Raw genomic sequence first — 72,089 nt, 5'->3', positions numbered from 1 at the left:
TTACCCCTACCATTTTTCGTTCCATAGCCCTCTGGGTTGTCCTCAACTTAGGTAGAACTCTCTTGGTTAGCCTCCATATTTCAGCCCCATAGGTGAGTACAGGTAAGATGCAACTGTTGTACTATTTCCTCTTGAGCGATACCGGTAAGCTGCTAGTCCTAATCTGCGAGTGCTTGCCAAATGCACTCCATTCCAATGTTATTCCTCTTGTTATTTCCTTTTCATGGTCCGGATCTGCGGTTACTACCTGTCCTAAGTAGACATATTCGCCTACTACTTCCAGTACTTCGCTACCTAATGTAAACTGCTGTTCCTTCCCGAGGCTGTTGAACATTACCTTAGTCTTCTGTATATTGATTTTAAACCCTACCTTTCTACTTTTCCTGTCTAGGTCATCAATCATTATTTGCAGTTCATCCCCCGAGTTGCTTAGCAAGGCAATGTCATCAGCAAATCGCAGATTACTGAGGTATTCTCTATCTTTCCTTATCCCTAACTGCTCCCATTCCAAGTCTCTGAATACTTCCTCTAAGCAAGCTGTGAATAGTACTGGGGAGATTGCCTAACATCTTTCTTTATGAGAATTTTGTTACTTTCTTTACTATGGTTTCTGTGCAGTCACTATATATATCTTCCAGCACTTTCACGTACGGCTCGTCTACCCACTGATTTCGCAATGCCTGCATCACCGCCGATGTTTCAACTGAGTCAAATGCTTTTTCATAATCAATGAATGCTATGTATAAGGGCTGGTTATATTCCGAGCATTTTTCTATCACCTGATTGATGGTATAGATATGATCGATATAGAGTACCGTTTCCGAAAACCAGCTGCTTGATCCTTTGCTTGATTGCAGCCTAAGGTTGTCCTGATTCTATTTGGCGATTACCTTAGTAAATACCCTATACGTAACAGACAGTAGGCTGATTGTTCTGTATTTTTTAAGGTCCTTAGAGTCCCCTTTCTTATGAATGAGGATAATGTTTGCATTCTTCCATGGTTTCGGTACCGTCGATGGCACCAGGCACTGCGTATACAGGGTGGCCAGTTTTTCTAGCACGATATCCCCCCCGTCCTTTAGCAAATCTGTAGTTATCTGATCCTCTCCAGCCGATTTCCCCCTTTTCATAGTTTCTAATGCTTTCTTGACCTCGTGTTCGTCACTGGTGGAACGTCTGACTTTTTTGCCTTGCCGCTAATTTCGTTACGGTCCTGACTACTTTGGCTACTGTAGAGATCTGTATAGAACTCCTCGGCTACTTTGACTATCGTGTCCATGTTCGTGATGACGTTGCCCGCCTTCTCCCTTATAGCATATATCTGGTTTTTGCCTATGCCCAATTTCTGCTTTACTGCTTTAAGGCTTCCCCCGTTCTTTACAGCATGCTCAATTTTCTCCATGTTATACTTTCTTATATCGGCCACCTCGCGCTTATTGATTAGCTTTTATATCTCGGCCAATTCGATCTGGTCTGTTGGATTGGAAGCTTTCATACTCTGGCGTTTCTTAATCAAATCTTTCGTCTCCTTAGACAGCTTACCGGTATCCTGTCTATTGGAGTATTCTACCGCACACTCAGTAATGATATCTCTGAAATTATCGTTCATTGCTTGTAGGGTAATGTCGCCATCCTCGGTTAGAGCTGCATATCTATTCTGTAGCGAGATCCTGAACTGTTCTGCCCTCCCCCTCATCGCTAATTCGTCGATGGGTTTATTTCTTACTAATCTGTAGCGTTCCTTCTTCAGATTTAGGCTAATTCGGGACCTCACCATCCTGTGGTCACTGCATCGCACTTTCCCGATTACCTCTACATCTTGCATAATGGCGGGGGTTGAACACATTATGAAGTCGATTTCATTTTTAGTCTCTCCGTTAGGACTTTTCCATGTCCATTTCCGGTTCTTCTGTTTGCTGAAGAAGGTATTCATGATTCGTAAGTTATTGCGCTCTGCAAACTCAACTAGTAACTCCCCCCTGCTATTCCTAGAACCAATGCCATAGTCACCTACTGCCTTGTCTCCTGCCTGTTTTTTTCCCTACCTTGGCATTGAAGTCGCCCGTTAGTCTGCGTCTTTACTTTTCGCATTGCCGATTCTACATCTTCGTAGAAGCTTTCATCTGCCTGGGCATCGTAACTACATGTAGGTGTATAGGCCTTTACAACCTTCAGTTTATACCGCTTATTAAGCCTAATTACGATGACTGCCACCCCTCATTAACACTATAGAATTCATCTATATTACCCGCTATATACTTATTGACAAGGAAACCTACTTCAGCCTCGATAACACAGTACATGCCCATCCTTCAGTACAGTATATGCATGCCTCATTCGGCCTCCTAACCTCACTTTTGTCGGATACTTGAGACGCCGTTTGGAATGCCGTCCAACCAGAGCTCGGATTTTACTGATGCCGTACCTTGATTTGCCGTAGGCCCTCTCTTTCTCTTTCTTTCTCCCTCTCTCTCATGTTGCGTTGTGCGTGCCATGGTTGCCAGTAAAGCAGCAATGACGTCACGTGAATAAGTTCTATACTGCGCCTTCCTTCACCCAACACCGAACTTAAGCGGCGTCCGTGTGCTGTGCGATGTCAGCGCACGTTAAAGATGCAGGCGTCCGCTCGGCGCCTTTCAGTTGGAGCTTCCTCGTACGCCTACAGAAGCAGACACAGACAGTAGGCATCAACGGCGTTTCAAATTCGTTCACAGGAAAGAAAACGCGTAGCGTCTTTCACAATTTTTCGCGGACATCTCAACCGAGCCGCAAGGAAAAGGAGGAAGGGAAAACTTTGCTATGGCTCAACTTGGTTAAGCCTGGGGAATTGCGAAAGCAATTGGTCCTGCTTATTGCTTATACATATACCAACCAGTTCAGCTAAACATTCAAGCTACGCCTAGTTGAGCCAAGCGTAGCCAGGCGGTTCTTCTGTTTCTTCAGCACGGCGCCACTGCTTGGCTGCAGCAGGTCGTTCCAGCCGATCGCCTTATACGCATCATCCGACATACCGTAAGGCTGTGCCCCGACTACTGCGTTGTTGTTGTTGTGGCTGTAGGAAGAAGGAAAAGAAAATGCCGAGCCACAGCCCCATTTATCCTCCTAAGGTGACGTCACAAACAGCGAGCGCCCTCTCTCGGATGCGACACAGCGCCGTGTATGGACTCGCCGCCACCATCCGATGGCGCGAGCTGGGGCCCCGTCTCTCGGTCTGGCGTGACGTCACCGCTGCGGCTCCTGTAAGGACTCACCGCCACCATCTAATGGCGCGAACTGGGGCCCCGTCTCTCGGTCTGGTGTGACGTCACACGGTCACGTGAAAGGTCATGTGTGGAGGCACCACGACACGCCAAAGGCTCGAAGTGCTAGCAGTATTGCTTTCGCAATAAAAAAAAAAGAGAGATAGGCACTGTATGGAACGTCTGACTCTCGAAAACACGCAGCCGACCCGTTCACCTCCTCTCTCATGGAGTGTTTCTCCTTTACTTGGGGTCAGTAACGATGAAAACCCTTCAAAAGCAATGGAAACTTGTCAATCTCGCTCAAAAAATGCGCTTAATAAAAGCCCTAGAACATGGTGCGAGAACAAAATTGCTAGTCACCACATTTTTACTTACATTATTCGTGATGCGACTGTACTTGACACTCGTTTATAGAGTGATTTATATTCTATAGTTCCTTTAAACGTGATAATATGTTCCTACTCTTTCTATTGTTACTGAAAAATAAGCATTAATACCTTCTACCTAAGCTACACCTGGTACACGCTTCAAAGGTTGATAGCAAGGCCTAAACGAAATCATAACAAGACGCTATGGCATTACATATTTTCACGTCATACAGATAGATATTGAGCGCGATTAAAAACCTGGAAGCGTACGATATGTAGGGGACGTAACAGAGCATACCGGTGGCAGGATTCAGCTTGACGGTTGAGGACAATTTCTACACTTCCCTGTGCGAAGGGAATGCAGCCTTTTCTGAGGAAGTGCACATGGTAGCTATTTGGTTGTTCTGGATATATTCAATGCCTTCCATGTGGCCAATATAGTGCTTTTTTACCCCGTCCAACAAATACGGAAAAGTTTCCGCAAAACGCAGAAAAACGTTGCAGGCCATATATATAAATTTGTTGAATGCAAAGTACGTGCACTAAAGCATTGTCTTCGAGGCTCGCTTTCTATTCGCTGCTAAGATTTCAAAATCAGGTTTCATGCAAAGATTGAACCTAAGCGGCAGGACACTAAAATTTTAAGACTGCTTAGAGCAATACGATGTTTGTAATCATGCCTATGTTGCACGTCTTCCGCCATTTTTTTTTCGTGCAGATGTTCAACCTATAGTGATAAATGTTCTTCGTTTTTTGTCTGCGGATATGGGCACTGTGATGGCTCCATTCTACAGAGGTGTCCGCAGTACATTTCATCCTCGCAGTCGCCGTTTAAATAGCTAGACGACGATTGTTGTAACGCTATTTTTTAGATCATCTCTCAGCTTCAACGAAGGCGGTCGCCGAGGAAATTTTATCCAGTAGATCTAGTAAGGTTTTCCCTTTATAAGTTTGTTTATAATCAAAACGGCTAGTGTAACCCGAAACGAGTTGGCTATAATGAATAACTGGCATTGATTACGAGAACACACACGACAGCTATAGAAAACGTTCGAGTCTAATTCTTAGTAATGCAGTCGCTAAAGTCAGGCATCTGCACTCAACCTGGCTGTATGTGGTAGTATGATGGCCGCTGCGGAGTCGAGAGTCTTCCGGTTTACATGTTCATCGTCTGCAAAGAAAGATGTAGCTTGGCTAACTAGTCATATGATTGCGTTCCAGAGATTCTTGGACGCATAATTATTCCCTTCTGTGCATCGAGAACCATCATGAGACAGCACTGAAAGTGTAGGAGAGTACGATAAAAGGCGAGACGTGCTACAACGTAAACCTAAGAGAAACATTATTGACATCCCAAAGGTGCGAGAGCGCAAAAACAGCGTCGCTAAATTCCCTGATTTTCCCTGAAATTCCCTGACGCAGTGTTCGTGCCGTAGAGCAGCAGAACAAGAATGTGGTGAAGAATGCCATGGGCCATTTCGTGTTCATGGCGGTGGAGGAGAGCGAACTCGCAAGCCGCTGCTGCTGCGGGAACAACCGGTCCTTCGAGATGGCGCTACTCGACTACCGCAGCGTCGAAGTGATGCGGCTGTTCCGGCCCCTTCGTTGAGACTGCTGCCTCTGCTTGTGCTGTCTGCAGGCACGATCGACTTTTAATTAGAGCGCGAGCATGCTTGGTAACGGATTCACCGAAGACACCCGAGAGAGTGTCATGGCGTAGTCTTGAAACGTAAAGAGAAAACGCAAGGTTCAGCAGACCACATCGCACAGTGAAGATTTTCAGCACGATGTTGTTTTACTTCCTCTTCAGGTTCACGCCACTTGGCTTGGTATATTTCAGTCTCCAACATTTTCACGAAGAAACAGGCTAGCTGTCTTTTTCAAAACGGACTGAAAGACACGGAACGACAGAAAACAGCGCAAGCTGCACTAGGACCTAAAGAGAGACGACCGAGACAGCGCTGTGTCTTGCCTTGCCTTTCTACGCACAGGGCCGTTCGCTTCTACCTGAAACAAGATCGCTGTCTTCAAAACGCCATTGTGTGCGACCTGGCGGCGCAGTGAATGCTTTGAAGGTAGTGATCGTGTTTAAGCTATAGAAGTGGACGACCCTGTACTTGTGCACCAAGCGCCGTTTTCAGTCTTGATGAGCCAACAAGCTTGAGACGTGTTATTGGAGTTTATATGGCTAAACCATGGAACACATAAATCGCTGCTGACGTTGCACACATATTTGATGTAAGGAAACACAAATAACATTAAGATAGATGTCAAGAAATTGTCGGCCATTCAGTGACCGACCTGTCACCCGCCAACTACCACCTGCGAGAAAAACGCTCTTGAAGAGGACCGCGGTATATGCTGCCCAAGTTACCAGAAGCAACATGTATATAAAGCTCGTTTTAACTAAGCCGTTGAAACTTGCCCACGTGGCCTTGAAGTAGCGTGTCCAATTGGGGATCCAAGGTTGGACTCTGATCTCGCCCTTGTGAAACCTGAGTTGGCTGCGCCTGCCGGTTCGGTTATGATATGTGGTCTCATGACGCAGGGGATGGGGTATAGTTAGGCCTCTTTAAATGCCGACTTCGCCCTAAGCATTTTTCATACCAGAGTGTTAGGATTACCTTCGAAAGCAAGAACTGTCCTTGCACGCAGGAGATGGAGGTCCACGCTCCGCCGGGTACCATCATCGGCTAGATACGGCAGGAGTTATCCATCATCTTCCCGTACTTTTCGGTGCTAGACAGCAGCAAGAATGTGGTGCTCCAAATTCAGGGCCCACTGATCACGTCGCCCTGACTATGCAACGACGTGGTCTTCCACAACTTCACTGGGCGCACCAAAGTGGGCTTCATATCGAAGAACTGGACCGGCGTGCTCCGCGAGGCGTTCACGGACATAGATAACTTCATGGTGACCTTCCTCATCGACATGGACGTGAAGATCAAGGCCGTGCTGCTCAGCGCATTGTTCCTTATAGTGAGTGTCTCTCGTGCCCTTTCTCCTTTCTCTTCGCTATTAATTTCACGCCGGTCGAGAAAGCAGCCACAAATACTTCTCCTGGGTAAAACAACGGTTATTTTGTGCTCTCTGATTTCATGCAAGGTCTGTTAGAATAAAGTGAGGGTAATCGTGAGCTTGAGCGGGGGCAAATGACGTGCGCTTAGGGAGGAGGCGCCCCAAATAATGGTGGAAAGATGAAAGGCCAGAGAAACTCAAAGTGAATCTATGTGATTCTCAACGAAAGACACATTTTACACGAAATGACTCAGATGTAAATCCATAGACTTATCTCTATCGATAATAAAATGGCTTGACTTCCATTTTTTTTTTGCTCTTTTCTGTGGGCAACTTGATGAAAATGTAGTGTTTATGAAAAGTCCGCAGTTCAAAGCATATGCTTCTAAAGCGCATGGTGTTTCTTGTGATGCATCCGCAGAATTGCAGGAAAGCAAATACATTTTTGTCCCGCTTCCTTTAATGATTAAGGCTTCAAGGAGTGCTGGATTAGCCCAACTACTCGCATTAAAACAGAGCCCCTGACGTCAAAACTTCTGACAAAGATTGTACTTGTCTTCTCCATGGGGTACTCGGATGTCTTGCCTGCAAAGAGGACGATTGAAGTTGGCTGGTATTTTCCTAGTGAAAGAGATAAAAGGGAACGTTGCCTCTTTGTGTGTCTGGAAGTGACCTGGCTTCTCTTTCTTCAGAGACGTGATGAAGACGAGTCTTATCGAAACTATAGCTGGCTCACGAAGCAGTCACCCTATAGGCAACCTCCAGTTCTTTTACGGGCAATAACGAGGGCGCGGAGCCTTTTCTATGTATCACTGTGTGTCATTCTGAGTTAAAGATGGCTCTTCGCGTTCATTTTCTTTGCGGTCCATTCATTCCATTGTGACTTTGCGGAGGCCGGCAGCGGGCCCAACCCGCCAGACCTTCCCGGCAATATATTAAACTAACTCTTCGACCGTCGGTGACGTCATTACGTCTTTTCGAGGTCTGACTGAATAAAATGCTTGGCAACATGTCTGAGCCGGGAGGCTACAGGCGAAGCCGTTTAGTCCGTCATCTTCAGAAGTGCGCATTTGCTATTGATGTTAGCTTCGTTTGTTTAGTTTAAGGGAGGAAACCGAGGTTAGCAGGAACTAATATAAAGAATGTGAAGTTTAGTAACTGCGGGGACGAACGCCATCGTGGTCTAGTTAGCCTTTCATGGCTATATCTGTTCATGAAAGCCGCTCGTGTTTGGTAGTCACGTCACTCAGGTGTAACCTTATCAGCCTCTGACCAACAATCATCGTAAAAGCTTCACTACGAGGGTCGGAGGCGAGCTTCGCGCATGCCGTATATGCCGCGACCGAGTGACGTCACAACCAAGGCCAGCTGCGCAGCTCCTTCGTCAAACTTTGCTGGCGTTGCCTAGCAACGTTTAATAGGTGTGCGACTCATCAGGGAATTGAACCTCCATTGGATGGAAAGGCTGGAGGAACGTTCTGCTCACGTGGCGTGGCTTCGCGGTTACGGCAAGCAGCGGTGTCACGATGACCGGACGATTCAGGCGACGCAGCGTTCTCATCTGCAGAAACTCTGGGCCGCGCGCGTGCGCGATCACCCACCGAAAGACAAAAGGAAATTGCGGGATGCACGCTCGTCTCAGAACCGCGGCGGCGTCGCTGCGGGAGACTGAGGGAAGTAGGGGGTGGCCGGTGTGCCCTCCTCTCACCATTCTCCCTAACAGCGCGAGCGTAACATCGGGTGATAACAGCGTGCTGCCGTTACAATGGGACTGGGGATTCACGTGTATCCTCACAGACTATACACTCGCCTGGCCGGAGCCATGCATGCGACGTAGTTAGATCGCCAAACTCACCCCAGTGCACTCAGGTGGGCGTCTCAATGAAGTTTACAGTGTGACACAGCACGAATGACATCAATTACTAATATCGCTCGTTCAAAGGGACACTTAATTTTTAATTTTGTGATAACGCAAATAATATTGCATCGTGTGGTGAAAATATATTTGAAAATGTTTTGCGGCGCCAAAATGGTAGCAAATTTCGGTGCAGGCGCTGACGCAGAGATGCCGCAGCCCCAAAGAAACGGATCCGCACGGCGGTGGACTAGTCAGCAGGAAATGCACTACTGAGCGAGAACGGCTTTAAAATCTGTTAGAGAGAAGAGTGCTAAACCACCAGCACAGAACGAGAGACCGCACAAGCTATTGGCTGAGGATAATACAAACACCTGTTGAAAGCTCTTGTATTTCGGTACTAAATTCGCCCACACCGATACCGCTGGCTCTGCCCCTGCTGTGCCGCTTGTCCCGCTTGTTTCCATATATCATGGAGCTATGCAAACAAGCTTGCAGTCTTGCAGTGATGAGACATATACGATTTGTGGGAGGCGGCCCTGATAAGTGAAAAGTCTAGCACAAAGTATAAGCGAGTCCGGCTAGTACGATAGACTTCTGCCATCATGCCACCCTGACCTGCTCGACAATCCTCACACTCTACTTCAATTTAGAAATAAAAGTTGTATCATCATCATCATCATCATCATCATCATCACCACCACCACCACCACCACCACCACCACCACCACCACCACCACCACCATCATCATCATCATTAGCATCGTCGTCGCCCAACTCCGACCCTCCAAAAATACGCTACACGTTGATTGCCAGCAGCTTTGATTTCCTTGCGTCATCAACGCCGTTCCAAAATAATCGAACTGGTAATTTCTCAAGTTACATTGCTGCCATTCATCTATTGATCTGATCTGATCTGACCTATTGACCAATGATGTAGTTCGTTTAGGACCCCGCCGGGGTGGCACAGTGGTTACGGCGCTCGACTACTGTTCCCAAGGACGCGGGATTGAATCCCGGCCTCGGCGGCCACTTTTCGATGGCGGCGAAAAGCAAGGCGCCCGTGTGCTGTACGATGTCACTGCACGTTAAAGAACCCCAGGTGGTCGAAATTTCTGGAGTCCTCGACTACGGCGTCTCTCATAGCCTGAGTCGCTTTGGGACGTTAAAATCCACAAACCAAACCAAAGCGTAGTTCGTTTAGAGTGTCAAAAAAGATATGTTTAATTCTGCACCCCATCTCCGAACATTGAGGATCCCGAGGAACAAATCCCACCAGCATTCATTCATTCTCACTCGTAGTTTCTCTCGGTCTGTGTGCCTCTGCATGCCGCTTCAATGGAAATAAAAGCAACTTTGTGAACCTATATTCAATTTCAGCAGAGAATATTATTTGTAGCTACGGCTTACATATAAGATTGTTGCGCTTAATTCACCCTTAAATGCAGGCTTCTACTGCGTGCTTTCTTTCACTCATGATGCTTTTGTGATAATAGTGAAGCGTTCAAAAAAGTCTCGTTACGTGAGGATGCTCTCAGCAGCGTTGATACCATTTTTTTTTTTACCATTTTATTCGTCCTCTCGAACTGACAAAAACAGAACAAAAAAGAAATAGAGGGAGCCCGGACCAGCAAAAGCTTTGCCAGGCTTAAAACCAATTAAAAATAGATAAAAGGGAGCAGAAGCTCGAGATAAAAAAAAATTAAAAGCGAAAGAAGGTATAAAAAAAAAAAAACGAGGTCCATGTCGCAAGGTGGTCCACGCTGGCTTAAGAAGAATAAAAATAAAAACCAGAAGGTAGCATCCAGACCTGCAAATGAAACAAAAGCAGGAACCAGAACCAGAAAAGAAGGGCACAGCAGCAAAACAACAGTCATACAAAATGACACATAACGTACGGAGAGAGAGGCAGACGTACAAAAACCCGAAACATAAGAAAAAAGGGAGACTGAGAATAGTAGACGGGACAGTCCCCAACAATGAAATGAAAATCGGGTGAATAGAGAATTGCAGTCTCCTACAGCATTGTATTCGTGGGTCTACAAATTCCCAAAGAGAGAAAAAATACTAAATTAAAGAGCAGAAGAATCAAATAAAAAAAAAAAACTGAGAATGTGCCGACACCATAGACAAGAGGGAGGGGATGAGAAAGAATTGCAAAACGTAGACAAAACATGAAGAGAAAAAAGCTATTAAATCTAGTCTGATGCGAAAAGACGTCCGTCACTAAACCAGATTATAATAACCGCAAAGGCGATCTGTCAAACAAGAAGCAACCGGAAGATGTCTCGTCTTTAATGCAACAACATCATAGTTATACATAGTAGCGCATTGTAATTCTTCTCTAGCGTGAGGATGATAGTAGTGATGATGATGGCTAGTCAGCGGCGCATTTCGGGCGGGCGTGTATTCAGCATTGGACAGGATTGAATTGGACTCGACTGGACTGGTTTGGAATGGACAGGTTTGGATTGAATTGGACAGAATTGGTTGGATTGTATTTCACTGGAATGAACTGTACTTTATTGTACTAGATTTGATTAGACTGGATTGGTTTGGATTGGATTAAATTAGACCGGATTGGATTACAATACACTAGATTGGATGGAATAAGATTGGATTGGAGAGGAAGGAAATAACAAGAAGAATAAGATTGGGATGGAGCGCATTTGGCAAGCACTCGCAGATTATGACTAGCAGCTTGCCGGTATCGCTAAAGAGGAAAGTATATAACAGTTGCATCTTACCTGTGCTCACCAATGGCACTGAAACGTGGAGGCTAACCAAGTGAGTTCTACTTAAGGTGAGGACAACCCAGAGGGCTATGGAAAGAAAAATGGTAGGGATAACATTAAGAGATAGGAAGCGTGCAGAGTGGGTCAGAGAAATAACTCAAGTTACCGACATTCTAGTGGAAATTAAAAAGAAGAAATGGACATGGGCAGGACATGTAGTGCGAAGAGAGGATAACCGATGGTCGCTTAGGGTAACAAACTGGATTCCAAGGGAAGGAAAGCGTAGCAGGGGGCGGCAGAAAGTTAGGTGGGCGGATGAGATTAAGAAGTTCGCAGGGGTCAAGTGGATGCAGCTAGCACAGAACGGGGTTAAGTGGAGAAATATGGGAGAGGCCTTCGCCCTGCAGTGGGTATAGTCAGGCTGCTGCTGCTGCTGCTGCTGCTGCTGATGATGATGATGGAGAGGAATAGGCAGCCCAGAGCCAGGTACACATGTTTTCGCTACGTATATCCTGGTCTAGCTGAGCTAAGCCACGACCAATTTTTTAGCTTGGCAAGCAGGCAGGCACGTGAATGTTTAGAAGAGAACGAGAGAAGAGAAAGCAGGTTGCACGCTAGTTTGCTAATCTACACTGTGTCGCAGACATCGAAACCGCTGTTCGCGTCGCTGTTTCCTTCTAATTTATGTGGTTGTCCCCTAAGCGAAGAGGCAAACGACGGCTGCCGTTGCCACGCCGGTTTGTTACGTCGCTATTTTGGAGCCCACGGAGCTCACTCTTCGTACTAAGCCGCACGAACATCCCTGCGTGGCCTAGGAGTAGGTGCATGACTCGGAATTCAAAGGTATCCGTAGATTTTATTCCCGTTTCAAATATGGTGCCCCAGTTGGTAGCTCCTGCAAATTGTGCCATGACATGCGGCTTCGTGACTTCACACAAAACCACCGACCAATCAGAGGCTGGCCATGTCTCCTGCCAACTACCTCCTGCCATATACATGCTTGTGAGGAGGATCTGAATGCATGCGGCATAAGTAGGCAGGAATGAAAGATTCTCGCTCACTCTAAGCAAGTCATACGCGGACATGTGTGCATGTCCTAGGAGTAGCGTCTCCGACTCGATGTCCAAGGCTATCGGTGCGCACGATTCCCCTGTCAGATAAGTGCTGCACAATTTGGCAGCTCACTGTATTGCATGGTGTAGAGTGTGTATGCAACCATTACGCGTCAACTCCTCCGCTTGTGACCCTGGGATGCGGCGCTTTGTGCTCCGCGATGGTAGGTTATAAACCAGAACAGACTTATTCTGACTGGTGCTGACTTCAAGCTGGTTGGGCTCAAACGCCTTTCATCATGGAGCTTAATGATGTCCCCAATACTGAGAGACAAGCCAAGCCGAGTGAGGAAGACGTGCTTCGCATACGCTCAGCTAAAAAGCTGTTTTCCAGCGTTCATCTGCGCCTACGCGCCGAAAACCACCACAAAGATCCTGGTCATCACTCTGTGCAAGAGTTGAGTTTGGCCATTCGGTGGATTATTTCCTCTTTTATCGGAATTTCACCGTCAAAATGGAAGAGCTAGCTAGGCCTAACTCTCAGACCTAGCGTCGCATACTCTACCCCACGTCGACGGACGCCGGCCCCTGTGGCGGCCCTCAGACTACCACTATGAAAAGCGTTGTGGACGGAGATGATATTGACCCCACAGAATTCAAGAACGGTGAGTGGGAGACCGTTCTCAGCATGCACGACCGCATGAGGAAGAAAGACGCGAAACCCGCGTCGAGCTCCGTGAACGCCGGCGAGCACGGCGCCGGCGAGGAGAAATCTGCCATTCAGAAAAGCAGGCAAGATCCCAACATCCGCAAGAGGGCACCAATGCCGAAGCTCCCGGAGAGCGACTATAAAATAACCTTCAGGCCAAGAGGCTGGGTTTAAATGACTATGTGCCACGTCGCCTATTGCAGGCCATGTGCGCGTCTGCAAACCTACCCTATAAGCCCTGGCCGAAGATTTTTCAAGGATCAACTCCGGGAACACGTACACGATCAGCACGCCCAATCGGCAACGAGCGAGCACTTATGTGAACATCAAATCCATAGTTATAGACCAGAAGACCCTCGACATGGCGCCCTACATCGCGGCACCCGACGGCGCTATTAAGGGCGTCGTATACGACGCCTACGACATCGGAACTCCGTAGGAAGTCCGCCAAGGCTTCATCAAGCGGAACCCGAACATCGCCGTACTCAACGCAAGGAGAATCAGCAAGTCAAGATCTATCCCGATCACCTCTGGAGAGGAAAGGCTCCCAAGACAAGTTTTCTACTGGGGATCAGTGCTCACCGTCTACCTGTACCGAGAGCGGGTAGAGACATGTTACAACTGTAGGAAGACGGGGCACAGGACGGACGTGTGCTACAAGCCACGGCTAGAGCGTTGCCGCAGATGCGGCGAAAACCACCCGGAGTCAACGGATGGACAACTACCGACGTGTAAGCCCGAATGCATAGTATATGCGGGGGGATGCACAACACCGGCAGTAGGAATTGCAAGTATAGGCTGCTCAAGACACGGCCCCACAAACCCAAGAGCGACCTAGGGCAACATGACTCTGCACACCAGCCACGATCGCGGGTCAACGATAACCACAAAGGCTACCGGGGGAGAAGTAGGTCGAACTCCTTTCCACCACTGCTGGGGACAGGAGACGGAGTCGTCGGCTCAGGTCCTGACTAAGTCAAAGGAAGGAGTCCAAGCAAGAATGGAGACACAAGCAAAAAGTTGAGCTGGCCAGTTAAGACCTCCCCTTGGGAAACGGCTCGAGAGAAGGAACTGGTAGAACAACTCCCTAATAGGGACAGAGAGCTTGAAACCATAAAGAAGGAATTAGCAGAAATGAGGAAACTTATTATTGATAACACGAAAATGCAGAGGGTGCTCGACAAGTCGCCTATTCAAAAATCACAAAGCACTAGTCTCCATGTAATACTAACGAAATGGTACATAGCGAAAAATCAATGGAGACTGACACCCGAGTTCCCGCGAAAAGACCTCTACCCAGAGAGGAAAACACAGAAGACAGCAAGCCCAAAAAGGTGGCAGAAAATTCGAATGAGGAAGCATCGACCCCGACTTACAGCAAGCTTAGGTTGGGCATGAATGTACTCATGAAGCGGGCAGGAGCTCAAGATACCAGAATAGATGCAGTTTCGGCTAGAGTTGACAAACTAACCGAGCAGGTAGATAATCTTACGGCGGAATTCGCCATGGTCAGAGAACAAACAATGACTTGCTTCCAGCAAATTATGGAACGACTAACGACCATAGAAGCAAGGCTTCCCCCGGTTGCCGGCAACGCCCTCCCTCAGCTGCCACCGCAGCAACAGTCCTAGGACATCATGGCCCCTCACCATCAAATTAAAATCTGGCAGTGGAACTGCAGAGGTTTCAACTCTAAGAGAGGGAACCTGCAGGCACACATTCAAAAAATTCTAAACACACCCGATGTAATCACGCTACAAGAGGCGAGCGGCACAGTAAAAGTAACCGGCTACGCCGCGTATACCCCGCTAGAATTACAAAGGGGCCATAAACCTAGGTCGTTCACGACTACGTTAGTGCAGAGAAATTTGACAGCAATACGACATGAACTCGAAAACATGAGTAAAGTCTATGTAATGATTGAACTAATCCCAAACACAAAGGGAGACAACAGTCTCTTTATTCTGAATATATACAACTCGCCCGAAACCCGAGGGGCAGGGCTGGCAGATTTTTTGCGGAAATCAATAAGACTAGCTGACAGGAAAGGGCTAATAATCACTGGGGACTTCAATGCCCCGCATCCGGCTTGGGGATATAGGATGAGCTTCCCCAAAGGAAACAAACTATGGATGGAAATTCAACACTTAAGACTAACAATACTACTAAACAACCCACAAGACCCCACAAGGATAGGCAACAGCACCAGTGTAGACACGTCCCCAGACTTGACGCTGGGCAGAGACCTTGAGGGCGAGAAGTGGTCAAACACAGGACACACCTTAGGTAGTGATCACTATATTATAGAGATTGAAATACATACCAGACCGCTGAAGGGGATGCTGCACAAAAAGAAGCTGACAGATTGGGATACTCTTAGAAAAGTCAGGGACAGAACCGCTCCGAGGGAGATCGTGAATCTAAATCAATGGGTTGAACGACTTAAAAGTGATGTAAACACACACACTAAAGAGATCCCAACCGCCGGAAATGATATTACAGATTCGAGGTTGGCCCACATGTGGGAAGCCCACGAGAGCCTTCCGAAAAGATGGAAAAAGCAGAGGCGCAATAGAAGGCTAAAGAAGAGAATATCTACACTTGAACGACAGATAGAAGAATACGCGAACGAACTTCAGAGTCAACACTGGGGCAGATTTACGATGAATTGAATGGGAAACTTGGGTGTAAAAACACGTTGCAACTTCTTCGCCACTTGCTAGATCCAGGACAAACTAAGACCGCCGCTCAAGGACAGCTGAAAAGATTGGTTCATAAATACCAGGGCACGGCTGAAGATCTTACAGAGGAATTGAAGAGCAGATACCTTAATACGTGCAAAGGGGGTTCATCTGCTCCATATCGAGGACTAGAGAACACAGAGCTAGATAGAAACATATCAATAGCGGAGGTATGGAGAGCAATGAGTCTGCTCTCACAGACTTTCTTAATGGGGTATGGAAACGAGGTAGAATACCTTCAGAGTGGGAACATGCTAAAGTGGTCTTCATTCCGAAGCCTGAGAAGAAACTTGAAGTAGGCAACCTCAGGCCGATATCGCTAACATCGTGCCTAGGGAAGCTGATGGAGCATGTAATACTAAACCGACTTCAGGAGTATGCAGAGGAAAGGGAGGTATTTTCCGAATCAATGCTAGGTTTCAGGAGCAAGCTGCCCACGCAGGATGTAATGATTCAACTCAAAGCAGACATAATTGACGCGTCCAATAAAGGGGGCACAAAAACTGTTCTTGGCCTTGATCTACAGAAAGCCTTTGATAATGTCAAATACGAAGCCATATTAAATAATCTGGAGGAAATTGTCCCTGGCAAGAGGATTTACGATTACGTTAGGGATTTTCTAACCGGAAGAACAGCAGAAATATGCCTTGGAGACATCAGGTCTGAAACAATTAAGCTAGGAGACAAGGGCACCCCATAGGGCTCAGTTCTTTCCCCATTCTTATTCAACCTAGCGTTAAAGAACCTCCCACCATTACTGAAAACTATAAAAGTGGTAAAACGTAGGCTATATGCTGATGATGTCACGTTATGGACATGCACAGGCAACGATGGGGAAATAGAAGAGAATCTTCAACAGGCAATCGACATTGTTGAAGAATATGCGGAATGGGTAGGGCTGAAATGCTCACCAAGCAAATCGGAACTTCTGGTAATCCGAGGAACAAAAAAAAAAAAACGCAATATCAATGCTGAAGACATTTTGGTGGAATTAAATGGCACACCGATAACCAGAGTGGACAAAATCAGGGTTTTGGGACTAATAATACAAGACAATGGAAAGAACACAGAAATTATAAATCGACTTAAGTCAACAATTAACATGACAACCAGGTTGATAAGGCGAATAGCCAACAAAAGACGCGGGGTCAAAGAGAAAGATTTGTGCCGAATTGTTCAGGCTTTTGTGATAAGCAGATTAGTGTACACCATCCCCTACCTCAAGCTAAGGGTGGCAGAAAAGAACAAAATTGAAACAATCATAAGGCAGGCATATAAAGCAGCACTGGGGCTACCCCACTGCACCCCTACGGAAAGACTTCTTAAACTGGGGGTCTACAATAACACCATGGAACTATGCGAGGCACATATAATAACACAGCTAAAGAGGCTCGCCACCACATCCACGGGATGAAAAATCCTGGGTAAATTAGGACTACAAGATAGAATCCCGGAAAGAAATGCACAAGCAAAACTGCCGATTGAAGTAATGAACGCACTTACTATTAAACCGCTACCAAAACACATGCACCCTGCTTTTCATGAAGGCAGGAGAAAAGCAAGAGCAAAGGCCCTTGAGGCCAAGTTAGAAGGCTCTAAATACACTGTTTTTGTATACGCGGCGGAATACAAAGGAGGCAACTCTCTTGCTATCGTGGGCGTGAATGACTCGGGTAAAACATTAATGGCAGGTTCAATAAAAACAAACTACTCAGGGACAGCGGAGGAGGCGGCTATCGCCATGACGATGGTCAGCACCAAAGCGGTTACCATAATTAGCGACTCCAAATCTGCTATAAACAATTTTGCGAGAGGCATGATCTCCAAAGAGACAGAGCGAATTTTAAGATATAAAGACTGGAACCAAAAAGAGGTGGAATTAATATGGGTGCCGGATAACTCGGGGAACAAAGGAAACGAGTTGGCTCACAGTATAGCTCGAGGTTATGTCAGCCGAGCAGTGAGCCAGGTTGATTCCCCCAATTTCTCGAGAGATGCACTTATCTCATTTCATGACTACACTAACCACTTTAAACTAGAAATACGGATATATCCTCCACCAGACAAGAAACTAGACAAAGGTCAGGAAATAATCTGGCGTCGGCTCCAGACGCGTGCCTTCTTCAGCCCTTCTAAATTAGCGCACATGTACCCAGTACAATACAATCCAAATTGTAAACACTGCGGCGAAATAGCAGGATATGATCACATATTATGGTGCTGCAAAAAAGCGCCGCCACCAGCGGACCTACTACCAGTCCCTTCTTCTGAGCGGCGGGAGGCTAAACTGGCCAGCTCAGACCCGTTAACGCAAGTTCGGGCTACTGAGTGGGCTCAAAAGGTCTCCGAGAGCAACGGTCTTGAGTCCATCTAAGTTTAGCGTCCACAAATCGCTCATTGCTGGCAATAAATGTTTTCCAATCCAATCCAAATCCCCCATGCTAGCTATCTGCCTGTTTCGCGTTAACTTGTATACGACCGCGTGAGTCGTCGCTTCTATTGGCCGCGTCTAATACTACTACTATTATTATTATTATTATTATTATTATTATTATTATTATTATTATTATTATTATTATTATTATTATCATCTCACGAGTCCGGCGTGGAGTAGTGGTTTAGGATCTCGGCTGGGGATCACAGTGATAGCGGTTCGATTCCCTGTGGAGACCACACATTTCTTGCTTTGGGTGGCAGCGCGATGGCCGTTATCTGATCACACGATCTATACAGGCACTAGCCAAGAAAGGCTAGTGCTTCGGCGGAAGGGAGTTCGGCGGCTCCAAGAGCACGGTTATCTGCTTGCCGAATATGTCGAAGAAGACGTCGTTTATGATCACCTGGTTCTCCACTCGCTGCAGGCCAAAGGACGCAGAATAACGAGGCGATCACTTTCTCACTTCAAACGATCTGTATGTGGACATGTGCAGTATAGCCGTGACATCGTGCTCGCTGTTTCTCCCCACCTTGGTTACGCCGTTAATCCACACGATTGGTCGAGTGCCCGCCGGTTCCTGTTCGTAGTACTGGCAGCGTATTCTAAATTCAGTCGACTGTGCCGCCGAATTCGCTGGTGGCCTCCAGTACGTCGCCTGTGGGATGACAGGAAGCTGAAGGTGCAAATAAATGAAGCTGCATTAACAATTACGATAATTGCTTTTGTCAATCAGGTCAAGCCTAAAGCAGGACATATTAAGGTCAAACTATCATTCCTCCGCTCCAGCCACATCTGTGTAACCGCAGATCTCCATCCCCGTGAATTTCCTTACCTTATCCGCGAACATGTCTTTCCGCTATCTCGGACTGTCTTCCTGCAGTTGCATTAATTTCATCTGTTATCGGAATTGCGATACGAGTGATCTGAAAGTCACTACCTGAGAGCTTTTAAATACACTGTAATGCAAAGCCTTTGCCCTCAGCGTAAAAGACGTTACCGAGACACAAGAAATAAATGCGAAAATTTGTCTCAAGCGCTTGTGGAATTTTGAGGAAGCCAGAATGCATTTTCAAGAGGGAGGCAACAGAAGTTATGTTTGGTACAACAGTTTATTAATTTGGGGATACAGAGCGTTTATGTAGGACACGAGAACCCTTTCCATTTAGGAGTTGTGGTAATACATTCAGAAGAACGGAAATTTGAGCTAGTTGGTGCAGTCGCGGCGCTGTTTTTTGATTTGGTAATACATTCAATCGTAGTAGTATATTCGTCGCGCGTATGCACTTTAAAACAAGCTTGGCTACTAATCCCTTAATTTGTTCGTCTATTAACGTGATAGCGTTAAAGACCGTGTGTTTTATGACTTAAGGTTGTGTGACGTCACACAACCCGCTGACCAATCAGCGCACGCCTGTGTCACGTGCCAGCTACCATTGCCAGAGGCACGTTGGTGGTATTTCGCTCCTAGCGCCGACGTCGGCGTTTTTAGTTTTTAGTACTATCGCTTTAAAGAAACTTCAGGTGTCGCAAAAGTGCAAGGGTGTTAAGAGCTGCTTTCCGTTAAAGCCGTGGTAAAAAGCGACGGCATTGGGAAGCCAGAGAAAAGATAAACACGAACGCATGAGAGTTTTGCTGCACTGAGTATCACTGCAATGAGTGAGCGTGTATGTGCTCTTACTGGTTCAATTATCACAAATGAGCAGAGATGCGAGGCAGCAATGAGAATGCCGGTCAAAAAGTCGGTTGATGCATCTGCTTCTGTGACTATTGCAGTTTAGGTTGGGATTCGTGCGTCGCGAGAGAACACGGAAAGCTCACCTTACTTGGCACTAATCCAAGCAAACCTTGATTACTGTAAATATCGGCAATCTCTTCGATCACGTACACAGTATTCATGTACAGGTATGTACTTGGATGTTGCTTAATAAGCGGAAGTTATAATCCATGGCTAACTTGGGGAAACAGGAATATAAAGGAAACCAAGGCTGATTTAAAACAATTAGAGTATAGGGGTAAGCTTTTACCTTTTTCTTCAAATTGGATATTAATAATGTGCCCATCTCTTAAGTGACAGATAACCTATTAGACAGCAGAACAAAAAAGCCACAATCGCATGCTCCAGTGGTAGAGTGTAGAGTGCGATGCTTTACCTACTAACCTATGGCGACTTTTTTATTCATTCCTTTTTTTTTTTTTCACAAATCACTATACAGACTGGTCGAATAAGTGAAGTAAAGCGATTTACGTGCAACCCACCCTTCCGTAAAAGCTTCAAGTTTGTCAGTTTATTTAATACACCAAACACATATGCCTGAGTTTTCAAAACATCTACTCCGTATTTATCGGATAGAATATATCTTAATATATCTGATATGACGATCGCCGTGGTGACAACCGTTCGGTGTTTTCACATGATATGTAAGGCTAATAGCATTAGCATATACCTAACATCATAATCATTATCAGCTAATAAAACACAATTCCATTGTTAGGAGGGGGAGGGGGCAAAGGGAAAATTTAGGCAAAGTCCGTTCCAACACATCTCGAAAGAAAACCTCATCTTCACAACCTATAAACACACGCTCAACAGTTTGCTATTTTCAATATAAAATACAAATGACACATCACCGTACAATGATTTCCTTTTCCGCTGTCAATGTCCTCACGGGCTGTACATTTGCCTCTCACTGTTTGCTTTTTATTGGTGTTTGTAGCAGTGCTACATATAATTATTATTGATTTACAGGAAAGGAAAGGCGCAGTATTTGTCACACTTGCTCCAAGTATGCATTTGGACGGCACACCATCGCTCCTGTCGCTTGGCATTCCTTGGCGCGCTTTCAAGTGTGGGATTGCTGCGAGAGAAGGAAGATGAAAAAGAAAATGCACGGGCCACCTACTGGCTCTGTAGCTGAGCCCCCTCCTCTGCCTCGTGCGGAGAGCATGCAACTTAAAGAATGTTTTCCGAGCAGGTTGTACAAGCTTTCCTTTTAAGCTTACGCAACGAGTATTGTCAAAGCTCTTCTCAAGCTGAATTCAAATCAAATCAAATAAAAATATTTATTCCAGGGAATCTCCTCCGGAGACAGAGACTAAAATATTGCCCGACGAGACCCCTTTCCTCGATTAGTTCGTACAGCATTCCTCGTTTAACAAATGGAATCTGCTTCATACAGAAAATGCGATTTTGATTCGATATACAGCAGAAAGATGTTACAGTGCTGCAGGTAAACAAAAATACGTAGAACACAGTTACGTGGTGTTCGAACCGAAATAATATACCCAGATAAAGTTAGTACACATGTTTAGATGCGTTACAAGTATTTAGAGAACAGTAACGGAGCACTACTAAACGTATAATACGTGAAGCAAAAGATTGTAAAAAAAAAAAGGAACATTTTGCAGCAGACTACATAATATAAGCTGTTTACACAAGAAACGTTTTGCAGATTTTTTTTTTTTTTTTGCGTTTGCGAGTGTCATCTCTCCAGTTTAAAATACCCTCAGTTTGTTCAGACACTAGATAGCTTGATTGGATAACTGTTTCCCGTGATTGATAAACTACGTAGAAAACAATCCTGTAGACATTGCAAGAAAAAGAAACGGTTAACAATTTGACGCAACCAAAAGTGCGACAAAGGCAGGCCAAAACAGCCTACTTGGGGGGAAAGGTTTCGTGTGACTCGCTTTCTCGTAATTTGAAGCTCTCATGCAAGCACAGCGAAGACCGTGTGTAACTTTCGTACATTAAAGCGCAATTCATTTGTGCAAGGGCGTGGTGCGCATGCGCAAACTTCATCTCCTTCTCGCCACAGCTGAGCCACTCGATTGCACCTTCTGCGCGCCGCCGCCCGAACCGCGAGTGACGTCATTCTCGCAATCACGTGACCACCAGCTTCGTTCTGCATGTGCTCCCTCTCCCCCTCACCGCTGGTTTAAACCGGTGCTCTCACCACCATAGGACAGCTGTTTAAAGAGGTTGTATAGGCTACTTAAGTGCGGCCTGCTTCCTCTTAAAAAAAAAAAAAAGAAAAAAAAAAAAACAAGCTAAACCATGAATCGTTAACTAAGTTCGTTTAGAAGGTCCACCTTGGTTGAAGCTCGCCAATTTTTCTTGATCACCGAACAGGTTGAAACCTGCAGCACATAAGCGCCTTCGTTGACTGAGATAAAAGCAAGAACGAATTACATGTGGATGCAAGAGAAAACACTGAGATTACTTGAGACACTCGACGAGCCATCGTAAATAAAATACCAAAAATCCTGGCACTGGTGGAATTCGAATCCACGCCCCCGAAGAGACTGGTGCCTTAGACCAACGCCTTAGACCACTCGGCCACGCTACCTTTCTTTTTTTTCTTTATTGCCTGATTTTTGCAAGACAGCACATACACACACAGGACACAGATATAAGACTGCCAGGGGTTGGCTCTGTCGTTCTAAAATTCCTTTAGATCCATCAAAGGTTCTACCTTTGGCAACCACTTAGGATTATCATCGACAAACTTCACAATCTCGATAAACCAATGGACAGTCTCGCGGAAAAAAATTCGTGCAGGACGCGCATCAGGATCACAGTGATATCCTGCCATGCGTGAACGCCATATACTGTGGAGGCCCATTAGCATGATTGAATTATATGGAACCCCCTCCTCATTTTGCGTGGGTAAGTACCGTATTCCGTAAGGATTAATAGGCAATTCTTTCTTTATGGTTCTTTGAAGTACGTCCCAAAAATAAACCCCTTCCCAACAGCGAAGAAATGCATGATGTATCGTTTCTGGCTGTTTACAAATTAAGCAATGTGCACCCCACGGAAGAAATAAACCTTTTTCTTGCAAAAACACTTTTACCGGCAAAGTTCCAGTGTGCAACTTAAAAAAGAAAGTCTTAGCCGCTGCCGGCACTTTCAATATCTTATCAACTGTGAAAAAGAAGTTATACAAAGATTTGTGCGGCGTTGTTCTTCCGGAGCCTATCTATAGGGCCATATACAGGGGAGGCCCTGGCAGGAATGTACTGAAGACGAAGACGGCCACGCTACCGATGAGAACGTCGCCGGCTGTCGGACTACGGGACTGGCGTGCTGCTTCTGTTGGCCTAAATCCGACTGCTTGTTGTTTAAACTATAGACGTTTATCTGGCAGTGACCTACATTCGCGCCGGTTCATTCGAGAGTTAGCGCCCCTCATAGCGATGCATTCGAAAAGGACCTGTCGATAAAGTACTTTTTTCCGCAACAGAAGCATCATCATTTCTGCCAAAAAAAAAAAAAAAAATGATTCTTTCGATGACTGGAGAGCCGCCCTTCGTGTTTTAGGATAGATCTGCAGTGCCGTGAGGCCTGCGTTTGGACATGCGTATCTCATTGAAGACTGCAGGGATGACCCGCCGACGTTCGCTGCTCTGTTCGAAAGGTCCATCATCGGGAGTCCGCTCATCAGAATTGCATTCATTGATTGGGAACGATAGATAGAGATGCTTATCGAGTTCACTGGCGGGATTTTCATTCTAGCCTTAACAGTTAATCTTTTGTTATAGTTGGGAAGTAGAGAAGTAAATGTTCTGCTCATTATTCTTTTTTTCTTTTCTCCAATGACGACTCCCTCGAGGCCCTAATTTTTTCATCAATATGCACACGAACCTTATTGCCGAACTCCAACCGTAATGGTTGTACCACGTGTCGGATGCGACATCAGTTACCGCTTTGCACTTTCCTCCTCGTTTTGTGGCGCTTCCTGTCCTGTGCTCTGAGGCTGCAGTAAGGTTAATTTTATTAATTCATTTTACCCTAGCTTCGATCTGACGAGGACAATGTCAGAAGTTTCAATGAATAAATGAATAAATAAAGATAACAGGATATCCATCCAACCTTACATGGCTTGCCCCCATGTAAAAACCATGCACCGACCGCGATTCAGTGAGTTGTATTCTTTCTGCCTTGGAGTTTCTTTCCGTTCTGACGATGACCTGTTATGCTTATCTATTATGAGACAAACTTTAGGAAACTTGTATCAACTTTCTGAAATAGCAGCAGCAGGGGAAAAAAAAAATATGCCCTCAGGAAGGACACGTGATTATAGGCATACTTTTTGTTGCAGAGAGGAGTTGGAGCAAAGAATGAAAATATTTCCGAATTGCACAATCTTGCGAGTCAATCGGAGGAAATAAACAATCGGTTTATAGTCAAGTTGCCTGTGCACCTGCATGCCCCCCCCCCCCCCCCCCCCACCCCCCCCCTTTTTTTTTCTTTTTTCTTTTTTTTTGTCACTACAGGACGACCGCCAAGCTTGGCTTTGTAATGCGGCGAAGAGTGATTTCAAATCGAAATACGCGTGGACCGTTTTGAGAGAAGACTTCGCCATTCCTGACGGCAAGCGTCTCTCTTTTTTTTTTCTCGTGTAAATAGTCCGTACCTAGGTGTGTGGCTTGTCAAATAAATCTCCTCACTATAATTTGAAAAACGAAAAGTTCACATCTTTTTGTACAGGTATATCCGCACTTATGTAGCGTTAGTTGTAGATGTGTGACTAGGGCCAGCATAATATTAGAGTTGTTTTCGTTGTTTCCTATTCCTTTGGCACCAGCGCCCGCTGGCCAATCCGAGCGATACTTGTGGTGGGGCTGTCGTTTAGCTTCAAAATTCGTGTGTATAACGTGACTTCATCAGCGAGCCGAAAGAGCTCAGGTGCAAAATTCAAGTTGCATGCCATTGAATGAGCGCTGGAGAATTAGATCCGGACAGGACAGAAACAGCTGGATGGAGAAAAAAAAAAAAAAGAGAAAATAATAGCAGTTCAGCTGGCGCAGACCAGCAAATGAGCCCTGGTCATTGAAGAAAGCAAAGAAAGGCATACGGCGAGCTTGAAATGTCATAACACCTGTGATGAACGGATCGTAAACCTGTTTTTGTAGCGCCAACCCAATGAGCGGGGATTAGGTGTGTCACGCACTTGTGCATGACTGCCATTTTTTCACCGCGAACTAAACTTCAAGGCAGTAAAATACACAGATAAAAAGCTAGTTCAGCAAATGCAAAAGCGCAGTGTTCAGCGCAAATAGATTTGCCTATATACATATCCCTATGTCTACATTGCTAGAATGCTTTGTTCGCAACTATGGCTATGGACAAATCGTTGTAGTGAAAGGTAGCCGATTTTTGTTGATCACATTAGGTGCTCGTATAAAAGGTAATTTAAAATATGTGCAATCAAGTAACAGTTTTTTTTTTTGAAAATACACTTGTTTAGCCATAACCCTAAAACAAATTGAAAAATATCGTTTCATGGCTACGTTGAAGCACATGTGCCTAGTTGACTATTAGGCTATGCATACATAAAAAAGCGCCAGAATCTCTTAACGAACAGTTCTAAATTCGTATAGAATAACTTAATTAGTTTTGGGAGTCGCACGGTCAAACGGGAAAGAAGCCATTGTGCAAGATAATCAACCTTTACTTATAGCGCAGGAAAGGAGTGGCTAATCTGTTCAGGCCCTAGATTTTAATGCGCTTTCTTTCGCTGCTGCTGTTCGGACGCTGTGGCAAGGCTTTGTAGGTTTCCAAATGTCCGGTAAGGCGAGGGAGCACTTCCACAGGCGGCTAAAGTATATACGATCTTATCTCTGCTTCTGGTGACCAACCAGTGATATGATAGGACGTTGGAAGTGTAGGAATGACCGAGAAATATGATGATTAAGACGGAAGATAGTGCTATCTGTTCCGTGTGGGCCAGCGGGAGGAATTGAACGAGAATAGTTAGGCCTAAGAGGTGGCAAAGAAGCGACGGAAGGCAGCCCTGCCTTACACAGAAATTGCCGTCGGAAGATTTTAGTTACAGATGATTTTCGAAACCGACATTGACTGAACAGACTCGTGCAATTGTTACCGCCAACTTAAGGTCGGAATTTTCGCCCAGGTAAAGCCTCGCCTTCAGATTGTAACCGAAGCCTGACAACATTGTGTTCGTGCCATTTGATCGTCCGCCCACCGGCAGCAACAGCGGGTTCTCTCGTCCATGGCGGACGAAAGATCTCAGCTCAGCGTACAATGTCGGCCTGTTTTGGAAGTGTGGTGCCGTAAGCGTGTGTGAAATCGGTGTGCATCTTCGAAGATTCCTCGGAGCTTGTTGCTTCTCGCCCGCCTGCGCAAATGCAGTAAGTGGGATGGCGATCAGCCAGCGTTTCCCTTCATATTCATGAAAGTCCCAACTTTGATGTTTTGTTTGTTGGTCTAGAGTATCGATACACACAATGACTGTCTGTTAAACTTAGAGGCTTTAAAAAATCTCTGAGAAACAGGCGAAAGCAACACGAAATATCGTGTCCAAAGAGGCCGATCTGCAAACTGGAGGCAGTACCGCTGTTTTAGCTGTGGAAGCCACTCTCGAAACTGTGAATGTGTTCTTTAAGCGAAAGTATCACCAGAGACCAGAGCGATTGCTCAGCGTCTGACAGCAGTAAGGTATACAGAAGGCGCTGACGGGAGGTTCGGCACGAGTTCTAATTTCTTCATAGCAATGAAATCGATAGTTTTCATAACTGGTAAACGTAGTCCATTGGAAGATATTCAGCTTTTGAATGGGGACCAGGATGTTCAACTTCGTAGCGTTCGAGTAACTTCTAAATTTCAGAACTGCCACGCATTCATGTTTTCCCCTTTCGCAGGATGTTTTCACTTATAGCCATATGTATTGGTGCTAAGTACAACTTGTGTAGTTGGTGCTAGGTACAAGAAAGGGCTTGCTGTGCGGTGACAAGGGCTTCGGTTGAACATTCAGTAGACGCCCCGCGATCGCTATTTCGTAGTCTGTGGAGCAGAGGGAAATGCAGCAGGAGTATCGAAAAAGATAATCACCACCATCTACGGCCTGCGCTGCTGAAGATACGTGCTAGCCACCAAGTGGAGCCCGTGACGTCAAGTGAAAAGCCCCTTATCGTATCAAGGATACTGATCATGAAACGATTTGGCGTTGAGTGGCTGCGTAAAAAAAAAAGAAAAAAAAAAAGAACAAAACATAAAATGGTCTTTGGAGCACGCCGTCAAGTAACACATCTTTTATTGCAAACAATACCCTCTATAATCTGCCTGCTTTCAAACCTTTAATGCGCCTGCCTAGCTACATAGCGTCACTGCGAAATTATGGTTGAATAAATAAGGCTTTCAACTTTAAATTCCAGCGCGACAAGGACACACCCACTTAGCCTCGTTTTAATGGTGATGGGAAAAATTTCCCGGGCGTATGAATTGCTAAATTTGTTACTAAATTTTGCCAAATTTTGAAAAGCCATTGCTCTTGAGAGAAGCTCGTTCTGTATAAACGTAATACTGCAGCCGACATTTGTCAGATACCTGCATTTTATTCAAAGCCGTCCCTATTCCGTGATTTTAGTCCGCGAAGTTGACGTATGGGTTTCCGGCAATGGCGAAAAGTCGAATGAGCAATGAGGAAATAGTCTTTTGCTGTGACTATGGAAACGCTGAAAGAAAAAGAAAAAAAAAAAAAGACTTGTTATACACCTCAACAGGCGCAGCTAATGATTGGGAAACGCAGATCCTTCGTCATGAATACATGTCGTCCGAACGCTTTGGTAAGCGCCAAATAGCAGTAGCTGGCGTCGATTGAGGACAATAGATTAACATCTAGCTAATGAATGTGGGCGTAGAACATACTTCTGGTCATTGTGATTGGAAATCAAGGTGTTTGACATACAGCCTGGTGCACATGCGATTAATTAGGAAGGGGAGCCGACGATACTCAACATCAACTACAGGGCTTCCTTTTCCCGGGCAGAAGATCTGCAGCTCACCTCTACTTCTGCGAGAGCTGTCGTTGTGCGTAAACAAATTTGTGAAAATGACATTGCGTAGGCTATAAAAAAACCGCAGCTTGCGTGTTATTGTTGGCCAAACAGAAAAAAGGTTATTCCTTGTACACAGCTACGCAAATTTGACACCAGCGCATTCGTGACATAATTTTGTACTTATAGAGAACAAAAAAAAAAAAAAAAAAAAGAAAGGCCAAGTAATGCGAGCAGCAGGTACTGTATATACGGAATGGATAGGTCATCCATGGAAGCCAAGGCAAAAAGGCACAAAATTGAACGAGTTCTTATGGACCCATGTTGTTTCGGGACCGCAAAAACTAGGATTGTAGCGTTTTAGACTACAGGGTTGTAATCATGAACTGGACTGCGCATATCATGTGCTTTTGTGCCTTTGTTTTTTCTTTTTTTTTTCTCAATGTATTGCGTATTTCAATAATGTTGGTTAGCTGATATTCAGCACCTGTTCTGTCGTTTTTCGTCTCTGTCCTCGTACTTTTGGGGCCGAAACAACATGGAGCCAGTGCAGCTGAATGGGCACTACGATATGCGGGAGTGAAGTGAGGATGGCGTGCTGAATTGGCTCTGAGAAGGGGTATACGGCATATAGCGTTTAACGTCGCAATGTTACTCAGGCTATGATGACTGACGCAATTGAAAACTCCGGAAAACTTCGATTACACCGGTTTTTTTTTTTAATGTGCACTGACAACGCACCGCCCTAGGGGGGCTTGAGTTTCGACTCTCCGAAAGCAGTCGACAAGGAAAGGATCGAACTCTGGTCCCTCGGCACAGTATTCGAGCGCCCTAACCACTGATACATCGCGTCGGGGAACGAAGCCACGGACTCGCGAATTATACACAGTATGCAACGACGTCATTGTGATACAGGTACGGCTCAATAGAATTCCTGGACAGTAGAATTAACAGGGAAGAAATGAAGAATCAACACCAAAGAAACGTTAACGATATATGTAGCATGAGGTTCGCGACTTAGCCAGCCTGCAGGCAGGCAACGCACCAGGAAGCGCTTCTTAAGACTTTTCCCGGTGTTCTGAAATTCACGCCATACTGTTCTTAGAAAATAAATAAATGCTTCAGGGAGGCGCAGACTGTTCCTGTCGCCTTTAGAAGTGTCGCACCGGCAATAAAGCTACGACAAAATTCAGCATTTAAAATTACGCAGTCACACTCCTACAGCAGCGCATTGATACAGCATGTGATGACTTGAGTATACCTGTTCAGCTCACGACCTTGGGACTGAATTCCTGGAGAAGCACAACGTGGCAAGTGTCTCAACCTTTGTCTGCCACTTCAGCACAGGTGAGAGCACAACTCACCTGAAAGAACGCACAGAAGTACTAAACTTAGCTCTCTTAAAGGCTTTATTTTTTGTTTTTTGTTTCGTGGGCTATGAGAGTCTGAAATTGAAATAATGCTTCTGTTATTACGTGACCAGGAATACCAAAATAAGAATGCTGAATAATACGGCATGACAACCCATCTTGTTTACTGGCTTACGAGCATGGAGTATGTCTCGTAGAGGATGGTAAAAAAAAAAAAAAAAAATGAGATGCATGGATGTGCACTGTCCCGTAACGTACGTACGCAGGCGTCAAGGGGGTCATTTAGGTACCGCTCTGGAGGATGGAATGGGGGTCAGTGATTTCCACACATTGGATCTCGTTTCCTAAGCTTTTGGTAACATAGTGTAACGGACTTGGTCTAAAGCAGAGCACAGAGAAGGGAAGAAGGAAGAGAGAGAGAGAGAGAGAGATAGAGAGAGAGAGAGAGAAACAACTTTATTTGCTCGAGCTAAATACGACGTCTGCTTAGACGCCGTCGATGGGAGTGGTTCTCTCTTCACGGGACCCATATGCATCCCTGGCCGCCTGGTCCCTGGAGATCAGGACGAGCTGGTCTTCTACGGCGGGGCTGGTTAGCAAGGTCTCCCATCGCTCGGTAAGGGAGGATGAGGGATGGGGTGGTGGGGTAGTGGGGCAGGTAAGAGGTGGGGGGATTTCCTTGATGAAGTTGCATACTCCAATGACATGTTGGAGCGTGCTATCTCAGTCTTGCAGAAATCACATTCCTTCTGGTACCTTTCCGGAAGAAGCGATGGTTTCTGGGGGCTAGCAGGCTTCACCTGTGACTCTCTCCGGTGACTAACGTGGACCGACTCATTGATACCTGACGCTTGTTTTCCTGTTGCCTGACCCACTGCGGCTTGGTCCTCTGCCTGTCTTGGACTCTTCTGATTGTGAACTGGTGAAGCCGTTCCGCGAGTGGGGGATTTTGCCAGGTTTCCCCTTTATGGTTTAGGTCCCATGCCTATCTAGGGCTACGGTCACGACATTTTCTTCGCCGGGCTCAGGTCCTGCAAACTGGTTCGCCAGTTTGCCGGCAGATAACCTACCTCTAAAATGCTTTTCTGCAAATCGTGTCAAACATATCCCTGTAGCACTTATTCCTGTTGGAGATGGATTAATTAAAATAAAATACCCTCGTTTAATCCAAGATCAACTGAAAGCGGCAACCAGTCAATACCTGGAGATTTCTGAAGTGCGAGCGTTTGGTAGAAGAGGTTTATTATGCAAATCTGATGACTTGGACTGCGTTGCTGACTTACTGCATTGCACTACATTTGCCTCATTGCCGGTGAAGGCATTTATTCCAGAACAGCTTGCATGCGTGAAGGGAATAATCCGCGGGGTTGATTCATCCGCTACGCCAGCAGAGATTCTTGAGGACCTTCATGAGGCCGGTGTTGGTATCATGTCAGTGTACCGTTGTAGCAGACAGGCTGGAGGCTCACGCGTACCAACGGAGTCAGTAATTGCCACATTTGCAGGGTCCTCTTTCCTAAGTGAAATTAAAGTTTGGCCAATTATATACCGTGTTGACCCTTTGTATCCTCGGCCATTGCAATGCAAATATTGCTGGCGTTTTGGGCACAGTGCCAAAACGTGCAAGTCGGCAACCCGCTGCCGCGTTTGCAGCGGTGATTATGCTTCAGATCAATGCACATCTGAGTCTGTTAACTGCTGCCTTTGCCAATGCAGTCAGACAGCCGATGATCCTACTTGTCCAAAGAGGGCCGATGAGCAGAGTGTCCTAGACATTATTCAACGCGACAGGTGCTTGCGCGCAGAAGCTTATGCCCTAGTAGCAAAAAAACAGAGTGCATCTCAAATGTCCGCACCTCAACTCCTGATGTTGAAGCAAGCTTAACAAAGTCTGTTGTTGCTGTAGTAGAGAAGGATGTTGCTGGGGTAATTGATCGCTTGATTAATACATTCAGCGATGCTTTGCAGCAAGTAATTTCCGCGCAGGCTGCATCGTCTTCCTTAGATACTCTAACTCCGTCTCTGCTCAATTTCCTATAAAACATTAGGTAACATTCAACCTGCCTCTTCTTCTGCGTCCACGCCTGTGGAAGCAAACGATACAGACTAAATTCCTATTTCTACCGCATGTCAGTCAGATGTTGAGATGACCTGCCCAGGTCAGAAGCGTCGTGCTTCCTCTTCTCCTAATAAATCGGACCATCCGCATGTCAAATCTAAGAAAGGTACTCAAGGATTTGCAAAGAAAACGGATGTGTTGAAAGAGGCTGTTGCTGCCTCATTTTTAAAGCAATAATCATGGTGGGAATCTCTCTACTCCAGTGGAATTGTCGCTGTATCTTATCTTCTTTCGACGACCTGCAGCTCATTATTCTTAAAATTACCCCTGATATTATCTTACTGCAAGAAACTTGGCTCTCTCCTAATCGTCCTTTCACAGTTAAAAATTACCGTGTTTTTAGAGCTGATCGCCCACACCGCAGGGGCGGAGGCTTCTTAACATTGATTTCAACAAATCTAGTTCATCGTGCTAAAATGGTTCATGAATTATTTGGCCCTGATTGTGAGATACTTGCCGTTGAGTTAATTGTCTCGCAGTGTGTTCCGATCATAATTGTAAATATCTACTTTCCAAAAGGTGTCCGTAGGACAGATTGTTTGGAAGCTTTGCTGACAATTAATTCAAATGTAGTTTTGGCTGGGGACTTCAATTCCCATCATGTCATATGGTATTTCAAAAAAGACTATAGTGGGCAGTTACTTTGGTCTTGGTTGTCTAGAAATGATATTCAATGTTATAATAGTCGCGCCTATACTTATATGAGAGCAAATTCTCATTCAGCTATTGATTTAACGTTAGCTACAAATGGTATTGGAGTATCATCGTGGTCTGCAATAGACTTCGGTACGTCAAGTGACCACTGCCCTATCACTTTCAACATTGCATGTAAACCGATTAGGTCAACTGGTACATCGTGTAAATTTGTCAACATTACCCTGTTCAAGAAATGCCTAGAAGAGGCCTTCAGATCATCTGCCCCTTCTAATAAATTGAATCGCGGTCTCGAAGTATTGTCTTCAATTTTAAACGCAACTCGGCGATCAGAGTTTACTGCTGAATCTGCCATTAAAAATAAGACTCTGTCGAGCTGGTGGAATGAAGATTGCGAAAAAGCCTACCGTCAGAGGAAAGCCGCATGGAAGCGCCTAGCCCACAATCTGTGTCCAAACAACTGGATTAATTACAAATTCTTTGCAGCTTCGTTTAAAAGAACAATGTCCAAGGCTAAGGAGGAATATAATGCGAATCTGCACACCTATTTGTCTAACCCAGTCAACCGGAAATGTCTCTATAGATACATGGAACGTACAAAAGTTTTGCCCTCCTTTCATACCACCCAGTCCACTGTTTTGTCTAAAAAAGATAAATTAGATCAATTGGAATCAATTGCCCAAGGCCTTGCGGCGCGCTTTCAAGCTTGCACTACCTTTTCTTCAAACCGATTGCAGTTTGGTATAAACTTCACTGAGGTAACTATATCTGAATTAATGTCTGTAGTTAATTGCCTGCAATCGGCTGCCCCTGGAATTGACAGAATATCTGTTGCCATGCTGAAAATACTATTCAAAGATTTTGGCTCGGACCTATTGCAAATTGTGAATTGGTCTGGAAAAAGCTTGGACTCCACACAAGCTTGGAAAACATCGAAAATTATTTTACTGCTTAAAGACCAGGAGAAAGGGTTTGATCTCGACAACATTCGACCGATTGCTATCACTTCAAATTTAGTTGAGCTTATAGAACGGATAGTCTGCTCTCGTCTCACGGATCATGTTCTATCCTTCCAAGGCTTTAGCGAGGCTCAGATTGGATTCCGACAGAAATGCTCGATTTGGAACGCACACGTAGACTTGGAGAGTCGTATTAGGGTTGCCATGAGACAAAAAGAGGTGTCAGCTCTAGTTACCTTAGATATTGCCAAGGCGTACGACAGCGTAGAATACAGCATTTTGCTTCATAAGCTAGCTGATCTACATCCTTCATTATACATCTTTGCGTGGATTAGGGAATGTTTAAAGGATAGATCATTCTTCTGCATAAAGAATGCATTAAATTCCAACACCTACACCCAGTCAAGAGGTGTGCCCCAGGGAGCAGTCCTGTCACCGTTTTTATTCAATATATTAATGCGTGACATTCCTATTCATCCGGCCGTCAAAGTTAATGTGTATGCAGAAGATATAGCTTTTTTTGCTTCTGCCACAAAATTCCAACCCTATATCAATTGTTGCAAGATTATCTAAATGGCCTGGAGGTCTGGCTGGACAGCCTAAGGCTAAATTTAAGTGTCAACAAATGTGCCGTCCTAGTATTCCCACAGACATCCCCCGTTAACATTTCCTTGTATTATCATTCTATCCTAATCCCGCAGGTTGATTTTATTAAATATTTGGGTGTATTATACGACCCACAGTTAGACTGGAGGCCTCAAATTAGAAGCCTTGTGCTTAAAGTGAAAGTGCCCTTGGCCGTTTGATAAGAATCAGCAATAAGAAATATGGTATGCGTCGGGACACTATGGTCTTGCTTTATAAGACCTACGTACGACCAATACTTGAATTCGGCTCCATTCTCTTTTCTGGGCGCGTACAAGCTTGAGCCCCTGTTTGTTTTAGAACGACGAGCTCTGCGCCTTTGTTTAGGTCTGCCCAAATCAGTGGTCAATGCACTGCTATATTTGGAAGCTCGGATACCTAATCTAAATTCGCGGTTTCAGCTTCTAACTCTGCGAACATATTTAAGGTCTTTGGAGCCAGTCCCTGGAGTGGCTAACCCCATATTTACTTCGATCCCATCATACTTCTTTGATAATATTTGGCCTAGGTATAAGCTCCCTCAGGTTGTGTTTACTAATTCCCTGCTGTCCAAACTTTCAGTATCAGTAACCTCTTTAGTAGAAGTTGACCACCGGCAGCCTGATATTATAATCTCATTTGATGACACCCTCCCAAGCAATGCTAAGCATTTGCCTGCCGATGTATTAAATGCCCTTATAGAGAATTACCTAGACAATTTTCCGAGCCATATTGCCATTTTTACAGATGCGTCTCAGCAGGATAAAAAAGCAGCTATTGGCATATACTCTCAGGCACTTGACTGGAGTTATTCATTTCGGGTCCCAGACTATACGCCAATTTTCGCTGCTCAGTTTCTGGCCATTGAGTTGGCCTTGAATAAAATCCCTAGTAATATTTCTAAGGTTATTTTTCTTTCTTACAGGCTATCCGTGCTGTCATCGCTCGAAAATTCGAAGGACACTCTGTTTTGCCGTTCACTTTATTTTTTTCCTTCCGCCTCACATTTCAGATTTGCGTTTTCAATGGGTCCCAGGCCGCTGTGGCATTACATATAATGAAAGGGCAGATTTTTTTTAGCAAAATCCGCTCTTAGTGGACCTCTTGTTCCATTCATACCTAATACCGTTTACTTAACTTTAGCAGGATATCAAAATTTTCAACGTCTCCATCACCTCAGTAAAGAGCCTCTCCTTTCTACATCAGACTACCAACACCTCAGATGGCCTTGGCGTGGCCGCATATGTGTTTCAAGGATATGTGAGGTGTCTATGACTCTCTTGCGCTGCCGATTACCGAAACTAAATCTTTATTTCTGTCGTTGGGCTATCCGCTACTAACATCTGTGAGTCTTCCAAAGAAATTGAATCTATCGATCATTTTTTTCTCTTCTGCCGGAGGTTCGCATCTCTCCGCAAAATTTACTTAGCAACTCCCCTTTCGAGATTAGGCCTTCCACTAACCATTCCAGTTCTCCTTTCCTTCGGAGCAAGCGTCAAGGGATATGCCTTAAAACCAGTTTACGATTTCATTTATGATTACATAATTTCAACAGGTAGATTCCTATGCTAGGTACGATTTCAACTTTTCTTTTCCTTTTTGTTTTTCCAAATTCTAGTTAAAGATCCGTATTTATCTGAATACTCCAGTTCTTGATCATAATTATTTACAAACTACAATGCACCCTGGCCAATCCCCCGCCGTGGGTATGTGCCATTTTGTCTGAGGTGATCATCATCATCATCATCATCATCATCATCATCATCACCACCACCACCACCACCACCACCACCACCACCACCACCACCACCACCACTACCACCACCACCACCATCGTCATCATCACCGCCACCACCACCATCATCATCACAATCATCATCATCATCACCTGGTCCGGCTGCCACAGCACTGTAAATAAACACCCCCTTTCTTATTTCACCGTAACAATATAATTGATTTCATGACTTTGCTGTCTCACTGTCAGCGCCCAACGATGGCGTCAGGCATACGCTATGAGAGGGAAGGAGAGGATTTCATGTCTTTTGTTCTTCGTGGAACGAATGTGTTTTGACACTAGGTTACTAAGTCTATAGCACTAGAACTCAGCACGTGCGTTAAAGTTCAGCTTGTGATTTGGTTTATCAGGTGTAACGTGTCAAAGCGATTCAAATAATTAAGGATGGCACCGTCGAAGGCTCCGGATAATTTCGATCAGCTATGTTTTTTTTTTTTTTTTTTTTTTAACATTCACTGATATCGCATAGTGCACGTCAACCGGTGTTCCGCCTCCACAGAAACACGGTCGCCGCAGCCGGGTTCACTACCAGGTCCCCTGGCTCTGAAGTCGATTGATTAACCACTGAGCCACCGCCGCGGGGAGTTTGATAAATCTGCCGTACCAGTCTTGCACGACTTAGTGCAGATTACTAGCAGATTTAGTATAAGCTAAGGAATCTATCGTCAGAGAAAGAATGCTAGCGACAACGGACCAGGAAGAGGAGTACACACATGTATGCGCTCATTAACTTTATTTTGTAATACAGCCGATCCGCGCCTTATATACAAAGACCAAAAGTGCGCAGGAGCACGGTTAACAGAGCTCAAGCATCCAAGGAACGGCATCTCATATTGAACACAATTAACCCCGTGACACTGAATGTGTGGGGCGGGGCAAATGCAAAAGAACACAACGAGGCACACATGAAGCCCAGATAAAATGATAATGAAGGAAACCAACAAATGAAATGGCTAAAAGCGAAAATGAATGCATGAGACCAATAACAAAAACAACAAAACAGCGCGGCATAAGCTCAGTCTAAACGCTAAGGCTGTGAATGTCAGCGAAGGTAAAGACGCTAAAATAGGAAAAAGGATGGAAAACATGAATAACAACTAAAAGACGCTAAATGAAAACACTGACATCTAGTCATGCAAAACCGAAAAAGGCAAGGAAAAGGACACTGACAAAAAGGTCATACGCCTAGCAAACTGAAACACAGGACGGGCTAAAGAAACAAACCACAGATGCATGAAACCTTATGGCAATAAACAATGGGGCAAAGACAGAATAGCTCGATTAACAATTACGGCAGGCGAATGCGGAACTAACCAACACAGGCGAAGACTAGCGTTATTTCTCTGACAATGAATAACCAACTTGCCCAGCAACATACCCTGTTTAAGGAATCTACTTTTCTACAACGGTAATGTGGTGGTATTATCGGCATATAATATATATCCAGCAAATGTAAGACATGATGGCAAATCCTTAATGTTAATTAGAAACAGTGACGGTCTAAATATAGAACACTGAGGAACTCCAATGTTAGTACTCTTTGCTTGCCAACGTTCAGAAATGCAAAGTATTTTGATACGCCTGTGTGAATAGTTACGAATTTGTGCGGCTCCAATGTGCTCCCGGGAGGTCAATATCTCAGCGAGTACATTGTTAGTGTTTGAATTTTTATTGATCGAATGTTTCACGCCATTTCAATTTGTGATCGAATGATGCAGTAGCAAAATTGCCTCACTATAATAGGCGCCTTAATATGTGCTGCAGGTATGGATTCGCCCCACAGCAATTATTCACAAAACTCATTGTAAAGCAGTCTGGATACGGTCCCTGTCACAACAGTCGTTTAAGAACCCCGCGTTCACTCTGACTCACCTAACTTCGCTTTGGAGCTAGTTCATCGCACTCGTGGCATTGTTGCATTGGTTTGGTTTGGTAAAACTATTTCCCACAGTAGGGGTCCTGTTGCATTCATTCTGGGAACTATTTCGGGCCACCAAAGATACATCTGCGACCGCGGTGACCGTGACCGTCGCCACGCGTTTCTTACAGACACTTTTGGGACACAATACAGTGTTTTTAAAGGCATATTTCATTATATCAAGAAAATGCAATCAGTATATGATGATGTGAACGAGAAAGGCCAAAAAACCCTGGTAAATGTCTATTATAGTAAGAGTTGTATTGTAGACTTCCCCTGTAGCTAATCCGAAAGCCTTTGGCGATCATGTGTCGCGACGTAGTGCAATCTTCATTGTTGGGACGCGCAGTCGCACATCGCCATCAAACATTAGAATCTCAGTGCGCCTCTCTGTAGACGTTATGCAGTGCCAAGAAAGATGCAGCAGTATTTCTGGTCCACAGCGTAAAAGCGGCAGAAATTCATGCTAGCGCTTGCTCTTCTAGAGTTTCGTGGATGACCATGTATGCAGTTCTCCAATCAGGAAGAACTTGAAAAATATTTTGCTTTGAAAATTTGAATTTTTACATCAACATAGACTTATTTCTGCAGAAGACGCAGATTGCTCGATCTGTCTTCAAAGAACGTTGTTGCGGAAGAATCAAATAAGCGAAAGTGCTTTGTATAACAATTGGTTGTCACGCTCCCTTCCGCAACCTGATGACGCGGGTGGTGACGTCCACGTTCTTTGCAGGTCATGACCTTGTCAGAGTACAGACTGGACTCAAGGAGAAAGACACAGCGGATATGTTTCCACCATCGCCCATGACTTCGACACAGGTGAGTGCATTGCTGGCTTCCTGAAATGTTTTTTTTTTCGCGCTAGGAAAAGTCGAAAATTGGCAATGCGTCTTTTGGTGTGGCGGGACCAGGGACATCCATGAACACGTACACAAGTGGAAAGCTGAACGATCTGGCATAAAAATATGGCTTGCTTTAAGGGATTATGCGCGAGAAAGTAATAATTGAAGAGGAAAGTCGAAACTAAGAACATCTACGAATGTGTTTTGGGGACTCTTCAGATGGCGGCCAGGCTAGTATCATATATTTTTGCAGTTTGAACGTCAGAACCTCGTTTTATCATGTATCGATAATTTTTCCTTAATTTCAAGGCATTTCGGCTTTTATTAAGTCAAGATTTTAGCCCTACGTAGTTGTCCTTAGCGCTAAGCTATGGCATTAGCTGCGCACTTTCGAGAGTAGCCTCGCCGTTTTCGTTTCATTCATTTGCATAAATACCCCTTTACCTATGAAACGTTTGCGAGTGCTTGGAAGCGTGCTATAGAATAAATGGACTCGATTGCCCTTATGGATGGAATATAGGAGCGTCCCCTTTGAAACGGGGTGGTAGCAGTAACTATGATGCTCATTTTTCTTCCTATATCTTAATTACTGGTTTAGATTATTTAACTATACCATCATTCTATTTCTTGAATTTTTGTTTCTGAATTACTAACTATATGTCACTTTTCTGCTTTTAAGCCACCAATCTTCCAGTCAATTTTTGCTAGCTTCCACCGCCGGTTTATTCACCCGGTCACTGGTATTTCTAAACCCCAGAGCTTCAGGAAGAGTGACTGCGCCTGCAATGAATTCCGGATGGATACCATTACAATCGAGTATAATATGGTCAATTGTTTCACTGGAGTTACCAATATAGCACGTGCATCATCTTCATTGTTAAATTTCTTTTTCTAGCTGCGTGTTCTAAGGCATCCTGATCTAGCTTCAAAAAGTAGGGCACTGCCTCTTGAGTTATCAAAGAAATCTTCCTTCCTGATCTGCCTTTTCCACTTTCGGTATAATTCCACACTCTGTTTCTTTTCCATTGAATTTATCCAATTTTTACCTTCTGTATTTTCCACCTGTTGCTTACCGCTCTTTATTTTTTCGTCCTTGTGACCAGCATACTTACTGGTTAGTTTCCTAGTTCTTTTCCTCCATTGTGAGTCAACGCTTTTTAAGCATAGATATCTAAATACTTTAGCTGCCCATCTGTTACTGTCCAATTTCCTCAGGCGTTCCTCATATAATATTTTACTCTCAGATTCCCGTTCTTCGAGAGGTGCCCAGCCCATATCTACCTGTACCGCCTCATTTGTGGTTCTGCCGGGAGCACCTAGTGCTAATCGTCCGAAAGCTCTCTGATTTATTTCTAATGTAGACAGTACCTCTTAATTTAGGCACAAAACCGCATTTCCGAAAGTAAGCCCGGGCACATGCATAATTCCTTTCCAAATACCCCTTAAAACCTCATACTTGTGGTATCCCCACTATGCCCTATTCTTCATTATCCCGGCATTTCTTCGCCCTTTGGCCTCAAGTGATTGCTCATGCTTTCTAATGTATGCCAATCCTTCGTTTACTCATACCCCGAGATATTTATATTCTGCTACTCTGGGTATTTCATGGCCTTGTATTTCAAGACCCTGATCAGTTGAGCCGTTGAAAATCATCAGACCCGACTTAACTGCGCTAAAACTGAAGCCTAGAGCATCCCCTTCGTCTCCGCAATACTGAACCAGAGTTTGCAATTCTTCCAGACTCTTAGCTAGCAGCACAATATCGTCTGCATACATAAAACCGGGGAGGCGCTGCTCTACCGCCTTTCCACCTAATATATATGACCGGTTAAAACCTAGGCTACTTTCTTGTATCCTCTGTTCCAGGTTTATCATAAACCATGAACAGCACCGGTGATAGAGGACAACCTTGTCTTAATCCTTTGCATACTTTGACATCTTCCGTACTTCTTATACCTTCCCGTGTAATTTCTACTTTGTTATTCCGATATATTTTCTGTAGGAACTCTGTTATCCCATAACCGATACCTTCTTCTTTTAATATGTTCCACAGGAGTTGCCTGTTTACGTTGTCGTACGCCCGTGTATGTCCAGGAAGGCCAAACACAAAGGTCTATTTTCCACTCTAGATATTTCGATGCATTGGGTAAGCAAGACCAGGCGGTTATCTAAGAGCCTACCATTTATACAGCCGTTCTGAAGTTCTCCGAGTATCTTGTTACTTTCTACCCATGCTTAAACCTTTAATTTCACCGCCTGCATGGCCAACCAGTACATATCAGATGTTATGGTAATCGGCCTGTAGTATTTTATGTGCATTCTTTCTCCTTTCCCTTCATAAATCAAATCTATTTTACTCTTCGCCAGCTGTCCAGAATTTGCTTATTCATTATGACTTTTTCCAAAGCTTTTAACGACGTTTCCTTACTTCTTGGACCAAGTTCATTAATCAGCTTGATCGGAATTCCATCTATTCCTGTAGATGTGTTTTTAGGAATATTTTTTCTGCCTTTTTCCAGGTTAGATTGGTCAGTTCTAAGCTGCTTTGTATTCCGTTATCTTCTGTTGCTTCCTTATTTGCGGAAATTACCCTATCGTCGCTCTTAAATGACTCGGCTATAACTGATGTGATGTAGTTCACTGCGTTGTCTCCCTCTAAACAATTTTCCTCGTTATCTTGAATCCGGTCCTGCTTTCTTTGCTTCGTTTAACCTAGCCAGCTTATATGGTCCCAAAATTTTCTTGGTTCGCCTCTAGAGGCATCGTGTATGTCAGACATCCACCAATCGGCGGACTGCTTTATTTTACTTTGGACGAGGGCCTGTACATCAAGTTTCGTTTGTTGATATGATTCCCATTTTTGGTCGATTTCCTCCTGAGATACCTCTGTTTTCTTTGCCTCTCGGTGTTTCCTTAAAGCAGCCCGCCGTTGTTCAATGGCTTCCCTGACTTCCTTATTCCACCAGCTCCGTGCCTTCCTCTTTCCATTCCAGCGGTTTGCTACTTCAACCTTCTTAATTTTCCTCCTTATGAGTATTTCTACCTGTTCATAAACCCAGTCTTCCATGGGGCTTTTCTCTATTGCTTCCTCTATGTCTGCTGCTATCTGCGCTATTTGATCGTCGCTTAATTTTGCGTTTACTTTTTGTCTAAGTTCCATTTCTTTTTTCATCAAGGGCCCCATCTGCAATACGTTTATGATCACTTCCCAGACTACACTCCCCTTCTTCGTCTATTTCCATTTTGTGACCTTGTTGTAAATTCCCTGCGACATTAGACAGCAGTCAGTGGTCGTCTGCCTGTTGCGGAATTTCCACGTAATTTGTCCTTCGCATTTTGTTTCTCTATTTACTATAAATAGGTCGTGTCGCTCACAGAAATCTAGCATTAGCTTCCCGTTACAACCCTTGTATCCAACCAGATCGTCGAAGTGGCCGTTCATGTCCCCCAACAGAATAATATCGGCCCCGTCTCCAAACTGGCTTATATCGTCACTAAGAGATTCAACAAGCTCCTTGTTTTCTTGCCTGCATTGGTGTCCTGTTCCTAAATAAACTACCCTTAGCCATGTCCTAATGCCGGCAATTATTCCTGATACCCAGATATGTTCTTTACAAGTTGATTTTATTATTTGCCAATTTGTTCCCTGGTGTAGCAACATACCTACATCTTAACCCTTTTTTTCCGTTCTGGTTCTGTTGCACCCTTCCGAGGCGTAGCCTTCTCTAAACGGCGGATTTTCTAGATTCCTGAGATGAGTCTCGCATAGAGCGTACACACCTGCTGTTCTATCTGTAGCCATTTCGCTCCTTTTCTACCTCCTTGCATGTTTATGTAGCTGATCCTAGTGTTAAATCTCTTTTTTGTACTTTTATTTCTCGACCTCCTCCTTGCCATTTTTTTGGGGCTCAGCCTACGTTATTACGCTTTCTTCTGCTTCACTTCTAACTACCTTTGTGCACAGTGCCCTCGCGGACCCCCTAAAAAGCTGCAGCCCTGCCTACCATGCGCCAGCCGATACCTGCTCTCACCCTTCTATTAAAATTAATGCCATGTCGCTGAAAAGCCTTGCCAAAACCTGCTTTATGCACCTCCCTGTTTACCTCAACCACTTCGAAATGCTCCTCCAGGCTTAACTTTCTTATGTCTTAACTGTCACCACGTCCTTTTGCACCTTTCCGTTCGATCCTATCACCTCCGGTACTGTGCATACAACTATCTGCGCTGGCTGTGTTATCTCCCTGACATCGTCAACCCCCTTAGCTAAACTTTCCACCACTCCTGCAGCCTCACCATTTAGGACATCGTTAAGCCCCGCGGCTACTATCACTATATTGCGCTCTGCGGAATTTTTCAACAACCTATTTTTACTCTCTTTCAACACTGCCCTCATTGTCATCCCTGGGAAGGTTTCAACTAACACTCGCTTATCACCATTTACACTTTCCAAGATATCTCGCTTGCACCTGCTCATATTAGAATCTCCAGCGATAAGCACCTGGGCATTCTCTCTCCCTCTCCCAACTGTTGGCTCCTGCTTTTGGTTATCTTGATTTTGTTAAGGGCAACATGACACTTTATGAAAGTAGTGCACGCTTGAAGCGTCTGCCCGGAATTCCTGCTGTAATGTGCTATAAACCTCTGCATGATGACAGGTAATGGGGGAGATAAAAGAGGGATACAGAAAGGAAACTGTATAATGACAGAACTTTGGGGTCAAATTCAAGAAGTTCAACGTCCAAAGCGATTCAGATAACGGTGGACGCCGTAGTGAAGGGCTCCAGAAACATTGACCTCTCGGGGTTCTTTAACGTGTGCTGACATCGCACAGTACACTTGCTCCTTGCTTTTCACCTCCGTCTAAAAGCGGCCGCCGTAGACGGTATCGAAACAGCGTCCTTGGGTTAAGCAGTCGAGCGCCTTATCCACTGAGCCACCGCAACGGGGCAGCATTCAGGGTTAAGATTATCCTGCGCTAGGGTAACCGGAGCTCAGTGGCCTGCCATTTGGTCCGAGGTCAATCGTACTCACCACAATAAAGGAGCGGGATATGCGTAATGGCGAGACTCGGTGGAAATGGGGAGAACAGAATGTTTCAGATTAGAAACGTACTCGGGGCACCTTCAAAGGGTAGGACATGATAGAAGAAGGCGCGTGTAGGTGTGAGGAGTGTATTAAAATATACGCGCCTAAGTATATCCAAGTTGAGTAGTTACGAGATTTGTCAGTAATGAGGACAGTACAAACTGTTTCGTTAACGTTTTCGCCAGTCAAGTGTTTATTTAATGTTGGCAACAGAAAATAATGGGTGGTGACATCAGTAATGAGGAGATTACGAAATGTTTCGTTGACGTTTTGATAGTCAAGTGTTTATTTAATGTTGGCAACAGATAATAATGTTCCGTGCTAGTGGATAAGGACAGGAAATCTCAAGCGCCCTATTGCATATCTCACGAGTTAGGCGATTGGCTGGTGATCCCAAGGACACGGGGTTCATGCCGGCCGCGGGGGCCGCTTGTCGATGGAGGAGAAAAGGAAAGCGCCCGTGTATTATGCGATGTCAGTGTATATTGAAGAACACAAGGTGGCAGAAATTTCTACAACCGGCTCTCCACTACACAGTACCTCATATCATGAGTCACTTTGGCATTTGAAACCATTCCAGACCATGTTAACTACGCCTTTAGTTTGCATCGAATTGACATATATGAATATCGTTGTGTTCTGGGCGAGTCGGTTGTTCATAGTGGATGGAAAGTTTGTGCGCACTACAGATATGGACAAGATGGAGACACACACAGGTGCCGTATACCCGGACGGATTGACGGGTGAGCGAAAGAGGTCTATCATATCGGTGATCATAATGTGGGTATCTATAGGTAGTATTAGGAAGTGGTTCAGAGCGAGGACTTAGTGTGAATGTCGCGGTCTGACTCTCACGCCCACTACAGCGCGAGCCAATCTGCCTGGAATGAAGTCGGCTGCAACTTGTTTTGAAACGGTTATGATGCAGAGGTTATCTAGGAAACAAGAAGGAGGCGCGATGATTGGGAAGTTTTTTGGGACTAAGGGCAGCCTGTTGAAGGATTCAGTGTCCATGTTCGGTGCTTGAAAAACGCGCTATCGCAATCTGCTGGTTCCGGTGCCGTTTTAGGAGCTCTTATGAAGTTAAGGAGTCTTTTATATAGTATTAATGCTCAGTGAATGTCTTTATGCCAATACTGAGCCACGTCTTGTATAATGTATGAAGCGCAACTGCATATTCTGTCGTTGATGTTGTGTCAAAATGAGATATGGAACTAACCAGCCATTATACATAGCATTCAAATATAACGAAGAAGCATTTGACTCAGTTGAAACTTCGGCGGTGATGCAGGCATTGAGAAATCAGGAGGTAGACGAGCCGTACGTGAAAGTATATATAAGGAGAGACTAGGCGATTCACATTGCTAAGCATAAAGGTGCAATGAACTAAAAAATGATCCAATAAAGCAGACTTCAACTTGAAATTTGAAACCTGCATCGGATCTCACTTTGTTATTAGTAGTACTCATTATAAAGCTTAGCATGTGATAATTAGACACCGTGTGTAGTACTGTTTCGTGGGCGAGGTTTGGGTAATCATATACGTTAAAAAATTTTCAGAAGCCTTTTCTAGTCTGGTGCGTAGATTGTTTTGAGGGCGTCATAAAGGCCGCTGAAATTCGCCATTGGTTGAATGGCTTCACTTGTTAGCCAGCCCCTTCTTCCTCTCCCTGGTTTGTAAAAAGAAGGGAAGGAACAAAATAAGTTGGAATACAGCGTATGAGTGACAATACTTCATTTAAAAATACTTGAAGAACGATGGTCCAAACAAGGTGCTAAATTATGTAGCTTCGGTGCATTTAATTTTCTTGTTGAAAATTTGGCTTAGGAATTAAAATGAAAATGACACGGTAGAAATAATGCTTTTTTTTTTTTTTTTGCACTCTCTGGAATGTTAAGAGCGCGAGGACGCTTGTTACACTTAGCACCAATGGGATTCGCAACATTCCCCTCTACTAACAATTAGCGTGATATCGTTTGCATAATGTAGTACTGATATTGGTGCGCGTTTTCTTTTCGACGTATATTATTTTTCACAAATCCAACTATCGGCATAATCATTAGAACATCAGCTAGAACATAAGTGATATTCTGAGCAACGGTACTCGATTCAGGGCCATTTTTGAGTAATAAGTGAATTTCAGTCGTTACAAAAATTATGCTTGACATGTGCGTTATGTTAAACATCTTGCAACATATAAAATGTATATCTTCACAACATTTGATTCATCAAAAATTCGACTGATGCCTTTGGAGGCTGTTTTTGTTCGGCAGTTTACATCGCAGCCCGAATATCAGCAACGTTAGTCAGACTCCTTCGTTTATTAAAGCACCATCTCAGAACTCCATTGTGCTTGGAGCATGTTGCTCAATTTGTGCCGTCGACAATTTGCCATTTGAGTTTCTCGTCGATTTCTATCAATCGTAGAGCCCTCATAAAAGCCTCTTCTCGACTGCAATAATTGTGGCACAGGGATAAAGCAAAGAATAAATATCTCTCACTAGAAGGCATCAAGAAAGTACAGAGAGCGCGTGCAAACTATATTTCAGCCTCCGTTACATGAATGCCCTGATGAAAACAATGTCGAATTAGAGACGCTGCCTCTAGGAAGGTTCCGGAAACAGGCTGAAAGGCGTCGGTCGCAAATGGTGCTTTAAGGGCGTAGTGAATACGCCACCCATTCATCACTTCAGAACAATGAGATTTGCGACAGCAGAGTCAACGCTGTTCTTCTTGGCAACTTGTTCTTTCCCATCCGCCACGTGGTCAGCGTTCTGGGTCAAGGGCGATTGGTTCCACGAAATGTGTAAGGGTTATGTGAAATCGAGAAGACATTTGTTATGTATACGTGGCGATGGGCTTGAAGGATACAGGGAGAGTTTTCCAGATGGCTGCTAAGAAGGTTTTGATTCTGGAAGTGCGACACAATTCACTTGCATTGTTGCATACGATCGGAATTGACCTCGAAAAGAGTCTTATTTTCTAGCTGATGAGCAGACGGTATGTTATCTTACGTCACGGTATGTTTCATACCATGTTAAGTCATTTACGCCTTGGTATGGTACGTTTACTCATATCATGTTACGTATGTTAGCTACGTGCAGTTCAATGCTTTAAACCAACGAGGAACGATAGTAGTGATATCAAGACTTATCTCAATAGCTGGGGTTTTGTAACATGCATTGGCATCGCACACTGCTAAAGGGCCAGGATGCATTTCACCGCCATCGGCAGGTAATAGCCGCGCCCCAGATTACACTCATATCTGTTCTCACGGCCATACCATTCCGACGGGTGAACGAAAAATTCTAGGCTATGTCTGAGAACAAAACCAAGACGACTTTTTAGTCTACACGTTATTAATTGATAAAATTAAGCATGAACATTGTGGCTGCATTTTGGCTGCAGACCAAACACCAGTAATGGCACACTGCTTTGAAGATTTACGAGGTTAAGCCCGTTTGTTGAATTTTTATAAATAACTTCATTTCACGCCCAATCAGCGACGTAATTGGTTTATCGGCGAAATTGCGGTAGGAAGATTCTGGGTCTCGAGCAGCGCTTCCTCCGAAAGAAGCGACCTTGGTTTAGATTATCTGGAAAGTGCTGTTGCGTAAAAGACAAGACTCTGTAATGAGCCCTGTTTTGTTGAGCTTTTTTTTCGTGTTGTTCCTTTGCCCTTTACACTGTAATAAAGACACACCCAGACGCTTCAGTTAGGCTTGTACTTTTACCCCTTGAGCAAGAAAACAGCAATTTAGAGCTTTAAATGTATATTGCCGCCAGAGGAGGTGACTTTCGAAAGCGTGCCCGATGAAGGACAGTGTTTCAATGCGTGCGGGTTTAAACGACTGCTGCCTCTGCTTTTCCCCTGTTTACTTTACCGTACTGGTTTTCGGGGAAGACTCGTTGCCGAGAATCGGGAGAGTCCGGATGGCGCCACCCCGTTGATTGAGAGAGTGAAGAACAGATAATGAGCCCATCAACCTTTCGTTCATCGGCTGTTTGAATTCGATTCTTATATTGGTATAACTTGTAAATGCACATCCCCAGAAAAAAAGATGGCTGAGAAAATTATATGTTACTCACAATTTCTCCAGATCCTAAAAATATGCGTATTAAACCACTGCTTAAAGAAAAGTGAGAAAAACTTATCGAAGCTCGGACTACGCTACCAAAAGTATGTAGAAGAATTTTTATAAGTTGGTGCCTTTAATGATGTCGTTAATATACAAAGAAGAAACAAAGTAAATATGCTGAAGTCACACTCAGATGTAATTTGGTTCTACACGGAATATTTCTGTTCTCAACATGCTTGCACAAATAGCTGGTATGGAACACTGTGTCGCCGAGAACTGCATGCATATGACGTTTTGTAGATAGGGCACATTCGTTTGCAAAGATAGTAACTTTTGCTTTGAAGCCTGTTTTGTGCTTTGTAGTACGTGCGCTGCTCAGCGCGCATAAATTCGAAATGACCAAAATGTAATTGGATTCTATTTCCTGCAAGCAAAATAGTGGCACGTGAACGTCATTATAATCTGCTCTTTGGTCCCTTAATATTGCGCAGCCCAAATAAATAATTGCGTTGTTGTTGGTTTATCTTCACCTAGGCGCTAAACGCGAGCTGGTGTAGGAAGCACGAGTATATTTTACTGATAAGAGCATCAGGTAACAGCCTAAAAATTACGACGACAAAGGAAGCGAAATTGCGCACGTACAAACTCCTTCTTAAAAGAATCCTAACCTTCGCAGTCTAAAAAGGTATCTAATTTACACTTTATGTTAGGCATTTTTACGAAACAGTAAATCTATGTTCGCAGCACGTTCAACTGCAATATTTTATGGAGGTAAAGGTGAAAGGAATTGTTCTGCGTTCTTTTGAAGCTGCTTCGAGGACAATTCGAGGACACTTTGGCGACTGAAGTGATGAAAGGCGAAAGCCTGAGTGCTGCGCCAAATTTGAGCCTGTCTTAAGGTACAAGCATTTTGGGGAGATATCAGCTCATTAGCGACAAGATCGCGCTCCTTGTATCTTCGCAGTTGTCCTACGTTTACTGTTGAGTGGTTGGTTTTACCGTGTGCGTGTCAATAATTAGTAAATAAATAATAAATACGCAACTTCACTAATTAGTAATTAATTATTTGTCATTCATTAGTAATTGACCATTGATTGGCATATGGACATATAAGGCACGCATTCGAGCATACTGTGGTGGTGCTCTGTTATTGGTCGAGACCTCAATGACGTCATTCCGTCTCGACAAATCAGAGCCGCCGCAAACGCGTGACACTTTTGCTGACGACAGTGATGAGGCAATAAAGGCTTTCGCCTTAAAAAAGATGATGGCAGTGGTAACACATTGACAGCGCTCGTCTGCGCCTTGTTTGCGGGGAAATGCGAGCCGACCATCGACTTCATTAGACCGGTAGCTTGGAGCGATGTGTTAGGGTAACAATGATCACCGTACAACTAAACCTCGGACTGCCTTCCACAAACAGCATCTCAATTACCAACGGAAGTACACTAAAGATTCTGCACTATTTTCAGAGGAAGGGTTGAACCTCGTCACCGAAAGGTCTGCGAGGCAGTTCTAGAGAAGCCTTCTGTTTTGGGCTGTTCCCCAAGACTACAATGACCCCAGCCGCTTTTATATTAATTAGCGGGTAATATACCACTGATCTGATTAGGCCTACCTTCTTCTTCATCATCATCATCAGCCTGACTATACCCACTGCAGGGCGAAGGCCTCTCCCATATTTCTCCACTTAACCAGGTTCTGTGCTAGCTGCATCCATTTGACCCCTGCGAACTTCTTAATCTCATCCTCCCACCTAACTTTCTGCCGCCCATAAGCTTTCTGTTACCATAAGCGACCATCGGTTATCCTCTCTTCGCCCCACACGTCCTGCCTATGCCCATTTCTTCTTCTTAATTTCCACTTTAATGTCGGTAACCTGAGCTACTTCTCTGACCCACTCTGCACGCTTCCTATCTCTTAATGTTACCCCTACCATTTTTCGTTCCATAGCCTTCTGGGTTGTCCTCAACTTAAGTAGAACTCTCTTGGTTAGCCTCCACGTTTCAGCCCCATAGGTGAGTACAGGTAAGATGCAACTGTTATATACTTTCCTCTTTAGCGATGCCGGTAAGCTGCTAGTCATAATCTGCGAGTGCTTGCCAAATGCGCTCCATCCTAATCTTATTCTTCTTGTTATTTCCTTTTCATGGTCCGGATCTGCGGTTACTACCTGTCCTAAGTAGACATATTCGCCTACTACTTCCAGTACTTCGCTACCTAATGTAAACTGCTGTTCCTTCCCGAGGCTGTTGAACATTACCTTAGTCTTCTGCATATTGATTTTCAAGCCTACCTTTCTACTTTTCCTGTCTAGGTCGCCAATCATTATTTGCAGTTCATCCCCCGAGTTGCTTAGCAAGGCAATGTCATCAGAAAATCGCAGATTACTGAGGTATTCTCCATCTACCCTTATCCCTAACTCCTCCCATTCCAAGTCTCTGAATACTTCCTCTAAGCAAGCTGTGAATAGTACTGGGCAGATTGTGAGATTGTGTCTCCTTTCCTAACACATTTCTGTATGGGAATTTTGTTACTTTTTTTATGCAGAACTATGGTTGATGTGCAGCCACTATATATGTCTTCCAGCACTTTCACGTACGGCTCGTCTACCCCCTGATTTCGCAATGCCTGCATCACCGCTGAGGTTTCAACTGAGTCAAATGCTTTTTCGCATTCATTGAATGATATGTATAAGGGCTGGTTATATTCCATTTTTCTATCACCTGGTTGATGGTATGGATATGATCGATAGTAGAGTACCGTTTCCGAAAACATTCTTGATCCTTTGCTTGGTTGCAGTTTAATGTTGCCCTGATTCTATTAGCGATTACCTTAGTAAATACCTTATAAGTAGCAGACAGTAAGCTGATCGGTCAACAATTTTTAAGGTCCTCAGAGTCCCCTTTCTTATGAAGGAGAATAATGTTTGCATTCTTCCATGGTTCCGGTACCGTCGATGACACCAGCCACTGCGTATACAGGGGGGCCAGTTTTTCTAGCACTATATCCCCCAGCCTTTCAACAAATCTATAGTTATCTGATCCTCTCCAGCAGCTTTCCCCCTTTTAATGGTTTCTAATGCTTTCTTGACCTCCTCCTCCGTCAATGGTGGAACGTCTGACTGTTTCTCCCTACCGCCAATCTCAATACGGTCCTTACTACTTTGGCTACTGTAGAGATCTGTATAGAACTCCTCGGCTACTTTCACTATATTGCCCATATTCGTGATGACGTTGCCCTCCTTGTCCCTTATCGCATACATCTGAGTTTTGCGTATGCCCAATTTATTCTTTACCGCTTTAAGGCTTCCACCGTTCTTTACAGCTTGCTCAATTTTCTCCATGTTATACTTCCTTATATCGGCCACCTTGCGCGTACCTTAATGATTGACAAACGAATTGATGAGCTCGAAACCACGCAACGTGTAAAGATTCAGACGGCTCTTTAACCATGCTTTCCTGCTGTGCATGTAGACACGTCCGGCGCATAACCCAGCTCCCAAATGATGAGTAAATATATCTGAAACCCAAGAAAGAATGGAATAAAATGAGCATTTGCTGCGATGTGAATTCCGGAAGAATTGATTGCTAGGTGGCATTCTAGCCCTGAGGACGTTTATTCCTAGTGGCCGCTTCTTCGCGGGCCTTTCCTTCCACCGCCGAGGTTTCTGGGGCAGTATCTTCCGGGGACCTTTTTTCCGCGGAAGTTTTTACCTACACCCGTGATCAGGCATCCCACAGTACTCACAGTGAGGGGATATATGAATTGCGTGACAACGCTTCCAGGTGAGGTCATGCCACTCATGACCACTGCGAGTAGTCATAAGCAGACATTCCCCGTGCGCTAAGGATCTGAGTAGGAGTACTCATAAAAAAAAAAAAAAAAAAGGAAACACTGGAATAGGATTTACTGCACACATAGTTCCGGCGTTACTTTGCTCCAACTGGGGAGATCTCCCGATAGAAGCGATGCGTGTAATACTAACAGATTTGAAACTCCAAAATTTATTTAAAAATTTGCTGATATGACCGCGAACGTGATGATTTTAAGATATAATATAATTGCAAAAGATGTACAATATTCGGTACGAAACAGGACTTATATGAATGCGATAAGCTACTCGGAAGGAACCATTTTCTTTAGAAGCTGCGAAAAGGACAGTCTGGGCCACTAGTATGCGGCCTTAAGTCCGTGCAGCAGCACAGTATTCATCGACCTGTAACCAGACACAAATGTTTCAACTAACACAATAACAATTGTATTTCAAGCACAGGAAATCTAATTTTGCAAATTTTACTCTTTATTCAACAAACGTTTTTGTGCAAACAAATAAAAAATCATTTAGGCATACGCAGCTATGTGCGAATAAAGTTTCAGCTGAGCATCGCCATGTCAAGAGAGAAAGTGGCCGCCGCGGATCCGTTCTCCACAGAGCACAAATAAGGGAAAGAATTGGAGATTTACGCCGCTGCCATGTACTGTCTCCGCCGTGCGAGCCCACGTGCGGAAACTCAACCTCCTTATCGGCAGTGGTTTCCCGGAAATCGAATCAGGAGGAAAGAGTGCAGTTGCCTCGGGAAAGGTGCTCGCATACAGATACTCCCGCCTTTCCAACTCGCTGCTGCATTGTTACCGAAGCTATTGTGCATAGTCGAGGCGTTAAAAACGTTTCAAACAAAATACAACTCGGTGCTGTAACGTGAGGCTAACTTTTGTGGGGACATTCCTTTTTCCTTCAAAAAAGTACAGAAGCTTCTGCAGAGTCAATCATGTCACTATGTCAATAGGTAGTAACACGTGCGTTCAGCTGCATGCTAATCAAGGACAATGCTGCATCCATGAATCCACGAATCGGGGTGGTGCAGTGGTAAGACGCCCGACTACTGTGCCGGAGTACCCGGGTTCGATCCTGACCTTGGCGGCTGCGTTTCGATGGAGGCGAAACGAAGAGGCGTCCGTGTGCTGTGCGATGTCAGCGCATGGTAAAGATCACCAGGTGGTCGAAATTACTCCGTAGCCCTCCACTATGGCTCCTCTTTCTATCTTTCCACTTTCACCCCCACCTTCCTCCCTTTCCTTACGGCGCGGTTGAGGTGTCCACAGCTACAAGTGTGACAGATACTGCGCCTTTCACTTCCTATGAACCATTATTATTACTATTATTATTATCATTTACACGTGACGGTGACATAAAGCGAAACGTGGGAGAAAAGTATCGAGCCTTGAGAGATGCTTCCGCCTATACTTGTATAAAAACCCGGGTTTGAACCCGACCTCGGCGGCTGCGTTTCGATGGAGGCGAAACGAAGAGGCGTCCGTGTGCTGTGCAATGTCAGCGCACGTTAAAGATCCCCAGGTGGTCGAAATTACTCCGTAGCCCTCCACTACGGCTCCTCTTTCTCTCTTTCCACTTTCATCCCACCTTCCCTTCCCTTACGGCGCGGTTGCGGTGCTCACAGAAAACAAGTGAGACAGTTACCGCGCTTTTCCCTTCTTATAAATAAATCAGTTTTAAATCATCATCATCAGCCTGATTATACCCACTGCAGGGCGAAGGCCTCTCCCATATTTCTCCACTTAACTGGATTCTGTGCTAGCTGCATCCACTTGACCCCTGCGAACTTCTTAATCTCATCCGCCCACCTAACTTTCTGCCACCCCCTGCTACGCTTTCCTTCCCTTGGAATCCAGTTTATTACCCTAAGCGACCATCGGTTATCCTCTCTTCGCACTACATGTCCTGCCCATGTCCATTTCTTCTTAATTTCTACTAGGATGTCGGTAACTTGAGTTATTTCTCTGACCCACTCTGCACGCTTTCTATCTCTTAATGTTACCCCTACCATTTTTCGTTCCATAGCCCTCTGGGTTGTCCTCAAGTAGAACTCTCTTGGTTAGCCTCCACGTTTCAGCCCCATAGTTGAGTACAGGTAAGATGCAACTCTTGTATACTTTCCTCTTTAGCGATACCGGTAAGCTGCTAGTCATAATCTGCGAGTGCTTGCCAAATGCGCTCCATCCCAATCTTATTCTTCTTGTTATTTCCTTTTCATGGTCCGGATCTGCGGTTACTACCTGTCCTAAGTAGACATATTCGCCTACTACTTCCAGTATTTCGCTACCTGATGTAAACTGCTGTTCTTTCCCGAGGCTGTTGAACATTACCTTAGTCTTCTGCATATTGATTTTCAAGCCTACCTTTCTACTTTTCCTGTCTAAGTCATCAATCATTATTTGCAGTTCACCCCCCGAGTTGCTTAGCAAGGCAATGTCATCAGCAAATCGCAGATTACTGAGGTATTCTCCATCTACCCTTATCCCTAACTGCTCCCATTCCAAGTCTCTGAATACTTCCTCTAAACAAGCTGTGAATAGTACTGGGGAGATTGTGTCTCCTTGCCGAACACCTTTCTTTATGGGAATTTTGTTACTTTCTTTATGCAGAACTATGGTTGCTGTGCAGCCACTATATATATCTTCCAGCACTTTCATGTACGGCTCGTGTACCCTCTGATTTCGCAATTCTTGCATCACCGCCGAGGTTTCAACTGAGTCAAATGCTTTTTCGTAATCAATGAATGCTATGTATAAGGGCTGGTTATATTCGGAGCATTTTTCTATCACCTGATTTATGGTATGGATATGATCGATAGTAGAGTACCGTTTCCGAAACCCTGCTTGATCCTTTGCTTGATTGCAGTCTAAGGTTGTCGTGATTCTATTAGCGATTACCTTAGTATAGAAAGCAACTAAGTCAGGCTGCTGCTCACGTCAAGTTTCCCTACAACAGCCTGAGTGGTTGGGCGGGAGAAAAAACACCGCGTTTGCGAAGTAAATTTAGCCAATTGCTGTTTGTTTCTCTTTTAAAAATAGATGTTGAGAGAACGATTGCCGATTGGAACAAACTTAACAGCGAGACTGTTACCCATAATAGTGTAGTAATGTTTTTTAAAGTGCCTGCAAATTTTATGAATTTAATTAATTTGAGTTGTGTTTATATGCTTATTTCGTTTTTTTTTCTCTCCACCCTGCTATGATCGGTACTGGCTCGCAGTATCTATAAAAAACAAAAACAAATGTGTCGTCATGATACTCTATACGCTATCCTATGCAAGTGGCAGGCATATTCAGTACAGGAGGCATATTCAATTTTTTCTGAGACATTTTGTTAACGATCCAAACTACTTCATGAGGATAGAGTCGTTGCGGTTTTTTGGTTTTATTTATTTTATTTCACTTGCGTTCCCACGCTGCAACGAAACCTCGCTTATGGAAGAAACATGCTTCTATGCGGTACGTGACTTGATCAGTTTTAACTTTGATTCCATAAAAAGAAAATAGAAAGGGGCTTTTGGCGTCCCATCCCTCCGGGAATCTCTGCACGTGAACGTCATTTTTAAGGGAAGTAATCCTAGATGCCGTGGAAAGCGCCGCCTTCTATTTACCAAGCCTCTCACGTCACATGGCGTGTTGGAAGAAGGGCATCAGAGCGTCTCAGCCAATTTCATCACATGCGCTAGGAATGCACTAGGCGAACTTTCGACCTTTGTTGTCTCTTTTATTGTTTGTATCTCGTCTTTAGGAAAGACAAAAAAGTTTCAGGTTCTTCTGTTTGTCGGCAGGCAATCTCAAGTTGTACGGGGTTACAATTTGTGTTGTTTAAATGAATTGCGCCATAAGAATAGTAGGCCTCATTTCGGATTGTAAACGCATGCGCTCTCCATTAACCTTTTCCGGTACGCTGGCATTTTCGCCAGTTCCTAACTAGTTCGAATTGCTCGAAAAAATCTGCGGAAAGTTTTGTTTCATATATCTTTTTAAGCACACCATAAATAGCCTAAATAGATCTTCAAGATATTTTGTGTAAATTTTTAGAAAACAATTAACCAGTGTTAGTATCATTAGTGCTACCGCTCCCTACTAACTGCCAGATAAGCCTTGCGGACCTCAGTATATCTATACACATTCCCTATTACTCTCCATTGACCTATGTACATGTACAGCCTCCCAAATCTTTAAGTGGCGTGCGCGATGGCTGCTTCGCCTTAGAGCTGGGAAAACTTGCCAGAAGGACACGATAAATGAACGGCTTGGTGAGCCCTTGTATATACTTGCTTTTTTTTTTTTTTTTTCAAAGTAGCCCCTCCTTAACGCAAATAATCACAGAAAAATTGGCCATCACACTAGTTAATGATTTGGGCGGCTGTGCCTATGTGTTACAGCCTATGGGGCTGAAACGTGGAGGCTAACCAAGAGGGTTCTACTTAGGTTGAGGACAACGCAGAGGGCTATGGAATGAAAAATGGTAGGGGTAACACTAAGAGATAGGGAATTGCTGAGTGGGTCAGAGGAATAACTAAACTTACTGACATTCTAGTGGAAATTAAGAAGAAGAAATGGGAATGGGTAGGACATGTAGGGCGAAGAGAGGATAACATATGGTCGCTTAGGGTAACAAACTGAATTTCAAGGCAAGGATAGCGTAGCAGGGGGCGGAGGAGGTTAAGAAGTTCGCAGGGGTCAAGTGGATGCAGCTAGCACAGAACCGGGGTAATTGTAGAAATATGGGAGAGGCCTTCGCCCTGCAGTGGGTATAGTCAGGCTGCTGCTGATGATGATGATGACCTATGTGTATAGATCAATAGTAAGTCAATGTACACAGTTCAACGAAAACGTTTTTTTTTTCTTTTTTTACCATGCTTCTCGACGATATAAGGGTCCGTAGTTCGTTATAGACAGGTACGGTGTGGATTGTGCGTTTTCCATATCGCTTAAGACTGCACGCGTAACACGTGGACAAACCATGAATGTATTTAGGTGACCTAGCAGATTTTGATGAGTATCGCCCTATAGCGGATACAGGATTACTCAGCTGCTTATGCATCCTCGTAACATTGAGAAGCAGCTGCAGGACCTTAGCACACTAGGCTGCATAGAGCCACTGGAAAACAACAACCTTGTTTAGTGCCTGCAGAGGATGCAATTTCAACTGAGACGTCAAAGTTGCGACACTCCTGTACAGGATCCGATACTTAGCTTTACTTGGTGATATCGGCACTATCTCAGTAAAAGGATCTGCGAAAACTGATGCCCAAGAGTTCGACATAAAATGCCTGAAGGGAGACTATTGTCGTGTTGAAAACAATGTTCCTTTGGAATAGATTTAGTGCCTACGCGTTCGGACGTGCATCGACAAGTCAGAGTTAATATCAGTAGTCGTGTGAGTAACACGCGTAAGCGTTGCTCTCCATACGACGTAAAAGAAAACGTAGTCATATTTGTGAATGTTAGTCCAAGATGTGCAAGTCCTAACAGATCTTTCCTTGCACTGGGTGTCGCTGTTACCGAGTGCTTTCGAGAACAGGACTCATAAAGTTACCTGCGTGGCAATATAATATATTTAAATATCTCGAGTCATTAAAGTAAATAATATACAATTAAACAGCCAAGCTGGGTGCCTAATAAAATGACTAACTCTATTTGTTTGTCTAAATTGAGAACTGCAGGCTTTGAAATTCAGTGTTTGCTGGTTATTTCACCTGCATAACACAGCGAGGAAGGATGAAAACTCCACACTCGTTTTTTAGGTCTTGAATCCAGAATTATATCTTTTACTCTAAGAAAAATCCGAGCATTATCTTCAAGGGGCGGAATTTTTTTTATTATTTTCTAAGAAGATTAATTGATCTCAAAATAGCTTTAAATTTGGCAGTGATGTTTTGCTACGTATGCAATCGCAGTATGGTGACTAAACAGATATATGGATGAATACATGCTTTTCTGCTCGTCTTCTCTCTGAATCGAATGTTGGAGGGATGTAGGAGAGGCTATTTCCTGATGAGGAGGTTGAAAGTTATTAGTTTGATGACTATGATCGAATATTACCTCTTTTATTTAGGGCAGTGCACAATTTAACGGGAGAAAGAACAAACAAAAGATTCGTAAATTTTGAGCAACAATTCTCCGCAGACACATGTCCCATGCCGTAAAGGAAGGGAGTAAGGTGGGAGTGAAAGAGGAGAGGGATAGAAGTGCGGGGGCGGTATTATAGAACTGCGTTCAGTTTGCGTTCAGTTGGGAGCGCTCTGTGATTGGTTGGAAGCACTTCCGCTCAAAGCCTCTCAGAACGTGCCGTGACGTAAAAGCGTTCAGTTCAGCGGAGGTGCTTCTAACCAATCACAGAGCGTTCCGAAACTGACCGTCAACTGAACGCAGTTCTGTAATACCGCCCCCGTAGTGGAGGGCTACGATCCACCACGCTCTAGTGGCTTTCGCTTCATCTCACTTTCTTGGTCCGAAGTGCCCTCTAGAATTTCTTTTATTGCGAAAGCAATACTAGGCCAAGTTGCGAGCCTTCAGCGTAGCGTGGTCCGGTAGTTACGCTTGACACCACGTGAATACTTACGTCACATCAGCGCGAGAGCCCAATCGGCTCTTCAGCGTAGCGTGGGTCATAGCCACGCTGGGTGTTTCGCGCTTCTCCCACTAGGCGCGCTGTGGTCTAAGGACGACAGGCATCTTAAGTCTGCTCCGCCGTACAACATAGAACCGTGTGTGCCAGCACTACTGAAACGGCGTCTCGCCGTCCGTTTCTAACCCCCCAGATCGATACTTCCAGATGACGAGGCGCAGCCTCTGCAAGGCTGGATACATTGCTCGGGCGGGAGTGCGACACGCCTCAGCGAGGCACCTGCGACGCCAATACACAAACAGTACCACAGTGAATACAAGGTGTTCAAAAGGGTTGCACCGGCGCCTGACGCCGGGGCTCATGCGCACGTTAAACATACTATATGCGAGCCGCCACATTGTTCTCGTCACTACACATTAAAAAAAAAACAAAAAAAAAAAAACCATGCGCGAGGCTCTCGGGAGCCCCACAGTTGGCACACTTGTCATTGGGTACAATACCCCATCGCAGAAGGCGCTGGCTCGTGAGGAGTACGCCCCATCGCCTAAGCCAGTCAAAATCTAGCACTTCATTTGGCAGCCGACAAGCTACCCACGCTCGCCATTTGGGTACAGCGGTCTCTCGTTGCTCATCAGCTGAAAGCCTGCGAACGGCTACTAGTTCGCTGATGCGTATGGCTGGTACGTCGCCTACATTAACATCTGACAGGCCTGCATCGAGAGTCGACTTTATCTCGGCAACCTCGCGGTAAAAAGGCAGAGGTCTGCCCGCCTGTGGACCGAGGTATTGTTCGGGTGTAAGCACAAGACGCGCCGTGCTCATCCAGTACAGGATGAGCGTGCGACCAGGGTAAGACTCGTCAGCTAATAGCCTCTCCACCAGCCTTAACGCGAATACTCGAGCCACTGTCGGGATGCACGGCAGCCCTGCTCCTCGGAAGGTGTAGGATGTGACGGGCGACTAGCGCTCTCCTGCCATTCCAAACAAATGTCCCTTTAAGGGACGCGAGTCTGTTCAACACACGGTGCGGGATGGTCGCGATACGCGCCGCATAAAGGGTGAAACCGCACGCTCGAGTCTTGACGACATATAACGTTAGCCTTGAGCGTGAGGTTGAAACGCGCTGCGTCAGAAAGGGCGTGCGTTTCTCGCGAGAGAACTACCCCCCCATGTCCGGGGGAGACCCCGCTTGGCTCAAACAGCACGCCAAGTACACGCACTGCGTGCACAAACAGAACGGCGGCGGCTAAAGCGCCCCTGAACTGACCGAAGCGGAGTGCGTTACTTTGATGAACTGCGCTACAGATACAGCTGCGTATCCTGAAAAGATGTTCAAAAAAGAAATCACGCACGAAAAGCGAAATGTCGTCCGCGTATGCAGGTACAACGACAGTCTCCTGTCCTACTGAATGCATTCCCCGCGTAATCGGAAAGCTGCCGGCAATTTGCCCATTCAATACTAGAGCCTATTGGCCAACTGAAACAGTTATCGCCGTATGGGAGCCAAGCCAGGGATAGCTTTTATATTGCGGTTTGTGCCGGTCTACATCGCACTCGTTCCTTTGCTAATATAATGCTACTATTCACTAGATGAATAAATATAGGCTTCAAGGTAGTAAGGAACCTTAGATTGTTCTCGATGCACCAGAATTTAAGTGTCGCATTCTTCAGCTCTCGTTGCCGTCGCACCTCGAGGGGGAATTGACGCTGAGCCTGAGTGAAACATGGTACCAAACCCGCAATGTGAGTGCGCGTTAATACATCCCAGGTGTTCAACATTTACGAAGTCCTCCACAGCGCCACCTCTTATAGTCTGAGTCGCTTTGGGGCGTTAAACACTACAAACCGAACCAAACGAGAACAATACGAACGCCAGTCGAGGGCGAGCCAAGCGCTAAACTTTCGTGGGTTTTCCGCCAAGCTGGTTGTGCCGACGCCTTCTTGTTAAGACGCTTAGTTACTGACCCTGAGTACAGTGGCCAGAACTGAGTACTCGGATTTGAATCGGACCGCGGCTGCGAGTTGTGTAGCTGCGCTATAAGAGGTTTGCAGTCGGACCAATATTAAGGCGAAAGCGTTTAATGCTCATACTGTCGTGCACAAAGTTATATTATTATTACTAATTGGTTCACAGGAAGGAAAAGGCGCAGTATCTGTCACACTTGTAGCTGTGGACACCTGAACCGCGCCGTAAGGGAAGGGAGGAAGGTGGGAATGAAAGTGGATAGAGAGAAAGAGGAGCCATAGTGGAGGGCTACGGAGTAATTTTGACCACCTGGGGATCTTTAACGTGCGCTGACATCGCACAGCCCACGGACGCCTCTTCGTTTCGCCTCCATCGAAACGCAGCCGCCGAGGTCGGGTTCGAACCCGGGTACTCCGGCTCAGTAGTCGGGTGTCTTACCACTGCACCACCCCGGCGGGGCTCGTGGACAAATTGTGTCCCGCTTTTGTGGCGGCTGTCGCGTGGCTTTCCTTGGCGCTCGTTGAAATGGATTGCAGATGGCAGTAACGCTAGACAAGATGATGAGACGTTTAAGGTTTTGGCTTTCACTACTTTAGTCGCTAAAGTTCCTCGTAATTTTTTTGTTCTTTCCATTTATCGCACATTTGATAACAAATTATCAATATCGTACCGCTTAGCAATACTCATTCATGCAGCTAAGAATAAACAGTCTTTCACTTTCAAACGCGGTATCTGCGTCTATTATTTCTCTCTTTCGATCTTGCTAAGATTTCACACGCGCTGCGTCTTTGCCGACAATGTGTGGCAAGCTGTGCAGTAATCCACAGCCTTGTCTCCCAACGCGCCCAGGCATGCTGCGCCGTCGGCTCTCCATGACGTCAGCGTTGCGGCGCGTGGTTGCTAGGGTCGCCATGGTGGCGCCGGCAGGGGTCACCATGGCAACGTCGCCAAAGTGACATCACCACATAACCGTCTCAATTTAAGAAAATGCGAATTAATAATACATGGCAAGGGATCACGGAAGCAGTCAGAATCGCTCATCTGGAAAGACTAAGTCGAACGGAGACAGACAGAACCATCCTAGACGGGGTCGGTCTCCAATCAGACCGAGGTTCACAAACGAGAACGTCTATCCCACCCAACATAAGGGAACACATACTGGTACCACCCTTACCACAAAACATGCACCCAGACTACAACAAAAAAACTCAGAGAACACAGAGCCAAAGGGATCGCTAAAAGAACACAAAACAGTCGAGGAAGTTGCTCAGGTAGACGCATCATGCGGACGACACGCAGCAGCCGTCTGGGCAGTAGTAAATGGAGAAGAGAGAGAGAGAGAGAACAACTTTTATTTAAAATGCCTGAAGAATCGGTTAGGCTCCCTCCAAGCAGGGAGGACAAGCTTTTACCGTGACGCGGCCACTACGTCAGTCTCGTGCGTTGTGCTCCTTGAGGTCTTGTTACGTCCCTCGCTACCTCCGCGGGTTCGAGAGGGCCGCCGCCCCCTTCTTGGGGGTGCTGCCCCCCCCTCTCCTCGGTTTCGCTCGGTCGCTGCCTCTCTAGAGCTGCCGAGACCTGCTGGACGGCCTTGAGTTGTGTCTCTTGATCACAGCTCCTCGTTGCAGCCTCTAGCTGCGGCGGGATCGTCGTCTTCTCGCTGGCTTCGCGCGGATTTACGCTACAGTCCCAAAGGATGTGAGCCGCGGTGGCTCTCTCCTTCGCGCACAGTCTACACATGTCGCTCGCGTGCACACTCGGACACATGTGCTTAGCTAGCACCGGGGTGAGCAGGGACCCCGTCTGTAACTGTCTGTATAACACTGCCTCCTTCCGGGTAAGCCCCGGGTGAGGTGGCGGCATAGTCTGTCTGTTCAGTCTGTACCATTTCACTATTTCGTTGAAGGTGGTCATCTTGTCCTTGGAACTGCGCCGCGACCAAGACTCCGAGTCGGCTGTGCTTGCAGCCGCGCGGTTGGTTAGTCCTCGCGCGGCCGAGTTGGCCGTCTCGTTGTGGTTAACGTTTCCGCGTTCCGACACGTCACTGCCCATGTGGGCCGGAAACCACTTGATCACCACAGGACTTTTGCGTCCGATGTCTTCGGCCTTCCGCAGTATGCGCGCGGCCTCACTGCATACACTACCCTTGGCGTAGTTCTTCACTGCCGTTCTAGAGTCACACAACACTGTAGTGCATCCGGGGTCGGAAACGGCCAAGGCGATGGCCACCTCCTCCGCCCGGTGCGCTTCTCGAGTCCGGACGCTCACCGCGGTCTTCGTTGCACCCGTCGATGCCCCGACAACCACCGCCGCGTATGCGTTGGTGTTCCCTCGATACTCCGCCGCGTCCACGTAGGCGGCGCCTTCTTCTCTGGCGTGGAGGTCTACGAGAGCCCTGGCCCTCGCCAACCTCCGCTCCCTGTTGTGCTCGGGGTTCACGTTCTTCGGGATCGGGAAGACCCTGAGCTTTCTGTTGATGCTATCTGGTATAGGTACGTCTTTCTGCTGCTTGCCTTCCCTCGGTTCGAGGCCAAGGTCCCGCAGTATCTGTCTTCCGGTTCTCGTTTCAGAGAGACGCTCGAGTTGCGCCGTTCTCTGTGCTTCGGCTATTTCGTCCAGCGTGTTGTGGACTCCCAGCGCCATGAATTTTTCGGTGCTCGTGCCCCCGAGGAGACCGAGTGCCGCCTTGCGTATGGTGGCGTCTATCTTGTTACGTTCACTCGGCCTCCAGTTGTGGAAGGCGGCCACGTACGTTATGTGGCTAACTGCGAACGATTGAACGAGCCTAGTCAGGCTCTCCTCCTTCATCCCCGCTTTTCTGTTGGACACCCTCTTGATGAGTCTCATTGCCGCAGCCGCTTTGCCCGCGAGCTTGTTGACCGTTTCACCGTTGGCTCGGTTTCGCTGGATGAGCAGCCCGAGTACTCGAATCTTCTCGACCTCCGGTATTACTTGTCCTCCCGCCGTCTTGACCGTGATCTTGGGACGCTCGTACTTGACTTCCATATTCTTTCTTTTCCTGCCCGATCCTTTCGGGGGAATCACCAGCAGTTCTGACTTGGCTTTTCGATGGAGGCGAAAAGCAAGGCGCCCGTGTGCTGTGCGATGTCAGTGCACGTTAAAGAACCCCAGGTGGTCGAAATTTCCGGAGTCCTCCACTACGGCGTCTCTCATAGCCTGAGTTGCTTTGGGACGTTAAACCCCACAAACCAAACCAGTTCTGACTTGGCCGGAGAGCAAACGAGTCCAGACCCGTCCAGCTGCTCCTCGATGGCGTTGACCGCTTCTTGCAGCGTTGTCTCGATGTGTCCGTCGCTTCCTCCCGGTACCCATAGCGTAACGTCGTCGGCGTAGATGGTGTGCCGGACTCCCGCTACTCTTTCTAGCCGGGTGGCCACCCCGATCATCACGAGGTTGAAGAGTAGCGGGGAGATTACCGACCCCTGCGGAGTTCCGACGCTGCCCAGCTTCTTCTCTTCGAGCTGCAGGTCTCCCGCACAGATTTCGGTGGTCCGTTCCGTCAGGAAGTCTCTGATGTCCTGGTATGTCCTCCTGCCCATGTTTAGCCTGGATACTTGGGCCAGGATAGCCGAGTGCCTCACTTTATCAAAGGCGCTCTGCAAGTCCAGCCCGAGTACGGCTCTGTTGTCCTTGGTGCTCGTCGTATCGTCGATGATCTCGTTCTTCAGTAAGATCATGGCGTCTTGCGTCCCGAGTTTGTTCCGAAACCCGATGATGGAATTTGGGTAAAACTCCGATTCTTCCAGGTAACGCTGCCACCTGTTCATGAGAACGTGCTCTATGACCTTTCCCACGCACGAAGTGAGCGAGATCGGTCTGAGGTTCTCTATGTTGGGCGGCCTGCCAGGCTTGGGGATGAGGATCGTCTTGGCTGCTTTCCATTGCTTGGGTAGCCTTCCTTCTTGCCAGCACTTGTTGTAGAAGTTCGTGAGCGTTTCGATGGCCGCTTCGTTGAGGTTCTTGAGCGCTCTGTTGGTCACTCGATCGGGACCCGCGGCAGACCTTCCATTGAGATCCTGCAGGGCAACTCTGACTTCCCAGGTCTGGATGTCGCGATCTAGCGTCTCGTTCTCTTTTGCCTTGGTAATCCGGGTGTCTTTCCGTGGGGGTGGTCGGCAGGTACTTGGCGTCCAAGCGCCGCTTGACCTCGTCTTCCCCGTGTTCGCAGATTGCCTTGTGTAGGATCCTGGCCAGGTTGTTGTGTTGGTGGCCCTTGGTCTTGGTTTCGTCGAGGAGGCGCCGCAGCATGTTCCACGTCTTGCCCTTGTGCATATGTCCGTCGGCTTCGTTGCAGGCCTCGTTCCACTGTTGGGTGCATAGCACCCTGCAGTGGACCTCGATCTGCCTGTTGAGCTCGGCGATCTTCTTCCTTAGACTTCGGTTGGTTCGTCGCTTCTGACACCTCGCCTTTATGGACTGCTTGGCTTCTATCAGGTGGGCCAGCCGACTGTCCATCTTGTCTATCCGTTCGTCCGTCTCTAGCTCTTTGGTGGCTCCTTCCGTCGTCTCAACGACGTTGGCCGCCCATTGCTCGATGTCCGTAATGTCCACTTGCACCGCGGGTAGCGCCTTTCGAAAGGCGTCCCAGTCCGTAATGCGATGCTTCCTTATGCCGGTGTTGCCTTGGCCTTCGAGCGGTACGACGACCTCCACGATGTAGTGATCACTGCCCAGCTCTTGGCCCGTGTTTCTCCATTTCGCTTCTCTTGATCCTCCGTCAGTTTTGACGAAGGTAAGGTCCGGAGTTGTGTCTCTCGTAACAGATGTGCCGATCCTGGTGGGAAAGGCCGGATCCGTGATTAGGTTCAGTCCGACGTCGGTAGCGTCTTGCATCAGCTCTCTCCCTTCGACCGTCGTTCTGTGGTAGCCCCAGTCTTGGCTCGGAGCGTTAAAGTCTCCGCACACTACGAGCGTATTGCTCCCCGTGACTGAAGTTGCCTTGTGGAGCAGTGCCTTGAATTTCTGTTGTCCGTGGGACGGAGAAGGTGCACCTAAAATTACGGCCTCAACACGCACCCGAGACAGCACAGCTGAAGAGGTCGCAATAGCGCTCGCATGCACTAGCACACAGGCCAAAGCTATAATCAGCGACTGCAAAACGGCTGTCTGAAATTTTGCAAAAGGACGGATCTCAGAGAAGGCCAAAAAGATTCTTCTCACAAATCTCATTACAAGAACCATATCCATCATGTGGATACCAGCACACTAGTCTGCCCCCGGCGACGAAGCAGCTCACCTGCTGGCCCGAAATCTCTACCACCCCACAGCGGAAGAACAGCTGGAATGCAAGGGAATTAGAGATTGAGCTATTACATACATTGATATCACTGAATCTTAACAACTAAATCGTTAGGTCCCCCCCTCCCTTTCCCAGATCGGTCTTTCACTAACAATGAAGAACGCATCTGGAGACGATTTTAAACCGGTAACTACATAAGCCTGGTCTGGGTTTTCTTAACACAGACCAGGAATGAAGACAATTCCAAATGCAAAAATTTCGGCCAAAAAAGGCACACTATAGATCATATAATATGGGAATGCGGCGACTCCCCAGGTGCCGGCATTAACATATTAGTAGAGGGATTGGTAAAGAAGCCTGGGAGATTTGACTGCGGAGCGGTGATCGCACCGCTCAGTGGCACGCGACCCACCTGGCAGCTGAGGCCGTGAAGAGTTCTTGTAACCTCTCCTGGGGACCTCAGCCTGCGGGGCCCTCCTGACATGACCTGCGGCCTGCGTTCCGGGGACGGAAGATGAAGGGCTTCTTTTCGGTGGAAATCAAGTTTTCATTCATTCATTCATTCATTCATTCATTCATTCATTCATTCATTCATTCATTCATTCATTCATTCATTCATTCATTCATTCATTCATGTTGCTTGCTCCTCCTCGCCCTATTTGTATTTTATTATTATTTACATAAATAATTGCTTTTGATTGGTCTCGACCCTTTATTGCACTTTTTCAGTCTCACGTTGAAACGCACGTCGTCTTCCGGTTGTGTGACGTCACGTCATTTTGGACATCGACATTAGCTCTTTCGGCTATTTGGACATCTCAATGGTTTACTGGCTATAATTAACCAGTGAGCCCACTTCGACTACACAGTTTCTCTGGTGAGATTCCTTGGTGCTCTTTCGCACACATAAAGATAAGTTATTGGGAACATATATACATACAAAAACGCACATTACTCACAAACCAAACCACTATACAAGACACTATAGGTTCCATATACATAATAAACTGAAAAACATGATTATTCAGAGAGGGGAAAACAGTAGAAGGGGGGGGGGGGTTCTAATAAAGGACGACAGGCATCTCAAGTCTGCTACCCCGTACAAGATAGAAACGCGTGTGCCAGTGCCGCAGAAACCGCGTCTCGCCGTCCGTTTCTAACTGTCCAGACAGATACTTCCAGATGACGAGGCACAGCCTCTGCAAGGCTGAGTACATTGCTCGGGTGGGAGTGCGGCGCGCCTCAGCGAGGCACCTGCGATGCCACAACACAAACCGAACCACAGTGAACAAAAGTTGTTCAAAAGGGTTGCGCCGGCGCCTGACGCCGGGGTTCATGTGGACGTTAAACATCCTATACGCGAGCCGTCACATTGTTCCCGCAACTACACATTCGAAAAAAAAAAAAAAAAACTTGCGCGACGCTCTCGGGAGCACCACAGTTGGTACACTGGTCATTGGGTATAATACCCCATCTGGCAAGGCGCTGTCTCGTGAGGAAGACGTCCCAGCGCCTAAGCCAGTCAAAATCTCGCACTTCACTTGGCAGCCGACAAGCTTCCCACGCTCGCCATTTTGTATAGCGGTCTCTCGTTTATCATCAGCTCACTGCAATTGCGATGACAAATTCGCGGAACAAGCGTTTCGAAAATTGCCACTTAATGCTAACGCATTAAGAAATTTTAATATATTAAATTGATGTGCGTTTTGTCACTTTGGAGCCTTGTGCTAAACACTACGCTCCTATCGCAAGTGAAGTTGCATAGGATTTTAAAACAAACATTTTTTAAAAACGTTGAAAGCACAGCGGATATCTGCATTGGAGGAAGGCGGTTGCGACATGCAGTTGTGAGCTTGTGATGTGGAATCGAATCCCGGCCTCGGCGGCCGCTTTTCGATTGAGGACAAGCAAGGCGCCCATGTGCTGTGCGATGTCAGCGCACGTTAAAGAACCCCAGGCGATCGAAATTTCTGGAGTCCTCCACTACGGCGTCTTTCATAGCCTGAGTTGCTTTGGGACGTCAAACCCCACAAACCAAACCAAACACAACTACACTCCAATCAGCGTTCGCATGCTCAATTCGCTTCTTGCAATCATAGACGCAATGCAGCCTTCAAGCTGTATTTCATACATTTAGTACCAGGTGCTTCGCTTTCTAAAGTTTCGTGAGGGAGGGGTGCGAGAGGGGTCTTTTGGACTTCTTCTTTAACTGCGTTTCTAGAACTTTATCTTCGATTATTTCTTGTATTGTGTTATGCTCACCTAACTCTGCCAGGCGTTCGTTGCTGGCGGTTTCGGGCAGGCAGAGCGCCTCCTTAGTAGCTTGTCAAATAATAAAGTTTGTATGGATTTTGGTTAGACTGAGTTTGAGGTATGGGGTATAATACAGTACTCTACTCATAATATAGACTTGTTCCACTCGCACAGTATCCGCGTCCCTTAGGCCGTGAGCTTTACCTGTGACTCTATGAATTAACTCTGTAGAGGCTCCTTGCGTGTTCTTTAACCTTTTGATGTCTGTATTTTTCTCATCTTTTTTGGAGGTAGAGGCCCAGGATGCGAATGGTTCACACCCAGTGTAACCTCTCCGCCCTGTACGCAGATTCTGCTGTGGCTGTGATAAGTTCTGCCGTGTTGTAAAGAGAAGTTCAGATTTTTCTGATGACCAGGTGAGGCCTACCTTGGTAACCTTTTCCTTTATTACTGTTGCGGCTGTGTATGGCTTCGTCGATTTGGGCATCCGATCCATATGTAGTTCACATGGTGCTATCATCCAAGTAAAAGCTATGACCAAGATGTGCAATTAGCAGCACTTTCCGCGCAAGCAGAATAAACATTGCGTTAAAAAAGGGATGGTGACAGCACGAAGCCTAATGGGGTGCTTATGTTCGCTCGTGTGTAGCGGCGTGTACAATGATTGTCTACGCACATGCTTGCCGTTCGGTTTTACAAAAAAATGCTTATGGAACTGTATGTTCGCTGGCCAACCCCTAGGTCTGTCATGGCTTTTAGGATGGCCTCATGCTTGACATTTTCGAAGGCCATCTTGATGTCAATTGCCAGTACTGCTTTGGTGAGTGTAGGTTTGAGGGGGTCTAGAATAGCTTTTGTGAGTTGAGGCATAGCTTCTTGCATGGATTGGCCAGATCGGGAACCAACCATTGAGTGTGGGTATTGACCGCTATCTTCTATGTGGATGTGCAGGATGGCTAGTAGGACTTGCTCAAATAAGGTGCCTAAACTTGAGGTAAGGGAGATGGGGTGCGTAAGTTTTGCGGTGACTGGTTTTTTAGGTTTAGGTATAAGCTTTGGCTTGGTTTTGGAGCTTAACGTCCCCAAAGCGACTCAAGCTATGAGAGACGCCGTAGTGGAGGAATCCAGAAATTTCGACCTCCTGGGGTTCTTTAACGTGCACTCATATCGCACAGCACACAGGCGCCTAGCTTTTCGTCTCCACCGAAAAGCGGCCGCCGATTCCGGGATTCGATCCCACGTCCCTGGGCACAGTAGTCCAGTGCCCTAACCACTGTGCCACCCCGGCGGGGCTTTCAGTTCAATTCAGTCGTTCAGTCATGTCCGACTCATCATGACCCTGTGTACATATCACGCCACGCTTTCCGGTCTTTCACTATCTTCCTAACAACACATAATTTCATCTGCAGCGCCTCGAGGATATCATCTAACTACCGCGTTCGCTGCCTACCCTTTCTCCGGTCACCCTCAACCTTTCCCAACATCAAATCTTTCTCCATCAACTCCTCTCTTCTCATCAGATGACCAAAGTAGCTGAGCTTTAACTTTAGAATTTGACCCTGCAATGAGTAGTCAGTGTTTAGCAGCGGGGCTTTAGGTATAAGGATAACAGTCCTATGTGTCCACTCCTCTATCAGTGTGCCACTCTGCCAATGTTTATTAAAGATATTTGTAAGTTCGTGAAGTGAATAGCCGTCCAGATCACGGAGAGTGGTATTTGGTATCCGATATTCGCCTTGGCGTAGTGCTTGTTCGCGAGATGTGTCAGCGAGATTCCGCGAATGACAGATGCTGCGCCTTTCTTGTCCTGTGAACCAATTAGAGAACACCGGTGAGCTTTGATGCGTTCAGCGGAATGCTCGTTGCGTTCGACAACGGCACTGAGTATGGTAGGCCCCGCCGTTTGCTGCGGAGGTTCGCCTGTCATCGGTGGTTGTACTTGTTGTTCGCCGTCATTGCACCCGCCATTGCTTCGACGGCGCGACGCGCGTCTTTATCTCTTTCTCTTCATCCTTTTCTTTCTTTCTTTTTTATTTTCTCCTCGTACCCTTCGCATCATCGCGTCATACCATGAAAGGCGGAGCTTAAATGTTCAACCTAATTTTCCTACTTGGGTTTTAATTACGGGTTTATTTTGTAGCCTGCAAAAACAGATGGCCAGATTCTCACTTCAGTCCAAAATCAAGAAGTGATGCTACTATTTGTAGAACCTTTCATTTGTAGGTACTCTTTGAGGCAGCAGATTCCACTATACGAGGGCTAAGCTGTACTCTAAACCCGTGGCGCCTAATATTTGCATGCTGGTGCTGCATTGCGGCACAGAATATCCCAAGAGTTCTGATTTAGAGCTTATACACGTGACGTCATGGCAGTTTTACGGCAACCACAGCGCAACATCTAAGAGGGTGGCTCCGCAAGATAGGATTGGCGAAACTGCCGCCCAGTGAATAGCGTCTATAGATTTATTTAAATGAATGAATTATGAAAAATTATGAACCGCTGAGGTGCATTTGCGAAACACAACATGTGCATTCTGTAAGCGCGTTTTTAGTTTCCCTGAGAGTACTGTACTCATTGTTGCCTTACCAGTAAAAAATGAGAGTTGAGTCCTAATAGGAAATTTTCATTTGAAAACATATGAACTTTTCATTAAGATAGTTCCCGCAGCCAACTCCACCAGAATAAATCCAATTCAATTTGGGAAAACAAAAAAACGAATTAAATTCCAGAGGGCCCTAGCATGAATGCTGGTGGAACCTCTGCCAAACTCCTCTACAACGGAATCGAGGTTGTTAACATAGCATGCTGTAGAATTTCAGAACAAAGTTGCATCAATTGAAATGAATAAAGTTACACGTAATAATGGTCGGATGCAGCTCAAGGAAAAAACGTTTTCCTTCAGCCATTCAGAAACTTCAGCTATTGGCGTAGGACGATTTTTATGGTGAATTTCATTTCGTCTTCCACACTTTAAGACGACACGAAAAAAAGTACAAGTAAAATAATTTAATTGGGTACGTACAGACATGTCTCACGCTAACAAGGGCCAGCAACTACAAGGTGTAAGATATCTAAAAAGCCTAATATCATGACAAATTTGGGCCATGCCCCTGGCAGGTTGCAAGTGTGGTAGGCGGATTGTCTGACATCAGTAGTCCGCTCTGCTCGCATACTCGTCTACCGCATCCATGCAAAGTCGTTGCTATCGCTTTAATACCCCTGTCACACGGGCCCTTGTAAGGCCTTTGGAATTCAGATTATTTGCTCCAAAGGCGGTTGGCGCGTAGCTACACGGCAAATTCTCAAGACCTTTGCGAAAAAGACCCGTGGCGGAAAAGGCGGTCGTCAGCGGCCTTTAAGCTGCGTAAAGGATCAGCCTAAACATGAGCGCCAGCGAGTGAGCTCAGACAAAAAAAAGTTCACGCAAATATAAATTCGAAGAATACATTTAAGCCTAATTCAATTCAATGGCTAATTTCACATTACAATCAGCTTTAAAAATCTGGACGATCAATTGTTTTCAGCATCCGCATCGACATACACTTGATTTGCTTCTCTCCTTATGCAGTATTTTTACTTCATTGCCCTTTTTTGTGTGTACTCATTTTTCGTTGGTGAGAATGCACAATTTACTGCATATTGCAACGCTTTACTTAAACTGTTTTATATATTTAAAGCAATATTGCCTGTCGAGAGATGGCGCTAATGGGGGTTGCATGTATCTGGTAACTGCAGTGGAACAATTGACCATATTATACTCGAATGTAATGGTATCCATCCGGAAGTTGATGCAGCCGCAATCACTGTTCCTGAAGCTCTGCGGTTTAGAGATACCAGTGGCCCGGAGAATAAACCAGCGGTGGAAACTAGCAAAAAACAACTGGAAGATTGGTGGCTTAAAAGCAGAGAAGTGACATAATGTTAGTTATATAGAAACAAAAATTTAATAAATAGAATGATGGTTTAGCTAACCAATCTAAATCAATAATTAAGATATAGGGAGAAAAATGAGCATAATAGCTAGTTGCACCACCCCGTTTCAAAGGGGACACTCCTATATTCCATCCATTCCATCCATAGATCATTATCATCATCGTAGCTATCTTCTTAGCACTTGCCGTGCAGCTGTGCCGCTGCTCCTTCTTGGTTTTTCTCCGATGAATGCGTGGACGAAGCTCGTGAAAACAGGAGCGATATCCGGAAGTCTGCGAATTGAGCGTCATTCGATGACGTTTCATCGGCGGGGTGGAGTTCCCGAGCTGTTTTCTTCGTTTTTTACTGGTGTCTCGGTGTGTTAAGTTGAGGGGGAAAAGGAGTAGCGCCATTTCTAATCGCCGATATCTCTGGTGTTAATAATTCATTCATTCATTCATGAACCTTCATTCATGAGGATGACTTGAGGCCTAGAGGAGAAGGGGGTGGGTTAGGTGAGGCTGAGGGCGCCAGACTCCGAAGCTAGCTGAATAATTTTAATGAATTGACGTTTTAGGGCCACCTATCTCACGGCCGATTTACTTTACCCCATTTTAGGCATTTCATAGTCCTTTTAGGCAAATTAAACATTGCAATTCCTTATCAACGTGAAAAAGTGGTATAAGTATTTCCGAAACATTCCGGTCATGCTACCAAGCCCATTCAAAAGCGAGACAATGACGTTTCGCTTTTTATTTTTTGGCGATGACGTCATATGGCTTTATATCCGCGTGATTAAAAGCGGGGGGGGGGGGGGGAATCAGGCGCTGAGTCCGGAAGCGTTGGCGTGATGCCCTGAATGATGTGTGTGCACAGGTAGAAG

At 45.6% G+C, this 72,089-nt stretch overlaps 1 long non-coding RNA gene and 1 pseudogene across 1 annotated transcript; both read left to right on the top strand.

The window, feature by feature from the left end:
• Positions 1–4,680: 4,680 nt before the first annotated feature.
• LOC146182472 (phospholipid scramblase 1-like) lies at positions 4,681–14,610 on the top strand (annotated as a pseudogene).
• An 11,359-nt stretch (positions 14,611–25,969) lies between these two features.
• Positions 25,970–67,672, top strand: LOC146182471 (uncharacterized). Its single transcript, XR_014700060.1, has 4 exons — positions 25,970–26,311; positions 29,225–29,302; positions 38,128–38,213; positions 67,589–67,672. It is a non-coding gene; the product is annotated as an uncharacterized LOC146182471 (long non-coding RNA).
• The last annotated feature ends 4,417 nt before the right edge of the window (positions 67,673–72,089 follow it).

The sequence above is a fragment of the Amblyomma maculatum genome, chromosome 8, assembly GCF_055883805.1.
Source record: "Amblyomma maculatum isolate TAMU_Amacu chromosome 8, ASM5588380v1, whole genome shotgun sequence".
In the NCBI taxonomy this organism is placed as follows: domain Eukaryota; kingdom Metazoa; phylum Arthropoda; class Arachnida; order Ixodida; family Ixodidae; genus Amblyomma; species Amblyomma maculatum.
Note: the sequence above shows the minus strand (reverse complement) of the source record. Positions and strands in the feature narration are given on the sequence as shown.